The sequence below is a fragment of the Athene cunicularia genome, assembly GCF_003259725.1.
Source record: "Athene cunicularia isolate RWA chromosome 18 unlocalized genomic scaffold, athCun1 chr18_part1, whole genome shotgun sequence".
Lineage (NCBI taxonomy): Eukaryota > Metazoa > Chordata > Aves > Strigiformes > Strigidae > Athene > Athene cunicularia.
In genome coordinates, this window is record NW_020799123.1 from 1,840,206 (window position 1) to 1,911,358 (window position 71,153).

At 51.1% G+C, this 71,153-nt stretch overlaps 2 protein-coding genes across 7 annotated transcripts; one reads left to right on the forward strand and one right to left on the reverse strand.

Moving 5' to 3' along the window:
- Positions 1-22,901: 22,901 nt before the first annotated feature.
- Positions 22,902-32,879, forward strand: PIRT (phosphoinositide interacting regulator of transient receptor potential channels). 6 transcript variants are annotated; one of them, XM_026861242.1, is made up of 3 exons: positions 22,902-23,117; positions 23,616-23,834; positions 29,469-32,879. In XM_026861242.1, the coding sequence occupies exons 2-3, from the start codon at positions 23,832-23,834 to the stop codon at positions 29,889-29,891; spliced, it is 426 nt and encodes a 141-aa protein (XP_026717043.1). In that variant the 5' UTR covers positions 22,902-23,117; positions 23,616-23,831; the 3' UTR covers positions 29,892-32,879. The 6 variants fall into 6 exon arrangements, with proteins under 6 accessions (XP_026717043.1, XP_026717042.1, XP_026717045.1 ...); XM_026861241.1 differs by having other exon boundaries at positions 23,714-23,834; XM_026861244.1 differs by having other exon boundaries at positions 23,714-23,834; positions 29,482-32,879.
- Positions 32,880-58,899: 26,020 nt separating this feature from the next.
- Positions 58,900-59,565, reverse strand: RNF222 (ring finger protein 222). The gene has a single exon (XM_026861343.1). The coding sequence runs from the start codon at positions 59,563-59,565 to the stop codon at positions 58,900-58,902; it is 666 nt and encodes a 221-aa protein (XP_026717144.1).
- Positions 59,566-71,153: the final 11,588 nt, after the last annotated feature.

Here is a 71,153-nt window from a genome sequence, read left to right on the forward strand (position 1 = left end):
GTGGAATGCTCGGTGCAGCAGCATCCCGGCTCTGGGCACCCGCAGGGAACTTGGCCGCTGCAACGGCAAGATCCGTGACCTGTACAAAAAGGGGTAATGCAAGACTCTGCTTAACCTCCATGTGGCAAGGCTCCATTAGGAGAGCATTAAAACTCCCTTCTCAAAGCCCTAACCCTTACCCAAGGTGATCATGGATCTGCATTAACTACAACCTAAGAAATTACATGATACAGTAATGATGCCTTTTGGCTGGGAACCTTTTCATGAGATGACATTTTTCCTATTGATTGGATTACCCATTCTGTTGCAAGCACAAGATAATTGTAATTTCCTTGACTGCTACGGAACACATAAAGGTTATGGGTAGTCTTACTAAAGCTCTCATATTAGTGGAAAATTGTATGTTATGAGCTGGGAGATAATTAATGGCCATTCTTTTGTGGTTTGCATACAATTAAATCCCATGGGGGCCTTTCTGTTCCATCTGAAACAGGTGATGTGCACTTCATTAAAAATATCACCCCTTCCTTCCCACCACTATGAGGCTCAGGGATATTTCTTAATACGCCCTGCTGAGCTCGCAGGAGTGTGTGACCAGACTCCCCAGCACTGCCCTGTTCTCTCTGTGCCCAGCCATGAGCAACACGCCCCTATGTTATTAGCAAGGAAAGCCTTTCAGATGACGGAGACAGCTTTATATGTGATGAATTTGTGGTGGGTCACCGAAAACCAAAAAACGTTTCTTAGAAATGGCCATATCAGGGGGACATTTCAAAGCTGGAGGCCACACACCTCCAGAGAGGTACCTGAAGGTTACATACCTCCAGGGCTACAAACACATCCTCATGTTCAGACTTGGGCTGAGGTAGGTCCAGTCAAGTTGTTCCCAGCCTGGGCCAGGCTGGGATGTTTCATTTTGTCAATGCTTCATCTTGTCTAAAAGATAACAGTGCTGATACTCTTCTTTGCAGGCTTTCTTGCAGACTTGAAACTTTTTCTTCTCCCAAGAGGAGAAATGATGCTTTGTTTTCCCTCCTTAGATGTAACTCCCAGAACAAGTGATTCCCTATCTCTTCAAAACAAGCTGTCCTTTTTGCTTCACCACCTACTGCTCAAGTTTAAGAGATAAATGTAATAATAACCCAACAGTTTTTCCACTGTTTCCATGCCACTGTGTTCAAATAGTGGTGCCTCACTGTGCAGGCAGCAGGGATCAATCCAGGGTAGCAGATCTCCATCTTAGAAATAATTGAGCTATAGACATTAGGACTACCATCCACCTTGTAATCATGAAACCTCCACACCAATTTAGTGTCAACCCAGTAGGTATGAGGAAAAACAAGGTTGATAGTGGGTAATGTCTGCATTTCAGCACAGGATTTTCACATCTGTCCAGGACACAGAATATTCACCTGGGCAGCTAAAACATACGTCAGTTCAGGTCTCCATGTCCTTACATTGACTATTACCAGTAGATACATGAGAGCAAACTGCATGCACTGCTACGCTTTTCCTGTAGGCAAGGAAAAGGATCTGAAGAACTTGAACAAATTTTCTTGGAAGATTCTTAGCTTCTCAAAAGTATGTCTGAAACCCAGATACAAGTCTTCTCCAAAATGTAGAGAATCCTACATTCTACATGCTCCAAATACTTGGTCAGTCAGTTGAATGAAATTGACCACAAATATAGTGCATCAAAGCTGTTACTTCTTCCAAGATGCCAGTGTACCTTTGTGTATTTTAAATTTCAGGACTTTTCCTTCATTTCATAAAAATATGTCTTAATTATACTTTTACTGCCATCCCCACATTTTTGCAGGACTTCAGTTAACTCTCTGTTCCAACATCAGCTCCGTTCTTTGGCTGTTAAATTTGATTACACAATAAGATAGATCCTGATTCCCTTTCAGTGTCCTCAGTCTATTGGGGAGACAGGGAGATCTCATGGACCAGGTTTTCAGAGTACACATTTCCAAACTTAGGTCAGTGCCTTTCTTCATGTTATATTTTACCTTTTCTGTGATGAACACTGATTATAGAGAAATAGTTGTGAAGCTGCTGATGGGTCTGGAACTGACATCATTGCCCACATTTTGACAATGCCTTCTTACCACTTCTCATTACATGGGGATGCATAACTACATTGAGACAAAGATGGAGGAGGCTGGGATAAGAAAACATGACCTGACTTGTGAATCCTCATATCAGGGAGAGAAGGAAGAATCATTTTTCTTAGAGAGCCAGCAACATCCATAAAATTGGCTCTTATCCAGTAACCCTGCTGTGCTATCCCATCAGTCCATCTGTCTTGTCAAAAACTCTGCCAGATTCCTCCAACCTGTTTCAGACTTTGCTTTGTGATACCAGTGAGGTACTGCAAATAGAAGAACCTAATGTTGGCTCCTGCTTTGCCAATAGCAAGATCTATGTATTGTAACTTCCCTTACTGCAAGCAAAGCTTGGTTCAAGAAAAATCAATTCTGTTGTGGTCTGCCTAGGACTCATCACTGAAAGGATAATGCGTGCTCCTGTTTACCATGTGGGAACATAAAATTCATTTCGGCTAGAGTATGATTCATTAACTGTCCCCAAATGGCAGTTGGGTAAAACTATTTTGGTTTTCTTCAACTGAAAAAGCTCTCCCTCTGCATGCATGGTCAGGAAGGCAAGCAGATTTCTGTGCTTCATAACCCCTGCAGAGACCTGTGGCTTTGCTACGGGACTCACTCCCTGTGATGACCTCTCCACCTTGAGTGGTCCCATAGCAGATTTGAGAAAATGGTTCTTCTTTGCTAAATCATCCAGCAGAGCTAGGAACAGCATGTTGGACCCTGTTCCCCTTCTTAAAGGCTGGAGGCGTCTGATGGTCCTTGGTAAGGGAGGTTTAACTTGGCCCCACTGTCCCTTTGCTTTTGAGACCATTGCCCCATGGACAGGCTTGGTGGTTTCTGCCAACAGGACAAGTCTGAGATGGACTGTCATGACTGGGCTATCTGGGCTATGGTTCTCCCTGGAAGAAGTAACATGTCCCCTTGCAGGAGTAAAAACATCTGTGCAAACCTCACTTCAAGCTATGAGGTAAGGCTGGGAGGTCAGGAGCAAGGAATCTCAGATGTGCTTCAAGCCTTGCACAAAACCTCAGTGCCACAGAAACAACCTAGTCACAGTCACAGCACGGGCTGTGGCACAGTTAGAAGTCTTATACAGAGGTGAAGGTGGTAGGTTAAGACTATTTATTACACTCTGCCCCAGCCCTGTCACACTCATCACAGACCCCATGATGTGAAAAAAAAAATCTTCCCACCATAGCTACCTGCCACTTTACAGGTTTATGCAGGTGGTGATTAAATACAAGCTCTGCTGTGTCCTCTGAAAATGCTGCAAAGTTAAGACTAAACCTAGTCCCACTGGTGGATTATGTTTGGGAGAGCTGAAGCTGCCCTGTGCATTAAAGGAGTAAAAAAATCACGGTACGTGGGGGAAAGAGGATCTTACCTGGGCATTGCATTACCATCCTAATGGTCTGGCAGCTTAGTCAGGGGATGCCTTGGACCCATCACTAGTGAGTTACATTGCTGGAGTCTAACTGGGAAAGCTGCAAAACCTATCATTTGAAAGCCATCTCCCTTTTTAGACTGTATTCAGGGACAGATTCTACTTCCCAGTGAAGACCAGCTGCATTTCACTCTGCACAACTATCCTCAAAGTAAAGGGACCCCTGCAGTTGATTTATGATGTGGCTTCTTTTTATTTAGGAGATAAATTGTCATTGCTTGAAGGTTGGTAGCTCCTTATACAGATCCTCTCAACTAAACACTGACTTCATCAGCAGGAGAAAGAGAGGATAAAAAGAAAGTGGATACGGAGGGACTTCTGTATGTGATTTCCACATTCCCTTTGGTGGGTTGAGAGGCTCTCCAGCATCAAGGTTAGTTGTTGCTGATTCACACAACAGAAGGTCTAGAGCAAGAGCAAGGGCAACCCACGATCCTCAGGGCAGACTTGTCCTGGGAGAGGTCCAAGGTCCAAGCATGCCAAGCCAACCCAGCCAAACTGTGTGTGCTTGAAGAGTAGCTCTCCTGCACTGGGGGCCAAGAGTAGCCAAGAGACCCTGGGCACTTCTGTCATGTGTACAGGGAAGCAACCCTTGTTCCCACATACAAAAAAGTCTTTAACTCAAAACTGAAATCATTGGCTGAAAATTTTAATCTTAAAAGATGGATGTCTGGAAACTGCAGAAATGTGAGGATTCTATGGTTTCCAAAACTAGATATGGGAAGAAACTCCTCTTTAGCCCACTTTGGGTGACTGTTCTGGTGTCAGAGCATTTGTACATTACATTTTCCACCCTCATTTCTTAAAAATAAATTACAGCCTGATCCCAGGACAGAAAGAATCTCTCAGCATCTCAGAACTTGCAATTAAAATCACTGGAGGTGACAGCACTGGAAATGCTTAAAAATAATCAAGCCGCCTTCAAGTTTTCTAAGATTTGCTCTTTTGTTTTTAATGCCTTCCCCTCAGAGAGGAGGATTTCATTAGAGCTTGAAAACTGCCTGGGGTGGAAGCCACAGCTACAGGCTGCTGCCTGAAGGGACGTAGAAAGCTTTATGTTTCCCACTATTTCCCCCCTCTAGGCACAGATGCTTTTCTTCTTTTCTAACTCAGTAACTCATAAAGACTTCAAGCAAAGGTGTTGCAACCTCAGGCTAATCAGGGAGGGTTTGAGCCCCCGGAAAATTTTGGGGGGGGACTCATCAGAAAAACAGCAAGTGTGAATGGGATGAGATAGGAGCCAGGACTCCACTGGCTCTGACAGCAGGTCTGCATGGCCCAGAACGTGGCTTGGGGCTGTGTGTCCCGCCTCCTCAAGCTCATCCACACAATTTTAATTTGCAGATAAAGCTTGGGAGTTCACCTTCCAAATAAATTCCAGCCGCCTTCTTTGGCCAGTACTGGATCCTGCTGATTTCAAGTCTTGTCCAGGTGTATTGATTCTTCCAGCAGTGAAAACACTGGAATATAAATTGCAAATTGGAGCCAAAGGAAAGTGGCTGTATTCAGAGCACACGGGATAAAAGAGATTTATAATAAGAGAAAGGTGTGTTTATTCATCCGTTGACCTCAGGCCCTGCATTACTACACTCCCCATAGAGTGGTGCTTGGTGTTGACCTTGAGACTATGGCTTAGCAGGGGCAGTGCAGACAGCTTTTAATAAGTGAGTTTAGCAAAAGCTGAACCATTCCAAGAAAAATGCTCCAGAAACTGATCCTGTCAAACCTGACACAGCAAAATTAACAGCCTCATTCTGGCCAGGCTAATTCCTTTCTTGTCATTATCATTATTATTCTGTTTTCATATTGCAATAAATAATGTAATTACTAAAAGCTGAGTGCTGATTAACAGAGACTCCCCGCTCTGCTGGCAGAGACACAGTCAGGCTGGAGCCTCCAGCTCCTGCCTAGAGGTGCTGCATTTTCCCTGCATGCTATTCAAACGATGGAGGTTGGTCACTTCAAAGAAAGGGACTGATTTGGTGACTCGCAAGGTCTCTTCCAGACCATGTCTGAGCAAGAGGGATTTACAGGGGCTACTGTAAAGGGCAGAAGCCAGGGCCTACAGGAGAGATGTGGATACAGACCTCAGTGCTGTCTGTGGGCAACTTGTGGGCATATGGTAATTGGGCTACTCGCTCCATTTCTCCAGGCCTAGACTTCCCACGAGTGTGATGGGACCTCCAGTCCTCTCTCTCATCCCTCAGGGAAAGGATGCAAAGCTCCTAATGCAATGCAGTTCCGACTGGGGGAGGAGAAAGGGGGACACAGGGCAAGGGGGGGGTCATGTCTGGGAGCCTCATCTCTCTGCCTCAGGTAACACAAGAAGAAAATTTGGGAAAACAGTGAGCTCTCACTGCTTTTGCCAGACTGAAACAACCGATATTGAGATTGATTTCAGCTCTATTTAATGAGGGATAATTAACCCACCCATCACAAGGCCATAGGATCACACTGGTTGGAAATTTTCCAGTTAATGCACTATGTGATATTTCTGCCTAATTTTCAAGAGTTTAATTGATGTCTTAATTATGAAAGATATTGCTATCAACACCATTCTTGGACAAATTCCTATCACTGCTGTGATTTTACACAGTCAAATGGGCCTCTAACTGCCAGTCCCCATGGCAGTCCTTTCCCCTCGGAGATAGTTCCTGCCCATGCTTGCTGAGCCTGAGCTGCACAGAGCAGCTTGTGCAAGTCTATGGGGAGGACTAGGGCAAAGCCAAGATCAAGGTATCTTTTATTAGTCTCAAGACAGAATCCAGACTTTCCCTTATGCAGTACCTGAGTGTGCAGGAGGCCCTATGCAAGCCCACATCAGACTGAAGAAAAAATAAATCGAGGTGTCTGCCAGCTCCCACCCTCTGCCCCCCACTTCTCCGTAAGAGCAGGTGCAGTTGTAGAAGCCGTTCACAGCTCTGCTTCTCTCAGGGACCAGCTCAGAGATGAACGGTGGTGGGGTGGTTCGGGTTGTGACGGTGGACCTCTAGGGAGGAGGAATGGAAGATGGTCACTTAAAAAACAGTGACGCTGACCTGTCACTACACTGCTTAAGGGGAAAGAAGGCACAAGCATCATTTTTTGCCCTTGAGGCCAGCCTTAATTATTTTTTGCATTACTGCTGACTAATGCAAAGGTGCATGTAAATGTGAGGCCACCTCCCAAAGGTACTTAATAGCATTTGGTATGATGAAGGATATCAGTGATATGTGTGGGAGGGATAGCTCATGTGGCTCCACCTGGTCAAGGGTGACCTGAAGGTGGTCTCAATCAGTAAAGACAATCCTGGGGATCTGAGCCATGGGGCTATGAGAGAAGGAGAGACTGAAGACACACTGCAAGAAAAGTCTGTTTAGAGCAGAGCCCCACTCCTGAACATCCAGCCTCAGCATCAGCTGAAACCCAATTAAACACACCAATTATCAGGGGGTCACAGGAGAATATTAATTAACAGTTGCATTGGGTCTGGCTGAGATGGAGTCAATTTTCCTCATAGCAGCCCTGATAGTGCTGTGCAGTGTGTTGGTAGCTAGGAAAGCGTTGATAACAGACCAGTGTTTTGGCTGCTGCTGAGCAGTGCACGCACAGCGCCCAGGCTGTCTCTCCAACATTCCTCCCTCACCAGCAGGCTGGGGATGGGCAGGATCTTGGGAGAGGACATAGCCAGGACAGCTGACCCAAACTGACCAAAAGGATATTCCACACCATATGACATCTGGTCAGCAATAAAAGCTAAGAGAAAGGAGGAGGGGCACTGTTACAACATTTGTCTTCTGGAGCAGCCACTGTGTGACTGAAGCCCTACTTCCCAGGAAGTGGCTGGACATCACCTGCTGATAGGGAGGAGAGAATAAATCTGATTTCCTTTGCTTCCATGTGCAGCCTTTGATTTTGCTTTATTAAACTGCCTCTATCCTGATCCATTAATTTTTTCCATTTTATTTTCTCTTCACCCTGCCCTGTTGAGGAGGGGAATTATAGAATCACAGAATCACCGAGGTTGGAAAGGACCTTGCAGATCATCTAGTCCAACTATTAACCCAGCACTGACAGTTCCCAACTCCACCAGATTCCTCAGCGCTGTTGATCCTACTCTTACATCTCTCCAGGGATGGGGACTCCCCCCCTGCCCTGGGCAGCCCATTCCAACACCCAACAGCCCCTTCTGCAAAGAAATACTTCCTGACATCTAGTCTAAACTTTCCCTGTCACAACATGAGGCCATTACCTCTTGTCCTGAAAGAGGGACAAGAGGGCTTGGTGGGTACTTGCTGTCCAGCCAACCACCACAACAATGTACCCAGACACTCCTGCTTTGTAACAAACACCGAAGGATAAATAAGGCATTGAGGGATTGAAAGGAGACTCAGCTCAGAAGAAGTCACCTCTAAAGATCCTGTTCCTCTTCAGGGTCTTTGAAACACCAAGAGCTGGCAGTTCAACAGCCAGTATGAGTCCAACAATCCTTTCTTGCTTCGCCCCTGACACTCATCCATTAGCTCAGGCCTTGTCTTTCACTTCCCAAAAACCCAGCTCCTGCAACCTGCCTGGTGCCCAGGGTGCTCAGCTTACACTTGAACTTTGCCCAGATCAGAGACACGGGCATGAAAGAGATATAGAGATTAACTTTAAGAGGGTGTCTCTCCATCTCTTCTACTAGAGATCATGTCTCACAAGGAACATGCACGATCCTTGTTGCCTTGACCCACTCATTCCTCATGGGCAGCACTGACCTCTCAGACTTCCTCTGCTAAGTAACACCTGGCCTGTGACAAGTCTTTCTAAGGAGATGTCTGACCTTCAGGGCTCTTCTACCAACCTTAAAAATAGATATCCCCTCCCAAAGGGGATGGACTCAAGCTGGAGTTCCCAGGTTAGTCAGGCTCTGACCCAACACTCTGGGCAGGAGGTTTAAGTCAAAGACTGCAGAAACACAAAGTCTTAATGGGAGTCTTCATGGATTTCCCAGAGCCCTTCAACCCTTCCTCTGTACCCAACCATCTGGATGCCATCCACTCTGTGTGGGTATCTGAAGCAAGACTGGCCAGAAGACAGGGAACAACTGCCAAGGAAACTGTGGGAGATAAAGATCCCTGCCAGCTCCATTCCCCAGCCCACATGTTTATGAGGAGCAGGACATTCCTCATGAAGCTTTCCTTCCAGGCAATTTTGATTTTGTTGGAAGGAACCTTCCTCATGTCCTGTTCTTTGAAGAACAGAATGGAATGGTCCTAATTCAGAAAAATTATGGTAATTGTCTTATGAAGAAAAAGAAAAATTCAGCCTGAACACTGGGGTATCTGGGGTTTGCAAGGCCACGGTAATGCCTCTCAGGAGCTGGAGCACAGGCACCAAGTTTTCTGTGAACTGGGCTTTCTTTCAGCCTCCTCTTCCCGGAGTCCTCATCACCACACTACTGCCACTTTGCACAGCTTTTCCATCCCCAAGAGTGTAGATAATTAGAGACACCCAGAAAGGTGGGTCCAGAAAAGAGAGTAGCAGCACCTGATTTCCAGTGAAACCTCCCAGGGACTCCTGAAACATTTCCTCACAGTGAAAATATTGGGGATTTTCAGCTTTTTGTTTAAACTGTTTTTGATAGAAATTTTCCTCATAGGAAAGAACATATGATCAGTTCCACTTCTCAAAATCTCTGCCTGCAGTTCATGAGAGCACACACCCACTTCCCAAGGCTGCATATCTGATTCACGAGCTCAGTACAAGGATTATAGGATAACTTCCAACTGGCTGTTCTCTGCTGTTGGTGCACCCATGTAACCTGATGGATACTGTGGAGCAGAGTGTGTTGGTGGCAGGAGGGGGCCAGGGGGGACTGATTTGCTTTGCCTCCTGGCCCAGCCAGAGCTCCAGGTTGCTGCAGTAGCTTGCTTCTGGCTCCAGTATCTCTGCAGCAGAGGGATTGGGGAGCTGCAGGGACAGCCTGGTTGCAGTGGTTGGACAAAGTTTAGCCAGGAAGGAACTGGTTTATGTACATGGGGCTGTTTGCTCCTGCTCTGCATGTTGCAGCTCAATGCCCAGGCATGGCTCTAGGGGTGTTTTTAGGGGAAATGCAGCTCAGAGTGGCCTCAAAATTTTTAGCTGTTGCTATATGAATAACTTCATTTCCATCCTTTCCACAGCTTATCTAAACTGTCTTGACTGGTACTGAATTGTCCTCTGTGTGGGACTGCAGAGAAAGAACAGGGGCATACGTGTGGGTGTTTGCAAAGACAGAGAACATGCGAAGGCCAAAACCCCTCTCTGCTTCATCTCAGCCGCAAGTCCATCCTGAACCCAACTTCTGCCCACTGCCTCCATGCCCTGCTGTCCATTAATTGCTCTGGGCAATGTGGTGTAGGAGATGTTTTCTCTTGTCAGTACCTGTTACAACTTGTCTGCAGAATTTGGCCTTCTTCACCATTCCCCAACTCCAAGATCAAACCACATAAAGATCAAGTTCCAGTACCAGAGGCAGAGTGCTCCTGCTACTGACTGAAACTGTCTGTCAAAGCCAAGTCCTTTAAAGATCAGCCCCTGGGTCTGAAGCAAGCCAGGGAAGATACCTCAGGCTGGTCTCTATGTCCAAATGGAAGAACAGATGCCCTAGCAGGGATTTGTCTGGACAGGGACAACTGCCTATGCTGAATGATCCCATTCCTTCTGTCTAAATCCTTCTCGTCCTGAAGCCCAAGGGCAGCGACAACAACCTGACCACCCTGGGAGCTGTCTCCCTGGCTTGAAGGAACTTGTGTCAGACATCCTCCCATCACGTTCCAGTCACATAGATCTCACCATTGAATTTAAAAATGCCGCAGCTGCCACAACAATTAAAAATGCAAACAAGGAAAACAGCATGCAAGCAAGCGGGAGAGCAGGAATGCGTATTTATAGCTCCTTATGTAAACCAGATACAATGGAGCCATTTGGAGCTGAAATAGGCTTAGTGCTATCCTCTGTCATGGATGCCTGGTGCGGACTGCAGATCCCAACCCCACCATGTGCCTTTTCTAACTAAGTGAAGACGGGCACAAAGCCACCCCTCCACAGGACACTGCCTGATTGGGGAAGATGTTGGTTGTGGACCAACACAAGGAGAATTCAGAGGATTTACAGTCCATGGGAGTTAGGTACCTGGTAGTAATAGGCAGATAAGAGGTGTCATCCTGCTCCACACATGATGAACAAGCGGGAGGCATTGCCTGAACCCAGCTAGACATTTTCTAGGGCAGCAAAAAAAGGTTGCTTTTCACTGCCCTTTACTGGAAAGCAGGAATTGCTATTACTTATCAGCAGGGACTCCGAGGCAAAAACCTGGTGACTGAGGTCTAACAGATTCTCACAACTGATAAATTAATTTCAAACAGTCATTGTGAATGGCTTTAAAAAAGTACAAGCACATGAAAAAGATGTTACTGCCCCCTGAACATTGCTGCCTGTTCTCTTCTCATGTGCTGTTGATATTAAATCCATAGATGAGCTAAATGAGTTGATCATGGCTAATGTTATTACCAGGAGTACCAGAGGAATCAAAGATGATTAGCCACATGTCATAAAGTCTTAGCACAGAGGACAGAGACAATTAATTTGTCCCACTGACCTGTTTTTGAGTTCCACGCAGTTCTCATTGAGGCATGCAAGAATATAGGAAATAAACTGGGAGAAATGGAAATCCAAGATGATAATACATGGAAAATATGAGACTTGGAAGCAATGTTCTAGAAAAGCAGAAAAAGGTAGATAGAGCCAGCATCAAAAAGGGGGAGCCAGAGAATTACCAACCAGCCACCAGTGCTCTGTCTTACCTGAATTATCCCTAAGTCTAAGCAGCACTTCCCAGCAGAGGATGTTTATTGTTCTCCCCCTTGGGAATCACCTTCCCAGTCAAGACCCTCCAGCAGCACCAGCTCTTGCTTTGGGCCAGGCTGCCCCTCTCCCGGACCCAGATCAATAGGGCTGGAGACCTTGTCCTTTCCCAGTTGTGCCTGCTGCTTGCCTTTCCCTCTGTGCTGCCTTCCTTGACACAGGTAATTTCCCAGAGGAGATAGATTGATTCTCCACAACCACTATGGATTTAATACATGCTATTTATCACCCATCTTGTCACTCAAATGGAAGAAGTGTGTGCCTGCACAATATATATGCAAAAATTTCCATTGCATTTAGTTAATCCTCTGATGGCCATCAATAAATATCAGGGACTTGGAAGTCACTCAGGAAGAGTTTTAATAAATAAAATGTTTACATAAATATTTTTTTATTGTTGCTCAGATTCTTACCAGCCCTTTCCATTTAAAAGTGTGTCAACCCGCAGCAGCTCTCTTGTTTTAATTACGTCAGTCTGCCAAAGCAGTAGAAATTGTGCTGGTTACATCAGTCTCACTGTCTGGGGAAGGGAATATATCAGAGGAAAATCAGTTATCATTGTTCTGATGTAACCATGTCCTACAAGTGATTGTCCCAAGAGCTGGCACATGGTTCCATCTGCTTTCAGAAACATTCAAAGCAGGATCTGGGTTGGGTCTTCTGTGCCTGACCGTAAGCACACCATCAACATTGTGCAATGCACGGTGGGTCTGACTTCTCCATAAAAGCACCTCAACCATTGTGCAGGGACTGCAGGACACTGTGGATGGCAGCCCCAGATACACCGCTGGGCCAGGACTGACAAGGTACCGTGTTTGCTGAAGACAAATCAGGCATCAGGTTAAGAAGGGTGCACGACTCATGGAGATGATTTTTTCCAGCTTGGCATAAAGTAGGTCTCTGAGTACAGACCAAAGCCTGCCACATGAGCAAAATGGTCCTATCCAGGACTATAGATGACTTGTGGGTCTCCATCAGCTTGGTGCCCTGGAACTCATATGGCACAATGTTCTTGGCCCAGCAATGCTAGCAGGGGGAAATCATTGCAACAGATTTAATGAAAAAATAACTCTATTTTGGGCAATGTGATATTTCACAGAATCACAGAATCGTCTAGGTTGGAAAAGACCTTGAAGATCATCCAGTCCAACCATTAACCTAACATTGACAGTTCCCAACTGCACCATTTCTGTGCAACATCCCCATTTTCTTGCAGAAATAAAGCAGCAACAATCTCAAAATAGTTTGCTCAAAGCCCATTTCCCATCACAAGCCAGCTTCCTTTTAAAAATCTTAAGATATATGTCATCACATGTTTAGTGGTACTTCTTGAGCCCTCACTTACAGCCATCACCACTTGAGAAATGCCTCACCATGAAGCAGATGAAGATGATTGCACAACTTGACCCAGACTCTTCCTCCATCTCAGCCTGGCCCACCTGAAACCATTTTCTCCTCATGAGTTACCAGACACTGCCACTTTCTCCATCTCCTTTTAACTGTCATTCTTAGACCAGTCCCATTTCTGTGGCACAAATAATACAGTTGACTTTCTTAAGTACCACTCAATATTTCATACAGGGACTTCTCAACATCTTAGACTATTCCCAACTGATCTCTTTATTCATGAGTGATTCACTGAGGAAGCCTAAAATAGTACTTTTTTGCTCCTTATTAGAAGGAAGGGAGCAAAGTTTTGTCTGAGGGAAAGATGAATAATGAGGCTCTAATAAGAGTATTTGGACAAACATGCACTGAATGTCTGTGAAATGCTCATGCTCTGGAAACTTTTCTGTGAGCTATCAGCAGTTTTCTTCCTACCTGAGCAATGCACATACTGCAAAGGGCAAGCAAAGACAGAACATGTTTTATTTGCAAATACAAGCATGAATCACTTTTCCCTAAATGCTCAACTGTATCGAGAAGCCTTCAGATGTACTTTTGCCTGATTCTCCATCTGCAAAGGATCTGTGAGCAGCAGCAGTGTTGTTCTTAACAGTTTGTGAGAAATGTTCCTCCATAGCTTTCTTCTGACCCAGTCCTCAGCGCTGACAAGTGCAGCACAATCCATCAGCCCCCCCAGCTAGGGAAAATGTCATCCTTTCTGTTCCCACACCAGATTTTACCCCATACAGTTTCTGTCAAGGCCTATGGGATCCAGAGCTACCCAGCTGGCCAGGCATCTACTTTTTTTCAAACAAGCATGTGAATAAACTTACATAATCTGAAACGTTTGAGCCCCTTTGAGATCACAACTCACATACACCTTAGAGGCATGCGAGCAGCCACTGCCTCGCCCTGGAACGGGGTGAGAGAACAAAGGGCTAACTCCAAGGGTGCTGCCCCATGGTGTCTGTACCCAGGGCCAGGGATTTGGTTGGCACAAAGGAAAAGTCCCTGACACTGGAGAGGCTGCAATTCTTTTCAACTCTGGTCCTGTTCTATGTTGCACAAATAAGCTGTAGGAGGACAGATGAAGGTCACTGGTACCAGGCAGGGAGTCTGAGATAACTCTGCAAGAGGAAGGAGAAAAAACATCTCCAGGGATTACAATAAATTGCCACCTTCTTCCCAAAGGCTTCTATGAAACATTTGGAAAAGTGACCTCATTAATTAATGAGATGGGTTAACACTCTCTCCACATACTCTACTTAATTGCAATTCTGTCATTCCCAGTGAATTCTTAAACCTATATTGATTATTCAAAGCTCTGTTCAATCAATAAAGCAATAAACCATGTATGCTTAAAAAAGCGATTAAAAAGATAAATACATGAGACACTTTAAAGAAGCCACGTCCTTCTGCCGCCCACTTAGCTAAGAGCAAGCGATGGGTAAATATGTTTTAATGTCTTCATCTAATTGAAGTGTGTAATTGTCTCATAAATTTATTTTGATCCCTAATCCATGTACAAAGTATTTCCAAACAGAAACCATCCCAAACACTAATGGTCTCAATTTTCACTGACTGCTTGCTCCGTGCCCTGCACAAATGATAGACATGGATGAGCGGGGTACGAGAGGCTGTGGCCAACAAGTGAGAGAGGAGTCTCCTGCTTTGGGGGATAGGCTGGGTTGGGCACCAAGGAATCCTGAAGGACAAGTCTACTTGGGAAGGTGCAGAAACCTCACAGCACTGTGGCTGAAGTTTCCTTATTGCAAAAAAGGCATCTGTACATGGAGTAGCCCTGATTGGAGCTACATGTGCGGGAGTCAAAGGACCAAGGAAGCCCATTTCTCATCCTTGAATATATCTGTCTTGGTCACCAAGTGGCTGATCCTCCTCCAGCTTTGCTCTTTCTTGACTACAGCCTCCCTGCACCGATTATCCACTGTAGACTGCAAGGGAACCCTGCAGCCTGTTGCTGCTTCTGTTCTTCTGGGAGTCACATCGCATAGCAGAGAGGAGGACTCAGGGAAACCTCTTGTCCTCCCCAGTGTGTGAGTACTATCTCAACTCTCACCAGTCTGTCATCCTGCTGTATTTATGCCCTGTAGAAGTGGATCAAGGCAATCATCTTCACGCTCCCACTCCTCCACAGCCCAAGGTCTGATATACAGCTCCATGATGGTAACTGGTGTTGCTGGGATTTATTAGCATACTGAGGTTACTGGTGTTTCTGTGGGAGGTGGGACTTGACCTTCCACTGGCCTAGTGTGACAGAGCTTTCTCAGCAATGCACCAAGAATCCCTACCTTGACCCTGGCTGTACTGATGGGACACTCTGTCTGTCCAGGGCTGAAATCTATTACTACAGTAATCTAAGTTTGAAAATCTTCAGCAAGAAATCCCCAGTTCCCTTTTTGGCTAAGCATTTTTCTTCTTTAGAGAAACAAATGATATGTATTTGTACAACACATCATAAATTTGAAGCTAACAGATCCCCAGGGCTTCTAACTAGAAAGGATCCAGGTAAGGGCTTGAAGCTTGGTTGAGAGGAGGAAAAAACAGGTTTGGGCTTGACAAGGATTTTTTTATTCTTCAGGGGTTTTTTATTGAAAACACTGTGATTTAACAACTACAGGCGTTGTTGAACATAAATAAAAAAATAATGTGGAGAACTGGGACACGCTAAGCTCTGTGATTGCATAAATATTCAAGCTGCAAAAGAAATATAAAATTTCAAAGGTGCCAAGCTAATTATGGAGTTGTTATCTGTCCCCTGTAGTAATTCAGACTTAAAGAACACTCCCCCATGGGCTGGTAAGAGACCATAGTGCATGTCTGAATGCTGAACCTGGAAAACACAGCATCCTGCCATAGCTCAGCGTCACCTCACCCTCAAACACAATCTGCTCAGCTAAACTAAAACTAAGGGCAGAGCCTTGACCTGCCCCCAATTCTCCCATGAGCAGAGGGTTGGGGCTCATATCCCCTTCCTAGCACATTGTCTCCTTCCATCACTTGAAGGTTAGTGATACCTTTGTCTTGACTCTCCTTGCAGTCCCTCTACTGTTTGGTGCCATGAGGGCAGGCACAATCTGACACTGGCAGTAAGCGCATCCCATGGTCCTCCAAGACCCTCCTGCAATGACGCTGGGCTGCTCCTGACTTTTCTCCTGCCACCTGCCAACCCCCCAGGTTTCTGTCTAGATTCCCCCACACCGTGCACAGTCTGGTTTGACACAGGTCTCCCCATCCTTCTGCATGTCTTCCTCATGGTCAGCTGGAGATGACTCTGTCCTGAAGGCCTAGAAAAGCTTCCATGGGCTGTGAGCAATGCAGGAAGATGCCTCAGGTCCCCTCGTTGTTCTGCAAATGCTTTACAAAGGAGCCCACAATTCATCCAAGTTTTGCGGCCAGTTCCTTTATCCTGGGATTTGGGGGGCTGAATTCCCTCACCTTCCTGCTCCTGCCCCATCTCTGCAGCCAGACACTGCCAGCTCTGCTTGCTGCTGAGCTCCAGGCGGTGCCAGCACAGAGCAGCCAGAGCCAGGCAGCATAGCCCAAGCTCAGCTGTGACCTTGGGCAGAAACACAGCAGCCAGCAAGGTCTGATGGGTGCTGAGGCTTTCCCTGCCTCCATGGATGAAGCCAAAGATAGTTGAAGTATGAATGCTCCCTCTCCACTCTGATCAAAATCTTGTAGTTGGTGCATCTCCACCATGTTGCCATGGAGGATGGTGGCTCCAGCAAACCCTCCTTCATGGTCACCATTGGCACCCAGATCCCTTCAGTATCAATACTTCCCACCATGGGTTTTCAGGAAAACTGATCTTTATCAATGCGAAGGCTGGGGATATGGGCTGAAGCCACAGCAGAGCACTGGGAGCAGGGAAAGATTCAGACAAATGGGCTCAGGCTCATCTTGATGTTTTCTGGGAGATTAAGCAGATCCCTGTGGACATTCCTTTTCAGTGGTTGGGAGCTCCAGGGGCACTGCAGGCCAACATGCTTTCCAGATGTTTTCACTTGTATCTTTCCTCATTTTACAGGTTTTCAGGGCACAGTACACACAAAACCACAGTATGAGAGGAATGATAGTAGAAAAGCTCAATTGTTCATATTTTCTTTTCAAATCCTTAATGGCAAATAACATTGAGGAAGCCCCCAGCACCAACTCTTTGTTAAAACACAGATTAAAGCTGGCAGATTAAGCCAATGATGAGCTTTCCCACACACTCTGTTCATGCTGTTGGTGATGAGCAGAAACATCACCCAGAGGACAGCAATGCTGCCTCTCCTGGCCTTGGTGCGGGGCACAGGCAGGGTCCAGTGTCTCTGTTTGCTTGCTTGGGGCCAAATCATGTAAATCAGTGCAGTGCCACTATGATCACATGAAACCAGGGCACACAGGTTTATGCCAACTTCAGTCTGGCAACGCTGGAATTGGCCTTGGCAGTCATGGGGCCAGCAGAGCAGACGTGGGCAGCTGACTGGCTGTTGTTTGGGTCCAGCCCTGTTTGCACAGACTGTTCATCCTGCTTGTCCAGGACAGGGGTAGCTTCAAAGCAATGAGCACAGCCCTGGCCTGGACCATTACACCACCAACACTGGGGATTTCTCCTGGATTTTGTGAATCCTTACAAGAGGGAAAGTTCACCACTGGAGAAACAAGAACACCACACAGACCATTGACTCATCTGAGCTCCATCCCACATGGCTTCTACTATGATAATAGCTGAACATCATTAACCCACTGCATTTGACCACTAGTCCCTTTTCCATATAAAAAGCTTATAGAAAAATGCCCCTTTGCTATCTTGAAATCAAATTTTTAATTAATCTTCTAGGATTTCCGTTGTAGTTTGACTTAAAAAATTAGTTTGTTTCATCCCTCTTTTCTGGTTTGGGATTTTCCAACGGGAAACTCTGATTTCTGCAATATTGTCTCTACAGCCAAGAAAAAACTCAGGTCAAAACCCTCCATCCACCTCTGAGCCACACTGTGTCATGGTAGGAGACCTGCACAGATCTGCTCCTCCCAGCCTCACATGCCCTGCAACACCCAGACCTCCACTCAGAGGTGCTGAAGGCACAGAGCATTTCATCCTGGGTGTGCTACAGATGCCGATGCAGAGCTGCTCCAGCCAGGAATCAATGACATGCCGAGACATTGCTCAGGAAAACAACACTCCAGCCATGCTGAGCACATGCTTTAGAGCTGCTTCACATGCCACAGCTGGAAGTTAGGTTTCAGTTGCATCCCAGGGGAGGAAGTTGATGTGCAACTGGGATGCTGGCTGCCACCAAGTTTGCTCAGGGCTTCCTGATGACTCTTTGGGCCATGAGGCAAACAATTGGGACACCTGACATGGGGATTCTACTCTGTCAAAACAATGCCTGCCAGCTGCATCACAGGTTTTGAGAGTGGGGACAGGGGAAGAAGGTCTGGAAAAGGCTTCTTGGGCTGCAGGTTCCGCTGCCAGAGGCCTGAGATGGACCCAACACCCTTGAGATTAATTTGGATTTCACCTGCCTCTGCACAGCCAGACATGCCAGCACCATCCTGACAGGCCAAGAGCACCATCTACTGTTGAAAGAACCAGAAATGCTGCACAGATCAGCTCCCTGTGCGTCCCCAGCAGCGCTGTTTGACCAAGCACAGCTCCACCCAGCATATGACTTCTGCCTTGTTCTGTCCATACCCTGTGGCAGCTCAGCATCCCTGGGTAGGAGTTTTCCTCTCCCACCAGAAAGGGCTGTGTCAGGGCAGATGCTTTTGTAGCAGCATAAATGTGCTCCCACTGAGGACAGAGCTATGGGGACAGTGGTGGGAAAAACCCATCTCCGACTCCAGATCAGATTCTCAACGGTCAGCCAGGAGCAGAGCAGCTTTCTTTCCTCCCTGCCCAGACACCTCCTGAGCAGGTCCCTGCTCTCCTCCATGGAGTACCAGGAAGGGAAAACCTTGGTTTTATTTATTTAATCCAGATTAAGGGACTTTCTCATGTCATTTGGCACAGAGCTAGTATCTGAACAGAAACATACCTTTCCCTGACCCTTTTCCCTCCTGCCTGTCTCTTTGTCAGTATTACAAACCCCAGGGTGGGCTTGTTGGGGCCCATGGAGCCCACAACTGTTGCTCAAAGCAGGTGAAGACTGCTTTGCATCAAGGGTGTCTGTGGACAGGCCCCTCATGCCAACACACATCCCTGAGCCTGGGGAAAAATGTTTGGTCTCCTGTCACCCATGCTTCACTCTGACCTTGTGGAAGAATAAGGGATCAACTTTATCCACAATTTGCTTTCATTGCCTTGTTTGAATGCCTGCAGCCAGTTGTCCTGTATCGTTGCAAACTCCCAGGGATGTCTGTCCAGGGCCTGAGATCCTGGCTAAGCCAGGGGAGCCTGAGCTCGCTGTGAGCTCTGTGACTACCACAGCCAAAAGCAATGTGGGTTTTTTTCCCCCTCTGCTGTAGTGAAATGATGCTGTTTGGAAAAGACCTTTGCCACCCACCTCCAACACCATCTCTCTCCTAATCCTGGGCATGGGTGGGCATTAGTGTGAGGAAGGAGGATGGACATGGGGCTGAACATTGGAGGAAGCGCAAAGGAGCTCTCCTCAGCATGGAGGAGTGAACAGGATGGATACAGCAGGACCGTGTAGCCTGACCCTGGATGAGCCTCTTGACTTTAACAGCAGGTGGAGAGGGGCTCTCTTGCTCCCACTGAGTCATTTGAGCCTCCTGGGAAACCACCAGTTCAGCTGGAGAACGTGGACTCCCAGCAAGCATGAGACCATCATGGAAACAACTTGAGAAGAGATAGAAAAGGCAGAGGTCACACAGAAGGTCTCTATCTGGAGGGAAGAGTATTCCAAAGAGCAGACCTGGGACCTGTCTTATTCACTATTTGAATGCAGCTGTCCCACTCTTTAGGCAATTCGTGCCCCAGAGGCCACAGAAGCCTAGCACCCATCCACACACCCATCTCTCTTTGAGAGAGACGATGTCAACATAGGAAAAGACAGAGGAGGGCAGTGGGTGCTGGCAGGAACAGGAGACCTTCCATCCCCAGGCACACTGCCAAGGTGGTGGACATGGCCTCTGTAGGACATGAGGAGCAAACACAGGCAGGATGCATAACTCTGGTCAACAGCAGCACTAGCAGCAGAACAAGGATGATGAACCAGCCACCAGCACATACCAGCTAGAAGATAAAAGTTAAACCATGAGCTGGAAGGGACTGGATCAGCCTCTCCATCCAGCAAAGCTGAGCTGCCCAGTCAGATTATGTCAGGAGCTTCATGCCTTTGTGCCTGTGATCACCTCCATGACCCAGGAGGCTCTGCTGGCTCTCTGATCCTCTTGTAACCCTGCTCTGTGACACCTCAGCTGCCCCAGTGCTGGGTTCCCTTCCCTGGGTACCTCCTGCCCATCCTACCGTATAACCTATCCTATCCTATCCTATCCTATCCTATCCTATCCTATCCTATCCTATCCTATATCATTGTGCTGCTGAGCCAGCAGGTGACCATCGACATCTCTGAAATTGTGTGAGCTGCCCATGGTTCTCTGGGCATGGCACTCATGGCCAGAATAGATTATATTCCCTTTATCTCAGACAGAAAAATGTTAATGGCCTGCAGTGGACTGCATCGGCCCTTACCAATGCATCTGCCCTAGGAAGCAAGTTTGGAAGGAGGGGTGAGAAGGAAAGGGACGAAGGTAGGACTCGGGGTTTAATTTTCTGTCACTGTGTAGGGTTGTGACCATACCTCACAATCTAAATGGTCTGGCAGGTGATGAAATCATCATTCACCTTTTGTGCCTGCCAGGAAGCTGGTGACCAGGCCATGGTGAGCGGTAAGGGCACACGGCCCCCAGAGAGGGATGTGACACAGCTGACACAACCCTGCAGGGTTATACATGGGGAGCCACATCACCCCACCACTGTGTCCAGACATCTTTGCAAGCCAAATGACTGCAGGTTTTCCATCACCTGTGCTGCTGAGGTGCTTGGAGCTCCCTCTGCCCTTGTGGGGGACAGTAGTGTAACCCCTCAGCTCCAGCTGCAGGGATGAATATCTGCAGGTACCACCGTGTGTGCATGCGTTTGCCGGGGAGGAGCTCTGCTGGGGGATGCTCTGACCCTGGGGGGCCCAGGGACAACCCCTGTGTAGTGTCCCCAAGGGGACCCCAGCGCTGCTCCTCCCCACGGCCCCGCGAGGTGGCAGCAAGAGTCCAAGGAGGAAGCAGTGAGGTGGAGGCTGCAAACTGCTCTCCTGGCTGCGGGGAGAGGCCAGCAGCCGGGCAAGCTGAGGCTGGCCTGGGAGTGGGGGTGAGACCCGGCTGGGGCGGGGGATGCCCCCACGGCATCTGCATGAAGGACGGACTGGGAGGGATTCCCCATTCATTCAGCCCACCCAGCCCACGGATGACCCCATGGGGCAGAATCCATCACACAGGAGATACCCCAGCCCTGGAGGGATGTACCATAGCCCTGGAGAGGCAGGAGCCATCCCTAGTAAATGTTCAGCCCCTGGTTCAGGTTACCTGGGAATAAATGAGGCTCCAGGCTCAAAAGGCACTCCTGCCTGTGACCATTCCCAGAGGCTGTGACCTGGCCCCTGCATGCTCACTGCCACCAGGCTTGGTCCTTGGAGCAGGAAGGAGGTGCCAGGGGCACTGCAAGGAGCACAGGGCAAGTTTGGAGGGGCTGAAATGAGTAGGGCCATGTGGTGAGGTAGCTGGATGAAGCACAGGGCTAGATGCTCCCCAGCAGGGATTTGAGCCTGGAGAAGGTGTAGAACCAGGATGTGAATGTCATCCTACTGCAGGTGCTGAAATGAAGCCTTCCCACCTCCATTTTAATTTTTTTTTTTTTCCCCCAACTGCTCCTTTAGGACAGAGCATTCACCTCCTTGGACCTGCACTAGGGAACTCAAATCTACTCAACTCTCCCAGTTCTAGGGAATATTTTAATCTGTTTAAATCTCCCTGGATGCCCCAAAACACATGGCTCCTTTGGTTTCTGGTTCCCAGGTCAATGGGCAATGGAGCTCACCATGTTACCCCAGAATTTGGCTGTTGAGCTCAGCTAACTCATCCACCTCCCATCAAGAGGTGAGGACAGACCACGAACTAGGATGATGTGCTCATCTCACCTTTGCACCCCTCAGCCTCTCTGCCCCTGCCCCAGCCTGTGAGCCCACTGCCCCAGCTGCCTCTTACTGAAGAGCTCCATAACCTGTCCCGTGTCCACCTCCTGCTGGCCAGAGGTCTACATAGAGCTGAGCTGAAAGACCTCATCTTGGCAAACAGCCACTGATCTTCCTGCTTGAGCTCCCCACACCTGGATGAGCTGTTTTCCCTGAATCCTGACCCACAGTGTCTCTTAGACCCTCCTCCTCCACTTCCAGCCCCATATGCTGCCCTGGGATGCTCTGCACCCAGCCCACCACCCTTGTGGGGCATGACCATCCCCATGAGAGCTCCACAGCTCCTGCCCATCCCACCCCAACCCGATCCCTGGCCAGGTCTGTGGTGCAGCTTAGGTAGTGTTACTTACTCACCAAGACACCAAAGAGCCTTTGGGGATGGAGGCAGCCCCACTGACACTGGAACCTGGCCCTGGATGCCAGTAATGTCTTTGTCAGACTGGATCCCTTCCCTCCAGCAAGTAGAACTGTTATAAGAGGATATTAAAGTTTGGCTGTGAGTTCATGAAAGAAGGCAGTATGCCAGAGCCACCTCCCTCTTCCATCCCCCTCCTTGTAATGGACTAAGGATGTTAATTAATAGCTAAGTGCTAATATTTTGCATCCCTCTAATGTCTCACCCAGGAGCGTCAAAGCACTTTGCAGATACTGGCTATGAGCCCCTGCTTTGAGAGTGCAGAAATTGCAGTCCAGAGATGTTTCAGGAACTTGCTGATGATCTAAGTCTGGATCAGCAATGGTCCCCGGTCTTGGATGCCTGCTCCATGCACCAACCCACTCTGCCTCTCCTGCCATGTCACTGGACTGCCTCCCAAACTGCGGCCTTTTATAAAACCCTCCCAGGCAAGCTGCCTAGAAGTCAGCTTTTCAGGGGCCTGAGATAGGGCAACAAAGAGTTAAACAATATACTGATATGCTGGTGAGATCATCAGAGCTGGGAAGCACTCCATTGTTTATTAGACTCAACAGAGCCCAGTAGACAATATCCACAGGGATGTGGGGCTTGGGGTGAGCCTGGCTTAGAAGAGCAGGATCTTCTGCTGCATCCTGTCCCACTGCCACTGAAGCGGATAACCATCCCTCATCACTCACTCTGTAAGTAGGATGGATTTCCACGGGTTTGGCTCTGGGGGTGGTGGAAAGGGAGAGGGGATATGGCACAGCGAGGCTGAGGTCATTCTCTTGCTGAGCCCCGGAAAGAGCCTTGCAGATGTTCTTTACTCAGCAAGACCCTGAGTGTGTTGCCGGGACTGTTTAAACTCTGGGTGATGCTGGAAAGCTGCTCCCAAGGGATGCAGGTGGCTGGGCCCAACCCGGCTCCACTACACCAGCAAATGGACACTGACTCCATCTCAATTTACATCAAAGATCTGGTAGGGCTTGTAGGCAATGTGAAATCCCCTGACACATTGCCTTATTTCTCCACCCCTGGTCTCAGAGCAGGGCTAGCCAGCCTGCAGGGACTGCTACCACAAAGCTACTGCCAGTCCCCTCCTCGCTCCAAGGTGAGCAGGGGGTGGGGACGGGAGGAGAGAGGATGGGGCTTTAGCACTCATGCCTGGCATCCACACAACTGTCCCTCTCCTCTCCCAGAGCAGAACCTGCTCAGCCCGGCAGGATCCAGCCCTCCCAGGGCTGACACACAGGAGCAGAAAGCTGGATTCTCTGAGCCGCTCCTATTGTGCCTGCAGGAGCCAGTGGCTGGGTTTCTCTGCAGCGTGCTCAGGGGATGTTTAGTGCAACTGGCCGCCTCACCTCCAGCAGCGAGCCACCACACCTCGGTGACAGCCAGGGCGACAGAAGCACAGCATGGTGAGTAGGGTCTCATCACTCAGTCCCTCCCCAGGGGACTCCCTGCCCCAACACCTGCACAAGGAACAAGATGCTGTCTCCCATCAGCACCTCCCCGCATGCAAATCCCCTGAGGCAGGTGTGCGGCCACAGGGCTGCTCTTCTCTGGACAGCTGCGGGCAGGGATGGTCCCCCACCTCCACCGGGAAGCAGCCCCCCAGTCCCCATCTTACTGGGTCTCTTGGGGACCTCGGGCATGGTGGCTCACTGAGTATACATCTCATTCCTATTCACTTTGAACCTGGTTGATAGCCACTCTCAATTAAATTTGGACAGCACTAAATGTCTAACAAAAATTTCTACGAACTGCACGCATGCACATGTCCGCCAGTGCAGCAGCCTCCTCTCCCACCCATCCCATGGTCACATGAGTCCTCTAGAGTAACTAACCCCTTGTCCCAGCAAACATGGGACACATGACTGTCATCTGGTGGGTGTCCTGTACTGAGGTTAAAGAGACTGATTAAAGAGTCAGACTGAGGCACCCCAGAGCAGCAGGAAAAGCCATGCCCAGAAAAGCACTTCTCCGTTTTCCTCCATTGCCCAACATTACAATTTTCTCCCAGCTGGGACCCACTAGCGAGGACTTTGCCGCATACCCCTTGGGGTGGCAGGTAGGACACATCATCTGACTGAAGGACAAACAAACCCTTTGGGTCTTACCCCAAGGTTTTGCAGAGCGCCTGATGCTTCTATTTGCCAGGAGACCACCCCAAGCTGTCTGGAGGCCACTGGAAGCCGCAGAGAGCCATGGGGTAGTAGGGAGGGTCTGGGGATTCCTCTCTGTGGAACAGCTTGTGTCTTTGGGGGGTTAGATGGCCAGGCTGGGGACAGGTGGAGAAATGTGTGCACATTTGTGTTCAGGTGACCTCCACCCAGCTCCATAACACTGGAGATGCCAATCACCAATTCCAGGGGTGGCACTGGTGATGGACAGACCAGAGCTCACTCATTTTGTCTGCTTGGGGACGTCTGGCAGGGTCTGAGCCCTCAGGAAAAGGGCCCTCAATCCAGACTGGTGTCTTTTCTTCTCCCCAACATAAATCAGGGCAAGTCACATTTGTGGAGTGCAGAGCACATTTTTTTTCCTCAAAACATGTTTTTCTATGATGGTTGATTCCCAGAGGGATGTGGGGCTGGAGGTGAACCTGCCTTAGGAGAGCAGGAGCTTCTGCTGCCTGTCCCACCCCTGGTGGGGTGGTGAGCTTTCTTCAGGGAAGTGTCTTGACAGCAGAAAAGGACACAGAACATATCGACAAACTTGTCCTTGAATTCCAGCAACATTTGACAATTGGTTTGCAAAATTCTTAACTTTTCCTCCAGTTATTTGTGTAGTAAAACACAAGACAGAGAACCTAAGTGCTGCAGCCCCTCCGCATCACCCCGCACACAGCAGCAGCACCACCACCACACCCATGACTCTGCACCCAGGGCAGGTCCACACTCACCCACACTGCCGGTGCTCCCATGGGATGGCACCCACGTAGTCCTAGGGCAAGGACCAAATCCACTTTGTGATACTGAGAGGGGTGTTGAGGTACAGCCAGATGGAGGTGGATGCCAGTCCCCGGGGCTAGACTGTCTGAGATGGGGAAGCTCCTGTGTCCCCAGATGTGCAAAGTGGGAGGAAGAAGTGACAGAAACTGCTTGCACTGACAGCTTAAGGGGAGCATCTAAGAAGATCCTGAAGAATCAGGGCTGCCTCTCCAGGTAAAAAGGAGATGGCCTGGCTGAAGAATGTATTGGGCGAGTAAATCCAGCTCTTACATGGCCAAAAGGACATAGACCTCTGCATAGGAGCAGAGTCTTCAGATCAGCCTGTTGCCTCACCTTTAGCTCAGCTCTGGCCACCTCTGCATGTTGCTTGCAGCATCCCAGGTCCTGGCTGGGACACCCGAGCTGCCGCTGCTGCAGGCTGGCAGGTCAGGAATGTCATCCACAGGCGGGATGGGCTGAGGGACCTGGGGCAGAGCTCTTGGGTGCTCTGCTCAGTCCAAAGCTCTCTCCTCAGCACCACCATGTAATGTCCCCAAGGCCCAGGAGACACCCAAGTGTGTGCTGTGCTGTTTTAGCACTAGGGTCCCCAGTGGCACCAGTAAGCGGGCCCCAGTAGATCTCCCAGATCAGAAACCAAACATCATCACAAAAAGCACTGGAAGAGCAAAGGCAGGAGAAATAGAATCACATGAGGCTTTTACGGAGGGGGAAAAGACAGACCCCAGTGTTAGCTCCACCACCAACAGCTGCCCAAGATTTCAGAGACAGCAGCAGCACAACTCCAGACATGAAATCCGAGATGTGGTTTGGAGGCATTTTCAAGCCAGAAACCAGTCATCTGCTGACTCTCCTTACAACAATAATGATTTAAAAAATTGGGAGAAATCTGATAGCATTATCCTGCCAGGCCGCTCAGTACAACCATTGCATCTTCCAGTATGAGAACATCTGTGATGAATTAGGGATAGAGCATGGGCAGAGCAGGAACTGAAATTGCATTAGCTTTCCCAAGAGCTGCAGATACATGTTACTAGCTAACAGTGGGGGAAATTGTGACCAAACCAGCATGCTCTGCCAGGAAGTGCCAGAAAAATTGTAAGTGTCTGGGAACTGTGGTGAGGGGGGTGGTTATGTCAGAAAATAAAAGGCAGGGGGGTGGGGGGAAATCCACTCTAGTGTAAATGCAAACCTGAAAGGAAGATGATGGTTTCTGCAGGAGCCTGAGACTAACGCTCTGCAAAGTGAAGAGGAAGGTGCTTTGCAGAGCTCAGAGTACCCCCAGTGTGGAGACAGAGCAGCACCACATGGACAAGGAGGGAGAGGGGTGTCTGAAAGATGGGGCAGACAGACTGCATTAGACTGCTGAGATATGAGATCAGGGCATTATTCCAAAAAAGAAAGCAAATTTCCAACCACAAAGCCAAATTAAAATTTTACAGTGTCTTGATCATAAAACCAAGAAATGCCACAGCTACCTAGGATGAAATTTCAGGAAGAGCCTTGCAAAAGATTTGAGCTAGAAGAGGGAGATCACAGCCCAGAATGCTGTGAGCAAGGCAGCTGCACACACCAGCCAAGCAAGAAGTTTTCCCTGATCACCTGCATGTCTAACACAGTTGTAGCCATCTAAATAACATCTCATGGCAGCTCATGCTTCTCCAAAGCCAAGGGTTCAGGATGCCTCACTGCCATCAGTCCAGCTTGCAGAGATACCAGTTCAAAAGGAAGAGAAACAGAAACCAGAGCTTGCTACTATGACCAAACTTACCTGCCTTGTCAAGTGTTTGAACATCCCTGATCAAGTGCTGTAAAAGATACTTCAGCACAGCCGATACATGTCCCCTCCTCTGCCCTGTCTTTTCCAGTTCAACAGAGAGGGGTGAAAGCTGAAGGTAGGAGAGACATAAGTTGTGTCCATTGCTCTTGGCTTTTGCTTTTTGCCTGTTGGTCCAAGTTCAGCAAACCTGAAACATCACAAAATACGTTGATACCACCAGATCTGCATTTCTGTAAGTGTCTGTGTTTGGAGGACTAAATTGAAAAATTACATCTGTCTCTTCTCAGAATAAAACACAAACCTTGGCAGTGGACACAGGTGAAAGAATAAGGGAGGTGCTGGCTGGCACCCAGCCATCAGCATGCCTAGATGGGCACTGGGCCCGGTATGGCCCAAATCCGGGCAGGTTTCCTTAAGACAGTGCCTCTGGAGCTGTGCCAGCTTTGCAGCCTCTGTGCCTGCGCTTACATGGTACATGCTCTCACATTGATCAGCAGGAACGGGAAAAGATCTGGGGCCACTGGGCTTCACGCTCATTTCATCTACACCTCGCTGCTGCCCACTTCAGCCACAGGCCTTCCCGTGGCGCACACAGGGTGAAAATCCAGCCTGGCATCACCATGGTGTGTACCTCCTGCTGAGCCGTTCCAAGGGCCAGCAGTGGGTCTGGGTGCAACCAGGGCTGAACTAAGCAAACACAGAGCCCATGGTGCTGTCTGTGCCACACGAGGGCCAAGGCAGGGTTTTCATTTAACTGCTCCAGATCAATGCCCACTTAGACTCAAAGCTTGCATGGTGCTTTGCAAGAGCTGTGCTTGACCGTGGAGCAGGCACAGAGTCCTGGTGGCACTGCCCATCCATCCAAGCCCCACGAGGGTCTTGTGCCCAGGACAGCATGGATGTGACTTGAGCTTGACTGCTGTCCAGCATGGGGCAGCCCCACAAGGGGCAGCTTTCGGTCTGGCAGCAATCACCGTTGGCTCTGCTTTGTGGTGCTGGCAGAAGGGCAATGCAGGGTCCTGTACTGCTCCAGGCTGGCACTGCTGTTATATTCCTGCTCCAGAACATCCCCATGCCTGAGGGTGGGGACAGCTCGAACTACTGGCAGAGGACAGGTCAGTCCCAGCCCTCCTGACACAGCAGAACCTGTAGGAGAAATCCTGGCAACTCAGGCAGGAGAACTTTGCAAAAAAAAATCTTCTTCCTGGGTGTGAAGCATCCATGCCCCTGGCCTCTCCCGCCCTCCTCATCCCTGGTACCTGCATGGGTTCATCTCTGCTGGGCTTCCCAGCAGCAGGGCTGACGTGCATCAGGAGCACTCCCTGATCCACCCTCCTGCCCTTGTCTCCTCAGCAGAGCCCTGAGGAAATAGTGGTTAACATAATGCTTGGCCCTTCTCATTTACCATAATGGTTTCTCTGTGCTAAAGGCACTTTGTTTCTGGGAAAATGTATTTCCTCCTTGAGTTGGTGAAAAAATAATGTGCCATAAAGCCACACTGCTGACCTATCTGTCACAAGGCAGAGTGTTTCAGTGTGCTTCTGCTACCAAGTCAAGAGCCTTCCCATAGAAGCCTGCTCCAGTTTACAGCTGGAGAAATATTTCCTGTGTGATGAGCATTTCCCCATCTCCCATCCGTGCATTTAGATAGGAAATGAGAAACTCCTGTGCTGTGGCTACTACAAGACTGGCACATCTAGGCTGGATGTGGCAATGAGGAACATCCAGCCTCAGGGGTCTGAAGGAAATCCTCAGCCCATGGGAAAGTTCTTTCTGCACTCCCACCATAGCAGTCCTTGCATGGCACACCTGTGCCTCAGTTTCCCCACCTGCAAGAGGGCGACATGACCATGCCACAAGGTACTGAGGTGTAATTTGAGTTCTGAGAGGGAAAGTGGGTCCAGGGATGCAACCAGGATCACCAGCCCTGCTTGCAGCACCCTGCTACTCCCCTGAAAGCAGCCAACATCCCTAGCATGCTCAGGGTAGTAGGTTCCAATGAACATCTATTCATCCCACCACTGAATCCCTGTGGGAGCTGGAAGCTCGTGAGCTGGAAGGTCTCAGGACAGGGACTACAGGAGTCCCACTGTCCATGGGTGGGCAGCAGGACTACGCAGACACCCTAAGCCCTGCAAGCCCCTATTGCCTATTCCTACATCTTATTGCTCTCATAGGTGTGATGCTCTTCTCTCCCCGCAGTGACACAAATCCTTCTCCACTTTCATTTGACTTGTCACTATTTAATGACCAAATGGAAAGCACCTAATCCACTCTCCATCACTAGTCCTGCTTTGCTCTTTCTCTTTTGTCCATCTCAGGTCTCTTCCTCAGATCCCGTTGCCATGGAAATTCCCCCCAAGAGCCCTGATGGGAGTGAGAAGTCTCCTCAGTCCAAGGAGCTGCTGACCAGTAACACAGCCAGCACCCTCTGCATCAGCTCCCGGAGCGAGTCTGTCTGGACCAGCACATCCAGAAGCAAGTGGGACATATACCACAAGCCTGTCATTGTCGTATCTGTCGGAGCAGCTGTCTTTCTCTTTGGGATGGTCATCACCAGCCTGTCTTGCATCCAAATCAAAAACAAAAACGTTTACAAAATGTGTGGCCCGGCTTTCCTGTCCTTGGGACTGATGCTCCTCGTTTGTGGCCTTGTCTGGATCCCCATTATCCGGAAGAAGCAGAAGCAGAGACAGAAGTCACAGTTTCTGCAGAGCCTCAAGTCCTTCTTCTTTAACCGCTGAGGGCAGTCCATGACCTTCCCGGCAAGGGTCCCCTCCCCTCTACCCACTTGTACTGGTTAGACATCAAAAGAAACAAGTTCTTGTACTCTCCTAGAGGATTTCATCTCAGTAAGTCTCTTCCCTACAGTTGAAACACACTGTAGCAGTGTCCAGTGTAAAAATGAACTTTGTATTTCATCCAAATAATCTCAGACAAAAAAAAAAAAATAAAGAGAGAGCAGGATTTTGCAGCTGAGACCAGCAAGGCAGGTCCAAGCTCTCTGTATCACCCTCCTGTCCAACAAGCAACCCAACACCACATATTGGGAAAAGCAAAGCTCCTAAGTAACCTGGCTCCACCCAGCAGCTTCTGCAAGATACCTCAGCAGAGAGAAGCCAACGGACTAGAGTGTGAGTAAAGCGTGGTGTGAACATTGTGACTGCGAACTGCAATTCAAATGTAGAAACTTGGAGCTCAGAGATGCTTCATCTAGAGTTAGAGGAGAGGAGAAGCAGGACAATGTTATTCCAGACCGTTTTGTATCAGAGGAGGCCACCAGAACAGACAACACACACCACCAAAGCTTGGGAGAATGAGACATGATGCTCATGGCTAGAACTTCCCTGTCATGAATCTGCTACAGTGGCTGGCTGAGACATGGCTGCAAACTGGAGCTCAATCCTTGCCCAGTGTGGAGCATTCACAGGCTTTATTTTTTTGCTCCAAAGGGTCAAGGCAAGGAGCAGCATCACAAGCAGCATTTTTTTCCTCCCTCTGGCAAAGGATGTTTAACAAAAGCTGCAGGGACAAAGTTGTTTTGCACTGATGTTTTCTGCCAGAGCCACCCATAAACCCTAACCATCAGCTTATTCACACAACCAGAATTGGACTGCAGGCAAGAGAGACAGGTTCCTTGTCTCCACCCACTCCCTTTCTGCCTTTAATAAATGTGTGTCCTGAGGCAATTCACCAAGGAAAGCATGGATCCTTTCTGCATAGTTTTTGCTTTAATTTCATATTTTCAGCAGGCCTGATTTACTTTAAAAGACAAATTTGAAATACAAATTCTCAGTCTGAAGAACTTAGTTTCAGTCTGGACAGCAAGATCTAGATTGATATAAATAAGCCTGCAATGTCCAGCTCCCAACTGTGGACGCAGGTGCTGATAAAAGTCTGATTTTTCAGAAGTGTTAATCCACTCCGGATCCCACAGCAGCCTTTTGTCAGTCCATTGAGACTCCCCAGCATGTCAAGCACTGTTCAAAGGCCCTAACACCCGCTGTGGGGTGAGGATGTGGTCGGTGTTGATCAGAAGCAGAAGAGGAACACAGAAGAGAAGACCCCATGAAGCTCTTCTTTGTAGTCTGCCTCTCCGTGGGGAAGCCGAGGCAGCCCCGTTCCTCTGCTAAGTGCCATGGGAGGCAGGGAGGCTGGCAGGGGATGCTCTGAGAGAATTTGCAATGCATTTGCTCTTTGGTTTCAGACAGACAGGGTATGATAACCTCCATCGGCTGCTGAAGAGAGGAAGCTCATGTAATCCCTCTGCTTTCTCTAACCCACATCTACCAACAGCTGCCAAGGAACCCTGGAGAAAAGCACAAGGAATGGGACATGCAGGCAATAGTCCTCCCGGTTAACGTCCACCTTCCAGCTAACAGCAGTTCAGAGGAAGGCAGAGGTTGCTCCAGACCTCTGTTTAATGGCCAACAATACACCAAACACGCCCACCTCCTCCTGTGCTGCCCACTTTTTCAAACCAGTTTGTACTTTCAGTCTCTACAACATCCTGGAGTCACAATTCCTTCAAACTCTCCAATTTTCCAGACACGCTGGAAGCTCTGCATAACATCAGGAGATACAACAAAAGCAGAGGGTAACAGATCCTGCTGCTCCAGGCCAGCAGGCATCCAGGAGGTCAGTTAATAGGGAGATGTGTTCACTGTAGTCAAAGATCATGAAACTGTAGCTGTGGGAACTGTGCTCAGGGCCAAAAGTTATTTCCCTGTGGGGAAATATTTAACCTCCTCCTGGCCATCTCTGGCTGCACTCCCCTATTTCTGAATCTAGTGCCGCATCATCATTCCTCCCTGCAAATATGGTCCAAGGCACCTGTGGCCCAAAACCTTCAAGTGGAATAATTTGTGCTCCCACAGACTGGCTAACATTAACCGCAGAGCTCGGACTCACCTTGACACTGCTGCCAGGATCCTAACAGGACCAAGGCTGGGCAGTGTCACGTGCCTGGAGATCCCCTCCACCAGTGTTGGGAGAGCTTGAGGAGATAACTCCCAGCCTGGCAGCTGACACAGCTGGATTATTGGAGCAATGCACATCCCTTTGCCCCAAGGTCAGCCTGGCCCTGAGTTATGTTTCCTAGGTGGTGCAGACATGTGTATCCCCAGCCAGCCCCTGCCAGGTCTGTGAGTGGGGTGTACAAGTTGTATGATCTGGCACTGAAACCCCTATTTGTTCCTCAGACATTTATCATGCCATGCAAAATTTTGCTTGTTTTTGCAATCCTGACTTGGCACTAGGCAGCAGTCCCCATTGATTTAGCTGCAGAGGATGCTCACCCAAAACTCTTGCTTGGGGGGCAGCTGCAGTCAGAAGAGCAGACAAACGTCAGGACTCATGAGAGGGAAATCATGGAGCAATGTGAAGAACATCACCAGGTCCCAACTGGCTGCAGCCTGCAGATCTGCTCAGAGACGGATATCCTAAACCTGCACAGTCTGGAGGAGGTACCTGGAAATGCAAACAGCTCTGTGGTGGCAAGAGACTGCCCAGCCTGGGCTAGCTGTCCAAAGGGATGTGACAGGGGGACTGGAAGTACCAAACAGCCTGGAGAGAGGGAGCAGGGGTCATGCTTTCCATGTCTCATGACGAAGGATAAGGAGATGGTCAGTGAAATATTAATATAAGAAGTCACTGAGACCAAGAATTTAATGGGATTCCAGACTGGTCATTTACAACAACAATATTAGGTTTAATTAAAGCAAAAATTTCCCAAGGGACTTTCATGTTGCTGCTCTGGTCTCATGTTTGGTTTTTTGTGACTGCTGGTAGCGAGGGGAGGCTGCACTATAAGGTGTTTGGGACAGATGCGGTGGCAGCCAGGAGCCACCGTGCAGGGGGGCTCAGCCAGGACATGAGGAGGAGGAAGAGTGGGACTGGCGCTGCAGGTATATGTGGGTGCTGGCCCTGTGCCCTGGGGAGGGTTTCAGGTCTGAGGATGGGCTCAGTGGTCACCTCTGTTGAGGTGTGAGGAGTATGTGTGTGGCACAGGAAAGTGCCTGGCGAGAGTGTGAAGCCTGCCCAGGTGAGGGGAAAGGTAATAGGCCGGGGATCAACAAAACTTGCTGAGGAGAGGGGGCTTATCAGGTGGATCTTTTGCTGCCCAGATCTGTAGGAGGACAGTGAGGTAAAGGGAGAGAAATGTTAACTAAAGGGAATGACAGATTAGCAGCTTGAAGATCAACATGCAGATGGAAGTCTAGCAACAGAGTGTGAACTCTCCACTTTGTTGCACAGGTTATAAATGCCTGATTCCTGCCAGGAAGCTGGGCGGACTTTTCATTTGTGCATGCAATGCAAAGAGCTCCCAGCACCGGGAAATGCATCAGCCTCTTGAAGTGAGAGGGGGTGAGCTGGAGCGACTTAGAGAACCAGAGATGCAAGGCATCCTGGAGGCTGCTCACGAGGGTTTCATTAGCAGCTGACATAAAATGTCCTGCTGTGGCAGAAAAACCCCATGGGGCTGCTGAAATGTGAAATCCTGCCTCTGTGCTGTGGGACAGTCAACCTCTATATCCTGCTGAGGTGGGAAGCTACAGAAGCAGGGGGCATGCATGGGTTCAAAAGGGGTTTATGGACAACCAATGAAAAAAGGCAGCAGAAGCAACAGAGAGACTTGTGCCCTCTAACTTCTGTAACACAACAGTGGTGGATGCTGAAGAAGTCCATAGGGAGCAGATGGCAGAAAGGGGTGGGCTCACATGCTGCCTCCTCCTGCTGCTGCTGGAATCAGCACTGGGCTCAGGGGACCTTTGATCTGATCATAGGGCAGTTCATATCTGTGGATCATTCCCATGCATCTGACTGCTCCCCAATATTTCTCTCTACTCCCACTGAAGACTGTTTGAATCCCAGTGTGATGCTTTGAATCAGACCAAAGAAAAACATGTTTTAAGAAAGTATCAGGTTATCAAGCAAACATAATTATGTCCAGCTCCACTAAAGCAAGCTTAGATCAGATCTGCCAGCTTCCCCTGTTCTATAAAAAGAACAGGAAATCCATTATAAAATTCATTATCTCTGCAGAGCAGTTCAAAGAGGAAATATTTCTCCTCCATCTCAAAGGTCAGCCCCCCAGCAAACCCGCTGAGCAGGCTCTGCTGCTGGATGACGCCCTGCTACAGGGCCTCTACAACGGTTCCTTCGTTCCTGGGCTTTAACAAAAGTTAAACGTGCACAAAGATACCACACACACGTGTTGCAGATCTCTCGCCGAGCATGTTACACTGTGTTTTATCTCACCTCACACTAACTGGATTCATCCTGGGTGTAAGCAGCAGATTCCTGCAGCTGCTGCATGAATTGCACTAACACCAGCCCCCCTTCTCTGGGGTATAAATGATTTCACTGTGGAAGGAAGCAGGTGACCACGGGTGTCTGTGAGCACACATATATAGTCCCCTGAGAACTTCCACCGCTCCCTCCTGGATACACAGCCAAGGGCTCGTGGGGCCACAGGGGCTGATATCCCGAGTTCCCTCTGGGTTATCATCTTCACACCTGTGCCTGGATATTAGCCAGGCCCCAGTTCAGCATGCACCCTGAAATGCTGCTGGTGCTTCCTTGCCCTGTAAGGAGCAGATGACATCCCGCAGGGATGAACTGCAACCGCCCACCCCTCACTCAGGGCCGGCAGCAGCCCTTCCCCATCCCTGATGAGCAGCAATGAGGGTTACAACTTTCAGAGGACTCTCACTGCTCACAGTGAGTTTGAAACCCTACAAAACCCCACAATCTATTTACACACTAGGCGTTAGGCACATGGAGACTATTGAACCAGATGAGATTTGCACGGTGGCTCCAGGGGCTTCCTTTGAGGAATCTGAGCCTCAAAGTTTAAACTGTCTAGTCTAAACTTCCCTGGGTTGCTCGACCCCTCTCTGGTCCAGTGATGGCCTTTCCAGCATGTGCCAGTCTGCACCTGCAAGGCTCTGTGATGGCAGGTGAAGAAATGCAGCTCCTCTACCTCCCTCTTGTCCTCACAGACTCTTGCAAGGGAATGCTGCATTATTTTCAGCCCTGCCAAGATTTGTAAACCCTAGCTGGAGCCTGAGCTCACCTGAAGAGATGAGACACAAATACTTACTGGTGTATCTGTGTCAGTGCAAGGGAAGTTCCTTCCAACCACATTGTGTAGCCCTCGAGCTGAGCGTATGTGTAATTCCACCACGTAACCCTGCAGTGAGTGCACACAAGTCAGTAAGGCTCAACCTCTCGGAGGCTGACTGGCAGTGATGCTCCTGGTGTGTCTCTCCTGGGGATGGTTAATCTCCAGAAGGAAGGAGCGGAACCCTGGAGAGGGTCTGCGGGAGGAGGTGCCTTCTGCCACTCTGCCCTGCCAAGCCTTGGTACCTCACGTCCTTCTTCAGATGAAATATGGACTGCAGATGCCTACACCTCCCGTGGCACCCTCAGAGGGGGCCGCTGCTCCTGACTGCCCCATGGTGCTGCACCATGAACCAGAATCTCTGCGCAGCTCTCACAGACAGTTATTTATTTTGGTTTTATAACTTTTTATACCAGACCACTCCTTGTGGAGTCCTGTTTGCACTTTCCTGATTCAGGACCTGGAAAGATTTGCTCAGTTTTAAAGCAAAATCATTGAGCCCATTCCTCAGACTGGCAGATTCAGCTGTTATCCTTCAAGGACTCGTGTGTGATGAAGGACAGGAGTTGTTAGGATTGAGGTGAGGGTGTTAATATTAAACCATTTTCTGAAGAAAACCTGATGTACTGCTTTGAGAGACCCTCCATCTGTGTGAGTGGCTATGGATCGGCAGAGGAGGGGCAGAAGCATAGTCTGTCAAGAAAAGAGCGGTCAAAGGAAGCTGTGTCCTACTATCTGTTTATCTGTCTGTCTATCTATCTACCTACCTACCCACCTATCTAGCCATATACACTCCCCACCCAGAAAAAAAAAGTTGGTTTTAATCCCTGAACATTTAAGGCATCCTGATGGTGGTGGGTGCTGTTTGGTTTTAGCCCATGCCAGCTAGCCCTAGAGGTATGTACTGCATCACCTACCACATTTTTTTCTCTCCCTGCAGATGGAGAGCAGGTTGGCTTGTGCCGGAGGAGGAAGTGAGACTTTCGCCTCCTCTGTTCTTTCCTTCTCACCTCCTGCAGAAGGTCTGCCTGCATTTCTGATTCTGGGCAAAGCCCTTAGAGGACATCTCAGCCAGGCTTGGTCCCTGCCCAGACTGCTCCCTGTCTTCTCTAGGTGGAAGGAAATATTTGATTGGGAATTTCTTTCATGCCCTTTGTCCTGCCAGAGTTTAAAGCTGAGCACAGGTATGGGAAGGACAAACTGCAGAGCTGAAAGTAGCTCAGAAAGTCCCTGATGGGTGCTGGTAACAAAAAGGTGGTTCAGGCTCTCAAGGCTGTCTCTGGACAAGGTACAAGACAAAGAAGAGGAGAGGAAGTTGGGAGCTTGGGTCTTCCACACTTGGTGATGTGCTGGAAGCATTAAGCCAGGGGATTTAAAGGAAGATGCAGCTCTGGAGTATGTCATGCCTGATTTGGGAGGGGCAAAAGGACTCAGAAGGGCATCCCACTTCTCTGTGTATATGTGTCCCCATGGGTTAGTCCATAATGTGGGAGTCTCCAGGGAAAGCCCTTCAGAGGAAGCTCCTCTGGGTTGTGGGCTCTTGATGTGTGGCTGAGATCAGGAGAGACCAACAGCCCCAGAGCTGATGCTGGCACATCCTAGGGATTGCTTAGGGAATGGGGCTGGGCTCCTAGCATGCTTTTGCTGTCTCCAGTGGTGGTAGCAGCTGTAAACCCCAAGTGACACATAATCGACAGCTTCTTATGCTAAAAGCAGCTCTCCTCACTCTTCTGAGAAGATCAGCAATTACTGGTGAGCTGGACCCTGCAGTGAGTGGGAAGCAGGTCCCAGGCTTGCCCTTTGAAAAGCACTGGGCGTGCGTGGCACTGCCTTTGCTATGGCAAGACTCTGTGGCATCTCTGCCTGAGAGACCAAGGCACTGGACAAGTGATGGGGCCCAATGGCTCCCAGTTGAAATCCTCACTGGGAAAAGCTGCAGCCCCTCCCTCTGCCCAGTGTTGATCATCTACTCTGGTTTTCCCTAGTGTTACAGCCATCATTTAGTGCACAGATTCCCCTCTCTGCCTGGTGGGGAGGGGAAGCCAAAGGTCCATCTGTTTTTTCTGACTTCTGTGGGTGCTCTCCCAGCCCCAGCTGGATCTGCAGGGTTTGGGGGGGTGGGGTGTGGAGCAGGGGGTCTGGTCTGTACCATGCCTGCCCCCATGCCCGAATCAGCACTTAGGGTCCCACTTTGGGCTGCTGTGCCCATGGATTACACCAAGTTTTGCACAGTACTTGGCGTTGGGATAAACCACCAACTCTCCTTCCAGTTCTGCTTGCCTTCCACCTCTGAATGCGGCCCAGATCCAGGTCTTTGAACTCTGATGTAGGGAAGAGGTGGCTGGAAATTGCAGGCCAGTATAACCAGCACTGCCAGCATATTCCTCAGCTGTACTGACCTCAGGTCAATACATTTGTCGGTGCTCATGCCAGGGAAGGAGCTGCTGCCCAAGGCAAGTAGTGCAAGGCCGATTGCATCAGGTGGGTGTTGGAGTGGGCAGATAAGCTGTGCCCAGGGCACTGCTGCTGGGAGCACTCATCAGCCCTTTGGCTGCTCACCATGCAGGTGCGAGTTTAAACCAGCTCTCACTTGCTAAATCTGTTGCAGTGGTTTTACAGTGGTGCCTACCAGCACTGGTGGTTGCTGCTGTGCAGCTCAGACCCCAACACTGTGACTCCCCCACTCCTGCTGTGCAGGAGCATCTCCAGCTGCTGGCTGCTTCTTGGGGACCATCTGCAGATCTTGAAGAAAATATTTCAATTGCTGTGTACCCACCACAGCCGTGTGTCATCCAGAGCTCAATGATGTTCACAGCACAAAGTTGGGCAGGGGGTGCTGGACCCCCTCTGCACCACAGCCTGGGTGGGCTTAGCTGCCCCTGGTCAGGGATGTGAAGGGTCTGCAAAATGTGGGAGTTTCAGTAGAGGGGAGTATGATCTAAACCACATGTCAGGGTGCTTTGAAGCATCATCCTCTGTGGGATGTTTTCCAGAGGATCAGCATCACCAGCCAGGGCTCAGCAGGGAAGGTGTGCTGGGGGAAGGAGCCTTTCCTCATTCAGTGCTATTCCTGTCCAGCCATGATGTCTGGGCTCCTTTCCCAGATGTATGAAGAGGTGCAATCACTCAGTGTCTATCAATCAGTGTCTTTCAGGAGAGGGGGTGTGCTGGTTTTACCATTCCTCTTCAGGGTGATGTCGTGAGAGTTCAATATAAATTGCTCAAGGTCAAGGAAGCTCTTCCTACAGCCAGACTTGAGAGAAAGAGCGTTTGGAAAGCAGCTTCTTCGCTTCTCCCACCCCTGCCAAAGCTGAGCTCATCTGCAGTCCCTGCTTTTATGGCAGCTTTAGCCATTCACCACCACAGGCATGGCCAGCATTGAGCCATGGAGCTGTGGCTGGAGATCACCATGCATGAACCATCCCTGGGCTCTCAGTCAAACAGCACCATGCTGCTCTTCTGTTTTCTTCTCATCTTCAGGCAGTTATTTCATAAAAGCTCAGCCCATGCTACAGTGACTTACCCAGGCTTCACTATAGGACAAACTTTCTGAAAGCTCCTTCTTGGGTTTGTCTCAACATGCTGCAGTTAAATAAATATTGACTGACTACCGCTAGCCAAAGATTTTGTCAGACCACTCAAATTCTTGCTGCTCCCATCTAATATGTAACTCAGGAAAGTAAAATTCATTGTTCCCTGTGAAGAACTGGTTCACTCTTGCCACATACTTCTGCAAACCTGTTCTGGGTCAGCTCCAGGAACAAGTGTTTTCTGCTAACATCATCTTTCCATCTATGGCAGAACTGAGCTAGGAAAAGGCAGAAGAAGTAAGGAGTTTTCTGTTCTTTTTTAGGCATCTTTGGAGGAAAATGCAGCTGCTTGCAGTTTTCTGAGACATTAATTGGAGGTAAATGTCCTTCTGGATATGTTTAAGTTCCTTTCCTCAATGCAGGGAATTACTTTATTTAGTGTGTCACATTTCATTTTGTGTTATCACGGGCAAATCACTGATCTCATGCACTGCTTGGCAGAGTTCAGCATCACTGAAATGCATCCAGATGAAAACCCTGCCTTCTACAGAGCGAATCCAAGCTGGGCTGCTGATACCCTCCTGAAGTGCAATATGGGGTGTTCACCTTGCAACATTTGGCGCATGAAAGCCAGATACTGCAGTGGAAGGAAGCCTGAGGGGATCCTTGTCTCCAGTGGTAAATACTGCCCTGGCCCCAGAGCTCTCCTGGAGAGACACCAGATCTATGGGACAGGCCACACCACCTCACAGTGTCTCCTCTAGAGGGACAGGAGTTGCCACAACTATTCCACTCTCTGGAGTGGGATCAGCGATTCCCATTTGCTGCGTTGCAACAACCTCCACAAGTATTCTTGCTCTCTTTTTCATTCCTGCGCTGACGCAGGCATGGGATGCATCCCAGGAGAAGACTTTTTCATCTGGTCTGGTGAGATCAAGGTAGGACAAACCTTTTGTGGTGTGAGTTTGGACAGTCCTGGATTAACCTGAGGTCAAACCAGACCCATCTTCATTCAGACTGTTTGCTTTTGGAGGGGGTCACTGGTCTGAGGGGGGATTCCTGGGCCCACTCTGCCCCACGTGGCTAATGTCTGTCAGGATCAGAATAAGGCTAGGAAAGACAGAAAAGTCTTGAGGCATCTTCTAGGGCTCTTCCACTACAACAAAAAGTGACTGTCTAATCACCTGGAAGAACTCTCTGAAATCCAGTAAAGATAGACTCGGAAAAAATAATGGAGATTGGAACTGGACACAGCTGTGGGAGCAAGAGGGGATGCAGAGAAGGTCCTTCCTTCAGAGGGCTTGGGCTCATCAGAAAACTGGCCAGAGTAGCTCCATCATCATCAATGCTAAACCTCAGGTGAGTTCATAACAATGCAGCTGAACCGGGGATCAAAGAGCTGCAAACCTCTTTTTCTGTCCTCTGTCCACCTCCACAATCACTTCAGCCCATTGAAAGAAGACTACAGAAAAAGACACCCACCCAGGGGGCTGCTCAACAGCAAGCCAGGCGCTGGGCACAGCTCTGAGCCTCGTGTCCCTGTGGCAGGGCGGGCAGGACTAAGAGCAGACCACCAGTGCACAGCAAGCCCAGTCTGAACCCCAGGGTGAGGGGCTGGGGAAGCTCCAGTCACTGAGCTCTGAGTGAGTCCCTGGCTCAGCTCCCTGGGAGGCTGCAGGTGATGAGACTAGGAACTAAAGGCTGGGTTTGAGAACAAAGGGGGTTTTTGCCTGAGCACCCGTGAAGACAGATTTCAGATTTGCAGATGATTCCTGCAAATGAGGTGACTGGATCCTGAAAGAAGCTGTGTCCCAGCACTTCCCTCCAGCCCTCTGGTAATTAATCCAGGGCTGATCCTGGGCTGGCAAAGAGCATATTCTCCCCCAGGCCCCAGAGGGTGATAATGCACAAAGAAGAGATTAGTTATTTATTTGCTTATTTAAAAGCCTTCATTGTTCAGACAAGGGGGGAAAAATATCTCCTGGGACAGGCAGACCCTTGCCATTGAGGGGGAACAGCACACACAGGTGCTTTGCACAGGGCTGTCTGCCATGTTTGTACGTGTCAGACTGGATAAAATGAGAAGAGAGAACCACAGGGCCATGCTCGACAGCCTCTTCTGTCGTGTTCTTGCCATTTGTAAGACATACACTGTCGGTGGCAGGCAGAAGCATGGTGACTTTTAGCACCTGGGGTTCCCTGGGTAGCAGAAACAGGCAAGGCAGATAATGTCCCCCATTCCCTCCAGCCATTACCTCACTCGTGGCAGAGCGATGGTGGGGCTGCCCAGGTGACAGACAGGCCCTGGGTGCCCTGGGCTTGCAAGTGATTGGGGATGGCACTCCCGTGTGACCCCTGTCATCCCTGGAGCTAAGGCCATCTCCAGCAGGTACCAACAGCCCTATCTCAAGCTTTGGCATCCTCTGCATGGCCAAGAAATGGGACAGGCAGCTGCCAGCCCACAGGCCACGCAGTGTGTGTGTCTTGGGATGCCTTTTTCAGACCAAACAGCTCCTTGGATGCTTCACCTCCTCCAGGTTTTTTTTTTGCCAAGCATGCACAGACCAGAGAGCCCGGAGAGGAAAGATGTGCCCAGCGACACACAATCAGCTGGGAGCAGAAAAGAGCAGTTCTGGATCCCACAGAGTGATACTGACTGCTCAGAGACAAGCCAGGAGCTCTGGGAAATTTTGCCTTATTCATCACTGACTTGCTTGGTTCCCATTTTTGGGAAGGGTGGTGACACAGATTACCTGATTTGTGGCTTTCCAGCAAGACCTGCTTTTCAGAGGTGTTGAAAGGGTGATGTATTTTTGACACTCTGGACAAATTCCCGTGCCTCAGTTTGCCTTTAAAGAGAGGGTAACAGTGCAATGTTTCCAGGCTGTCACCAGGATGTCAGACCCAATGTCCTACAGACTTTGCTGGGATCCTGTCATAGCAGATGCTGCCCAGAAGTGACACAAGGTGCCCTGGTTCTCAAACTGAAGGAGCACAGCCTGTCAGGCTGGGTGAGGACCAGACTTGCATCTTTTAGGCAGGCTGGGTGTGATGCACCTACACCCGGACCCATCACAGGCTATCCTGGTGGTGGGTCCCTTTCCCGGAGGGCTCACACATGCCATGCAGAGAAATGCACCCCTGGGATCTGTTCCAGGACAGACAGAGGCAGGGCAATGGCTGGGCCATGAAACAGTTAAAGCAGTATCGTGTGCTCCCTCCCGATTGTTCTGCAAGGTGTGTTGTGACATTTGTACTTCCTCCTGGCAGCCTGCGAGCAGAGGCAGCAAGGGAGAGACTGCAGAGATGCTGCCAGCCCCTCTGCCCCCGCCCTGAGGGTCTCTGCTGGGGGGGTCCACCATGGCCCTCCTCAAGCTCATCGGCCGATGTGCTGTGATACTCCTCCTAGCTGTGCTGTGTGATGTGATCGGGCTGATCATCCTCTTCCTGGGAATTTTTGCTCCATTAAGCTCCTGGGACTTCTTCGTTTACTTGGGAGCTCTGTTGCTTGCTTCCAGCCTTGTCTTCTGGATTTTCTGGTACACATTCAACATTGAGGTGCCCTTTAGGGAGCTAGGTCTTAACTAACTGGCATCTCCAGCAAAGCTGAAATGGAAACTTGCACTTGGAGGAGCAACATCACATGCTGGGAAGCTCCAAAGCATCATCCAGCTGGTGAAGATCATCCACAAAGACCAAAGGGAAGGGCCTGTTGGTCCCTGCAGCATCGACCAGCCAGATGGACCCTCAGGGGAAAGGTACCTACAGCTCAGCATGCACAGGGATGCTTTCCTAGTGTTGGGGAATGCAGAGGTCTTGACAGGGCAGCCAGACCTTTCTGCTGGTGACAGCCACTCTTCAGGAGTAAAATCAGATTTTAAAATGGTCTGGAACAGAATAATGATGGACAGGAACTTGGTTTTGATAAGATGAATCTGGGGAGGGGGATTTTGATGCAAATTGGAGGTGGGTAGTGGAGGAGGTGGTTTATTCCCTCAGTTCTTCCCATCACATGATGCTGTGAGTTGAGGGTCCTGAAGCTCTCTCGTGACAGCTTTTGGTAGCAGAGGGACAGGCACCGCGAGTGATCTCCCAGTGATACAGCCTGGGCAAACAGAGAAAGTCAATAAGAATAATCCAGATCCAGGCTGTTGTTTAGCACTGAAACCTCTGTGTATGGCATGTGAGTGAGCAAACCTGGCTGCTCATTGGCATATCCCCGTCACACCAGTGTGTGCTACTGAGCTGCCCAGGTTGGGAAGGTTTTTCCAGTGGAGAGTGTATTTCCAGAAAGTTACTGGGGAACAGTGAAAAACTGTGTGAAAGTTGTATCACTAAAGCACTGGTATGATGCCCTGTACATAGCCTGGTGACAAATGCTGAATACACAGAAACTGGGTACAAAGTGCCATGTTTGATCACTGGTTCTGAGATTATGCCTTCTTAATCTCAGACTGGTCTTGAACATGCCTGGTTTGTTTGGCAGTTGCCCAACGGGCAGGAAAATCAGGTAGCGTGGACCTTGGTTGGGTTGTGCAGCCTGGTCCTACAGCGATGAGCACAAGGGATCCACACGTTGAGCACCAGCCCGGGCGTTGCATGGAAACATTCAGGTCTGCCCAGAGCTGCTGCAGAGGGCTCAGTTTTGGCCTCGCCTATGAGCAGCAACACCATTGCAAAGCTTAACAGAGGTGGAAATGTCCATGTGTCGGAAGAGCATCACTGCATGGACAGTGTCCTGCATCTTCCCAACATCCTAAGGGGATGTTCCTCCCCACCAACACACTAACAAGGCTGGTGGAGCCAATTAGCCCAAGTTAATTAACAAGCAACACCACAGTGCTCAGAGCTGTACGGTACAGGACAAAAGGATGATGGAGTTAGGAGGATGCCCCAGCCAGGAGCCAACCGTGCACCCACATAACAAGAGCAAATCCTCGCCCCAAGGAGCTAATGGTTTTATAGCAGTATATAACAGTACATGAGGCAAAGAGAAGGCAGAGATGGAGTAGATGTCCCCCACTGACAAGCATGTGAGTGTCAGAGCTGAAACCAGACCCAATTCTCTTCAGTTTTGGCATCTCATCCAGGCCAGTCCCCCGAGGCATATACCTCCCAGTGCATAACGCAGGAAGATTGCCAAATTATATGGTCGCCATTAGTGAGACACTCGAGAGAGATTTCCTTGCACAGTTTTTTTATAAAGCTTCTCACAACCGGTGAGAAACATTTTTTTTAATTATTTACTGATTTTTCTTTATTTCTTGTCTTGTTGGCAGTGACCGCAAGAGGCAGCCAGGAAGTTTTCTCAGCTCTCCCAGGAGTGTGGAAGCTGCAGTGTGAGTCACAGTGTTTTTCAGCCCTGTGTTTACCAGGATGCCTGGACCAGGAGTTCAGCTTTACCCTCCACCAGCAGGTCTCGGGGTGCTTTCCCCCCCATGTGCCCTTGGGACTACCTCCTTCAAGAATTTCCTTGATGTGCCTCCAGAAAACACCCTGTAACAAGCATCAGTTGGATACTGCAGCTATACATACAGAAGGGCAGCAGTAACCAACACCCTCCTTTATTTGCTCTGGGATTTTTAATTACTAGTGCTAAACCTGTTCAATCCAGCCCGTAAAGCTTAGCTGAGGGCTTTGTCACCATTCAATGTCTGTCCCTTGTTGGGTGCAAGCCTGGGTGCGTCGCTCAGGGACAACACCCAGGGAGCTGGTAGCATCGCCCAGGGAACCAGCAGGAAATGGGTGCAAAGACCCTGTCACCACTTGTCCCTTCTGCCTCCTGGGCTGGTGGGTCAGACCACTCCTGAACGATGCTTGTGGAGCAAAGTCTGCCAGCACCTAACATTGGATGAGCCAATGCACACTGCCAGCACATGTCTAGGGGAAAGCTTTGGGGTGATGAGGGGTGGAAGGTGGTGCTCACCCACCCAGGAAAGTGCTGTCATCCCTGTGCCCACACCTCCTGACATTCACTGATGAGGTCGTATCCAGCTCCATGAAGGAGCAGAGGCTTCCAATGCACCCCACCATGCACTGGCTTGGTCCAAGCATTGCACTGCCAGAGTCCTGCAGAACCTGAGATCCTGCGTTCCCCAGGGGTATTCCTGCTTACACCTTTCCTCCTCTCTGGTTCATCTGTGGTCTTAGATAGTCACTCAACTCACGTGGCTTCAGGCAGGGCAAGCACTGTTCCCCAGCAGGATGCATGTGGGCAGGTGGTGCACAAGTCAAACCCAAACATGTCTATTTACTTGTGTGCTCAAGGTACCTTCAGCATCTTTCACCTCCTCCAGGCAGCTGGCATGGAGAGGCATTGTCATGATCTGGACTGGAAGGTTTTCTGTGTTGATAAACGTTTAAGGTGTTCCTTCCTTCAGTTCCTTACAGGCATGGGCACAGGTGTGACATGGTAGCTTCAGTTTCCCCCATGCCCAGCCAGGCCCAGCTACCAGAGGGAAAACGTCCCACACGTGGTGTGTGCCCATGGCTGGGGACCATGGGATTTCTCTTGCCTCTCTGTCCCGCCTTCTGCCATGGTGGGTACCCACGAGCCTGCACACCCCAGCACCTCCAGAACACCAGCTCTGATGGTCTCCAATGCCCCTTTCCACCCCAGGGACATAAAACCTTCTTTCTTCTGCTGTTCCCAAACCAATGGCAGAAGCATGAGTGAAGCATCTGTGAGTCTGTCCCTTGGAGGCTCAGTCCTGTGAAGCACCAGGAGAGCTGGCCAAGCCCAGCACATTATTGACCCAAGAGCTTATCTTTCACCACTGGGTTTTCGTGGTTTTGTACTCAGTCTGTTTGTTCCAGGCTGCTGGGGGTGTTTTACAGCCACAGGCACGGTGTAGCCCAGTGGCTATGGCACAGTGCCTGTGCATGCAAAGCACGAGGAATCAGCAGCCTTCCTCCACTCCCTGACCAGTCTACACTCCCCAAGTCACCCCACTGACCTGAACAGCCCACCACCAAAAACCCAGCACTTTCCAGTTCTTCCTACCCTGATAATTTAACCCCAAAATGCTGTGGAAATACATGCCAGGATTCCCCTTTCATGACTTGTGCATGGTCTCAGGAGTCTGGGCTCCTTTACACCTTTTCCCCTGTACAGCACCACAGCCACAGCATCCCACTCTCTGCACCCAGGGAGGCACCAGGGGTAATATCAACCCCGGCCATGTCAAGTGCTTGCTCATGTGTATAGATCTTCAAGAGGGAAAAAAATCCTCCTTTTGTGAACAAATACTAACAGCCTTACTCATATCCTGACCTGGGCTGATCTTGAGTATCACAGGGCAGCCCACATTGTCCGACTCAGAAGCTGGCATAGCTGCACACATGGGCATCCTGGACATCCCGTTTGTCACCCACAAGTCTGCTGGTGCCTCTGTATCAGATCTGGCTGTATCAGGTCAGTGGTCCCCTGAGTTTTGATTGTAGAGGTCTTTATTGGAGAGATCTTGAATTTCTTTGGTATCATCAGGGTCTTTTCAAGTATTTGCATCTCTTTTTTTATAGGGAAACAGAAAGGACCAGTGTGAATGTAAAGAGCGAGCAGATGAAGAGCAGTAGCACCAGACAAGGACTCTTGTGCTGCTCTTGCCACCCTGTCACTGAAAATACAGAGAGTGCTCTGCTATAATGATCTGCTGGGCATGTTGTTACCACTTTGGGCACAAGTACCCAAGGCACCCCTTGAACAGTGAATATCCTTTTTGCATCCTCCCTAAGATCACACTCGCTTCTACCCACTGCCGTTGTCTCAGAGCACCCAACACAAGCAACCTGGTAGGAGCTGAGCCCCAGCGGTTCAGCAGGATCTGGCTGACAGGCGGGACCAGTTCTGCAAAACTCAGGAATGGATGGGACAAACTGGTTCAACAGGGCGCACAGCTGGAGAGGCTGCCTGAGGTGCAGCTGACCCCCCTGGCTGGGGGACCTTGTCTGTACATTGATACACTCAACAGGAGAGGGAAACAACAAAATCAGACAGGACGGGGGATTTCCTAAGCAAAACCCAGCTGCTGTCTGGATTAGGTACTTTTTACCTAATTTCTTAGATAAATTACCTAATGTCTTAAGTACATTTTACCTAATTTCACCAGAGTCCCAGGCACTTTCTAAGTGGCACTTAATGAAATACTCAGGATCTTGGTTCAAAAAAAATGGAGCTGTGAAAGCTGCAAAGACCAGGAAAGGATTTAGAGCATCGGCTGTCAAACCGATGGTGGCTCAACATGGAAGCAAACTTCCTGGCTGACTCAAAATACAAATCTCAGGTGAGAAAAGAGGAGACCAAGAGACCCATATCCACCCTTCTGTGTTCCCGATGCAGTGTTCAGCTGACCATAAAGACACTGTGTACTATGGAATCAAGGGTAACACCTATCAAATAAGTTGTTCAGCACTTTCCACTACAGATGTCTATTTTAATTTGTTTTAAACTTAGCCAAAATTTATTTCTTTGTGACTTCCCATCCTGGAGAATCTGCCTTCGAGATGAAGTTCCATACTTCCCTTGGTCTTTCTCTCTGCAGACCAGCTGACAGGACAGTGCTGGCACTCAGGGACTTCTCTGTTAGTCGAGACACATTCTGGTAAACAGGCTCAAAGTGGAGATGTATTGACCTGATGTAGGAGACATCTCCCCACCATATGAGAAAGACCTCCACAAACTTCCCTGCAGTGATAGAGACGTGGTTTGGGCCTGATGTGCACATGCTGCTTACATTCAGTCCAGCTCCATCAGCCATTGCATGTGGAGTTAAAGAGGCCCCAGGGAGAGCATGCAGAGAACAAAACACTTGGGTCTCCAGAGGGAGGTTTGAGCTGTGGATGCCCACCTTCACTGCTGCCTAGACAACAGCATGGACCACTTAACACTATATGGGTGATATCAAGCTTTTGGTGTCTTTGCTGTCCTTAATTTTAGCACCTTGTGCCAATAGCAATGGCAGTGGGGTTTGTGGGCAAGTTGTTCAGCATGGGAACTACTGGTTGAGGAGGAAACTAGCAGCTCTTCTCTGTCTCTAGTTCCTAGGGCATGAGACTGGTGGGAGGGTTGGCATCTCAGCCCTTGCCATGAGGTGGTAACTGTCTTTCTCGACTGGGAAGGAAGGCTCCCTGCTCAACTCCACAGATATACTGTGCAGGACTCAAAGCCTCAAAGCATTGAAATAACATACATTTGAAAATTAGGGATGTTTTGGCCCTAATCCTGTCCCAGGTATAACAGAGAAGACCTCCCAGTTCCCCAGAACATCACTCAGAGAGTTGTCATGCTAAGGGATGCCATCAAGCACATCGAGCAGGGCACAAGGCTGTCTTCTGGGGATGCGGAGCAGAGCAGAGCCCAAGCCAGGGTGTTCTGCAACTTTCTATTCTGTTCTGTCCTGTTCTGTTCTGTTCTGGGGGAACCTTTCTGGGACTTTTTTATTAAAGTTGCTACCTTCTTTTTCAAAGTTGTTTGTCTACTGACAGTAGCTGGTGGGGTAAAGTTGCCACAACTCTGCTGAGGAGTAGCTCTTACACAAGGGAGAATGAGAGCTGGAAAATGTGGTAGCATGTGTGGAATAAATCGCAGAGTCAGAACATCAGTGGCAAACATCAACATCATTAACCCTTCTCTGACAAAACAGAGACCCCCTTCTGTGCAAGTAAGCTTTTTAAAAAAATATGTTTAAAAAACACAGGCACTGTTGGCTCTTCTGCATTTGCAGTTAGTGTGGCAGTGGGTCATTAATTAATTCTTTTTCCTTCAAAGATAAAAATCATGTTAAGAGGATGTCTGAGATTTTTGCTAATTCTGATGACTCTAGAAGCAGGGACTTTTAGGAAACAGCAGTGGTCAGGAGATCACTGGCCATAACCCCGGGGCAAGGGACTGCACTATCTCTGCAAATGACTGCCCTCTGCCCCAGGCAGGAGCCAGCCTTCTCCAGGGCAGCCTGCCAGCGTGAAGCCAGATACCCATCCATGACTGATCAAGGAAGGAGACAGCCTGCAGCCAGGAATTTTATCAAATAAAGTCCTGTAGAAACTCTGACCCACTGCTTACAGGGCCACCTTCACACTTCACCCACGGGTGGAGCCAGACTTGCTTGGAAGCAAGAGACAGGGTTTGAAAAGGGACCAGCACTCTGTGACCTGACAGACCACCCAGGCCAGAGACCACTAACTCCTCCTGTACAGTTGGACCTGCACAACACCTTGTACCCAGGGGCTGGGGAGGGTGGGGTGTAGTACAAGTAGGGTTTGTACATTGTGGAGCAACTGGTTCTCCCAGACTTTTACAGAAATCCTGGTCTCTCCCTGCATGGCTGCATCCACCGTCCCTGGTCTGGAGGGAGCAGGGTGCCTAGTCCTGCAGGCAGTCCCTGCCATAGGTATGTATGCCCTGTTTCCAACTGGTTCTAGCACAGCTGGTGAGCTGGAGGGAGTGGGCTCTCAACTGGGATTTAACCCTCACCAGCCCTAACTGCTGCAGCTGCTCAGCATGGAGGTGCTTGGAGCTGATGGATGGGGTGGGATGCAGCAGGATGAGCAGCTCCTCCATCCTCTGCACATTGGGCCAGCTCTGACTTCACCCTCAGACCATTTCCTTACACACTGTAGGGCCAGACACTGCCTTGCTACTTGCAGACTCCTTTTTCTGTCCCCACCCAGTGCTACTGCAGTTCGGTTGCTGCTACGTCAGGGCGGGTGGCACCTGCAGACACAGCGCGGTCAAAGGATCCTGACGTCTGCCCCATCCTCCTGCTCTTCAGCGAAGCAAAGACCATTTGTGCAGCAGGAACATGACCAGTCCCGCACTATCTGGGAGAATCAGGCTGGAATGAAACCCAACCCCAACACAGAGAATCTTGGAGAGCCAGGCTCCAGCGTCTGCTGCAGCAGGAGCCCCCTTGCCTGTCCTCACGGTCACAGGGTGGCAGGGAGGGCCTGTTCAACAGGTCTCCAAGACGAAGGACCATTGCACGATGCTTTGCAATGTCAGGGACGTTTTTGTAACGGCAGCACAGCAGCTGCCAGGGAAGGGGAGAGCTGGGCAGTCCCCTGCGGTCTTGCCACCCCTTCCAACCCACACCCAGCCCCTCTGCTTCACCAGCCTCCATTAACGAACCAGGATCTTTAATGCCTGACTTAGCCCTGGCTGGGCTCCAAATGGACCAGCGCAGCAGTGCTAGCCAGAAGTTAATTGCTGCTCATTTGAAAGGTAACTTCAAGCCCTGCAGTCATTAGTGAGAGGGGTGAGAGGGAGCGCTTGTGGCACCAGCAGCCAAAGGCCCTTGCCCAGGGGCTTCGCTGTAGCCACTGGATGCAAAGCTGAAGAGCAGCTCCCAGCAACACACCGGCCTTGCACAGCACGGGCATCCTTGTGCACCCCTGGGGCTGGCTGCTGCTCCAGAGCCTGTCTGGGTAGAAGCCAGCTGCCAAAGCACCAGCAATGGCTGGGTGGCTCTGCCATCTAGCTGGGCCTTATGGCTAGTGCTTTCCCTGAGTGCCCACCAAGCTAATTCATGACTGCCATTGCGGCGGACGGAGGAAGCAGGCAGCCGATTCAATATGAATGATAGAGCAAGCTTCAACTTTATTGATAGAAATCACACCTTATATAAGCAGTCTACAATACACTACTTGCAACTCTATTGGATACATTAAAGAAACTACATTATAATATCTCAGTCATTGGGTACATCTAAAAAGTCACATTATAATACCCCAGCCCCTTGTGGCATTTCTGGTATGCATAAACATCTTTCTTGCTGTGAACCTGCTTCTCTCCCAGGGCTGCTTCCCTTCACCCCCCAAGGTCGTAATGCTCCCCCAACTTATCTCTGTGTTCTCACAACAATCCTCGCTAGCACAACTGAGCCTTGGGTCTTCATCCTTGTTTACATAACTGTACCCTGGGTTCTTTCCTTTGTTTACCTCAGATGGCTGGGACCGACTCTGCAGGGAGCTATGGCCGACCAGCTCCTGCAGGGAGCTATGGCCTTGCTCTCTGCAAGCCGTTCTCCAACATGCCATTACTGATGCTCAGCAGTGTTTCATGGCTGCTCTCTACCCACTCTTGATAGAAACAGTTCCCAGGAAATGAAAACCTGGAGATCACACCCATCTACCAGGGCAGGGGCCAGTGCTGGTTGGGGATGAGATCTGACTCCAGCAGATGCAGTCACTGGCTCTTCCCAAGGATGTGCTTCCACCAAGCACCTCATGGTGGATTACAAAACCTGCTTGCTGTTCAGCTCTGCTGTGGAAAGGACACTTAAGGGCTCCTGTATGTGTGTGCCAGGATCTGTCCATGCACAGTGAGTTGGGTGTCCAGCACCGGCCCTGCAGCACCCCTGGCACATCCCACCTCAGCATCACTGATCCCTGCCTGCACCCAGTACTGGGAGCATCAAGCACACATCTGCCACCAGTCATCACAGGGAACACTGGGCATCAACCAGCAGAGAAGTCACACAAGGGAAGTGGTTTTCCCAGCTCAATTTGCTGTTGCAAAATGAGATCTTGTTTAAAGCAAAACCTGCTGAAAATAAGCTTTTCCTAGAAAATACATCTGCAGGTCATTGCCAACAGTTGCTGGAAAGAAAGTGCAGACCTTTGATGATATTCCAGGGTGTTTTTTTTCATGGTAGGTTGCTGAGTTTTTGATACAATATCTGTGAAAATGACATGGGAAAGTGTAAAAGTTCACAAGCCAGCTGCGCAGAATGTATCCCAGGGTGCAGCTGCCAGGCAATGCAGATGAGGGCAGGTCCAGCCACACATTCTCTGTGCCATGGCTCTGCTGTGCCATGCTGTGAACAGCTGTAACAGGAGAATAAATCAGACCCTCACCAAGGGACTGGCTCCAGCTCGGTTACTGTCTTCATGATCCCTCAGCTGAGGGCTTGGGTATCTCATCCTGGTGAGCTACCCCTGCCATGGGCATTGATCTCACAGTGAGGACACTAGCTAAGCCCCTCATGAACGGCAAAACCTCTAGTCCCAGTGTAGGCTCAGAAAACTTCACTCTTCTGCAAGCCCAGGAAGAAGAGTCCAGCCCAGGAACATGCCCCATATGCTGGCTCAGGTGGAGAATGTAAAAATGCCTCTGCCATGTGCTGGAGATGGAGCCAAAAGGATCTCAGATAGAGACACCCAGGCATAGACACAGACAGCTAGGTCAGTGTCACCTCATGTCCATGTCCCACGCGGTCACATTGGACTAACTGAGCCAGCCCCACTCCAGCCTCCAATGACTGTGACTCTCCTGGAGCCCTGGCTGGGTGCAGGGGAGGGGAGGGAGCTTGAAGGAGCCTCCTCAATTATTCATGGTGAGATCTCAACTGATGGAGGGAGCTGGGGCTTTCAGAGGCTGGTTCCTAATGGAGCCTGCTGACGTGTCTGGCCAGTAAGCACTCCTGGGCCCTGTGCAATTCCCACTTCTCCCATCTCTGTGCCATAAAAATGCCACCTTCTCCTGCTAATGATATATTATGCAGCCATTATTCAGGGTTCATAGCCCTGCTGCCATCATGCAAAGATCTTGAGCTGTTAGTGTGGGAAGGGCAGCATATGCTCTCCAGCCAGGGATACTGCACATGCTGGGATCTGCCAGGAGTCCTGCCCATGCTGGAGACTGATGGAGGGATGACAGCCCATCTGAGATCAGCTTGCAGAGGGAGAATAGGTACCAACAGGCATAGCTAGAGCATAATACAGCCTGCAGATATCCCACCACAGATCTTTTAAAGAGAGAAAGGGAAGTAGATGACAGAGGACACTTGGGGCCACATCAGCTGGCACCCCAGGCGCTGCAGACGAGTTAGTATGATGTACTTACTGACTGCCTGCAGGACATCTCCACTTGCAAAGTCAAACGATGCCATGGATGATGAGTGGAGGCAGTGGTAGAAGATGACTCAGGAATAACAAAGTTAATGGTTGGATATTGTGCAGGAGATTGTGATAAATTCTGCATCAGGAACTCCTGCCAGCCTCTTGGCCATTCTGGCTCTGACCCTTTGCAACACCAGCCAGGGTTTCCTGGGACCCTTTCCTGCCCATATAGACATCCCACACTGAGTGAGTAGAACTGGAAACATGACCCCGGCCTACGCACAGCTCAGGGTGCCACGTAGCCAAAGACAGGGTTCATGAGGGCCACAGTATCATGGCAGGGTTTAGGTCACCTTGGATAGTCCTGCGTATCATCCCCATGCCCACTCCATCTACTGTCCATCCCACATGGAAAGCTGTGGCAGTTCACCCATCATTCATCCCCACAGCCTTTTATCCTCACACAGGCATGCCTCCACCTAACAGCCATTCTCATATTGACCTGACACTTCATCCACCCATCTGCTTATCCCCATGTGCTCATCACCCAGCCACTCTTCTAGATCAAACTCATCTCTGAGTGCTTGGAAGAAATGGTACAAACCTGGAGTGGTTTTGGTGTTCTCTCCTAAATGGAGAGTATGAAACCCTTGTGATAATGGTGTGGACTGGTGTTCCTGAGGGGCTACAGGACTGCAGGAGACCTCTCTTCGGGAGGGCAGAGGACATGTTGATGGGCAGGATCTGTGCCCTCTCCTTCTCACAAGAGAAGCCTCCTCAGAAGGCTCTGCATGGGCAGACAGCTGCTGTGCGTGAGTCCTCCCTCAACAGGCTCACAAAACCTGTAGTAGATGATACAAGCTTGCTCCAGATAGATAGCCATGTTTATAAAATTGCAGTGCTGGCAGAGACACCCTGATCCCTTTCCTAGCCAGATGGTGCCCAGGGAAGGTCCCCACGCCAGGCTGCCTGGTTGGCAGTGGCAATACCTGGCAATACACACCAGAGTGCCCTGCCCGCAGCATGGGATGCCCGAGAGCAGGGTCACTGGGCACTGGTTTGGGATCATGTAAGCTGGTGGATCCCATTGCCCAGGATCTCTGGGACCTCCCAGGGGCTGAGAGGGAAAAGCTGCATTTGGGGACACCCCATAATGTCCCAAGCATGGACAGGGCCATGCAGCCACAGCATGAGATGGTGCCCACTACAAGTGGGCTGAGGGCTGGAGTCAGTAATGCATTCAGAGCTGGAGGAGACAGGCAATTACCTGGAGAGGGGTGACTTGCACTTCCTGCCCACTGAGTTAGGGACCACATGTCTGTAATCATCTAGCCAGTGGCCACACTGCAGGGCTCCTGAGAAGAGACATGGGCTGGAGAACTCTCCTTCCACAGGAAAGAGGAAAACACCTCTCACGTGCTGGGGCCTGGGGTCCTCTGGTACCTCCACCCTAATGACTCTGCCAGGACTGGGCTGTCCCCACTCCCCAGGATGGAGGAGAGCTCCAGCCCCACCAGGATGGAGGAGGTGAAGATATGGGCACTACAGAAGTCAGAGGGATGGGACATCCCCAGTCTAACCTCTGCAGAGCGGGGCAGTGGAGAGGAGACTTTCATTTAGTTTAAAAGCAGTCCACAAACAGGGTCTGCAGCGTGGCCAGCAAGAGATCTATTCACCAGTTCCCTCCATGGGGACAACTGGTGCTGCAGTCCCAAGGCTGTGCTAGTCAGGTGGAAGATGCCCAGTCTCTCACTTCAGCTCCAGCATCTGTTTGGAAAATGCTCACTGAGGCACCCATGTGCATAGGCACTGCTTGAAATAAAATACATGGGCACGAAAACATGCATGGAAACACAGGCAAAAACAGTTATACACATCCTCTCATGCACACAGGCAGCTGCTTGCGGGACACATGGACACACATGCAAACACACACACCCCCACATATTCTCAGGGTCACACTCTACCCCTGCATGCAAACACCCATCCCCAGCCCAGGCTGGGCTTTATTTCTTGTCATGTGCTTGCAGAGCAGTCCCAAACCAACAGTGGGTCTCCCAGCATCTTGGGTCTCCCAGCATCTTGCCCCATCACTGAAAGGTCTTTGTCTTCATCACTGGGTCCTACAAAATCCCTGTGCACCAGAGCTGCCTGGAGGATATCCCTGGCCCTTTAGCTATGCTGATACATTAGCTGACCCTTAATCGTGTGTGCCTGCATGCTGGCCTTCCTTTTCTGCAGGAGAGAGCCATTAGCTTCCTCCCCACAGGCACATTAGGAATTAATTGCCCTAATGGGCTCTACCAGTTGCCTGGCCCATGCATCCCACTGCCTTGGGTGGCCTGTGGCTGCTGGTGAACAGAGCCTGGCCACTGGGCTGCTGCCTATGGGCAGGGAGACATGGCTCCAGCATCACCAGGGCCTCCCGTGGGACAGGGGATAGGAGACCCAGCCCTCTCCAGCAATGGAAAAGGGAGAGTGGGAGCAGGAAAGTGAGCCCGGAAAGTGAGTTTGAAGAAGACTCTGATGGGAGCCACAGAGTGGGCTATGTGTCAGGGGGGTAATTAGGATGCGATACTGGTGACATAAAGGTATGATGGAGCCAGGGCACCCAGGGCATCACCAGGAGTTGCTGGCAGCTCCCAGTTTAAATCACAAGCACTAGCTGTGTGCCAGGATTTGGGAGTGCATAAGGTGCTGTGCAGGGCTCTTCACCAGGGAAGCTGGCCATGAGTGAGCAACTGGCTTCCCACAGCCCCGTGCTGGCATCTCTGCTGACGGATGTGGCAGGGCCAAAGCAGGACTATGTGAGTGTCCCTGCCATGGTTGATGTGCAGGGTGAACGTTTGCAGAGAACACTACTACCCTATACATGTCCTGGAGCTGCAGGCATGAATTATCCTTGGGATATTAGGACACCATGATAAAACAAAACACTGAGTTACTCAGGACTGAGCTGGAAATGGCCCCAGCACCCTCTAATGGACATATGCCTGGTGGGAGGACTAGTACAGCACCGGGGGGCTCTGGTTTGCTGGAGATCCAAACACCTCCCACAACGACTATCAGCAGAAAAGGGCTCAGGAAGGTCTGGCTCCAGCCATCAGCTTTAATTACATCAGCTATCAGCTTTAATGGCAGCTTTTCCATCTGCACCAGAAGGGGCTGGGAGCACCTTTCCCAGATGCAGGAAGACTCTGACCTAAAAATACAGACACCCATGCCTTTGGGAGCACTGAACAGGGGCCCTGCTGCCTGGAGATGTGGTTGCTCTAGTGAGGAGATGAGGACAGTGGGTCATCAGCTGGCCCGGAGCAGCAGATGTGTCTGTGGGTTGACGGAGCATGTGCTGGTCCAAATGGACCCTGGCTTGTGCCCATGGGCAGAGGGAGAAGTGTTCCACCCCCAGCAGAGCAAGTGGATGCTCAGCACAGGATTTCCAGGGTATTTCCAACCTCCTCCTGGCCCTCACCCACCCAAGGCAGGGGTTTGGGGCACAGCATGCCTGCCTGTGACAGCCCTGACAGCCGTTCAAAGCCATTGCATGTCCAAAGAACAACAAAGCTGGTGAAGGTTCTGGAGAACAAGTCTTATGAGGAACGGCTGAAGGAACTGGGGGCGTTAGGTTGGAGAAAAGGAGGTTCAGGGGAGACCTTATCACTCTCTACAACTACCTGAAAGGAGGCTGTAGCGAGGTGAGGGTCTGCCTCTTCTTCCAAGTAGCAAGCTATAGGACAAGAGGAAACAGCCTCAGGTTGCCCCCGGGGAGGTTTAGCTTGGATATTAGGAAAACTTTCTTTGCCAGAAGGCTAATCAAGCCTTGGAACAGGCTGCCCAGGGAAGTGCTTGAGTCACCATCCCTGGGGGTATTTATAAGACGTGTAGATGTGGCTCTGAGGGACATGGTTTAGTGGTGGACTTGGCAGTGTTAGGTTAGCGACTGGGCTCGGTGATCTTAAAGGTCTTTCCAGACTAAAGGGTTCTGAGTGTACTCTATGATCTCTTTCCGAGCAGTGCCACCCTGTGGCAAACGTTCTCCTCGCCTCTGAAGGGAGTGATGCCCCTGGCCCCCCACCCCAGGCCTCTCGGTCGGAGGCACCGGCTGTCCCTGCTAATACCCCCAGCCTTGGTCCCCTCTTCCCTGGTCCTACAGATCACCCCAACACAGCACAAGACATCCCATCTCACCCCAGTGCGCCCACTGAAGCTCCTAAATGTCCCCATTGCCTTGCCTAAGTATCTCCAACCAAAAGGGCTCCAGCCCTATCCCTGCGGAGCCCCTCGAGGTGCAGCTGAGGGGAGGCTTCCCTCCCACCACCCAGCAGCTCTCTGCCAAGGAGCTTGTTCCCTAGCACCCTGCATTAATTTCCCAGACAGACTAATAATAAGGTTTATTATTAACTAATGAGGCATGGACGCGCCATTATCAGGTAATCATTTCTTGTGAAATAGGATTTCCATTCCAGCGAAGTGTCTCAAGCACTATTCCCCAGGCAATCTCCCAGGGTCAGCGCACCCTGGGTGTGGGTGGGGAAATTGAGGCGCGGGGTGGGGGAGTGCAGTACCAACATCACAGGGAGAAGCCAGGCAGCCGTCAGCCCAGCCGGGGCACCATGCCCTGCTTGTCACCACAGAGGAAGGGGTGGGATGCCATCAGCTCCTCTGCCCCAGACTGCTCACTGCTTTCCAGCCCCAAGTGATTCTTATTTGTTCCTCTGAAATGTTCTGGCTGATGCCAAAGCGGCTTCAGTGACACTGCTGGCTGTCTTTGTCCTACCTGATGCTCAGCCAAGCAGCAGGAACCTCTCTTTAGGAGCATGGGAACCGTGTGCCGGCCCCCCACCCGACTGTCACCGCTGACAGGTGATACTGAGGGACTTCCTTCTCCTGATCCAGGACACATTGCAGCACCCATGAAAGTGCCATGGCCCTCAGGGCACATTCCCAAATGATGGGGCCAGAGCAGCACCCATGTGGCCAGGGACTGGGTCAGGAGGACAAAGGTGGCAACAAGTGTACAGACACTGTGTTGGGGTGCACAGCTGGGGAAAAAGGCAATGAGGGGCCCCAGTACCAGCAGACAGCTCTGGCATGAGGGTGACCAGCAGTCCCCACTTCCCCCTCCTCTAAGAGCAGGCATGGAGGGTCCTAAAACTCAACTGTGCATCTCAGATGTCCAGTCTCCTCCCAAACCAGGTGCCTCGGGATGCGGGGCTGAGACTGCCCTGCCTGGGACCAGTCCCAAAGAGGGCAAAACCAGAAGACATGAAGCACTGTGTGGTGCCTAACCTGTTTGGCACAGGTGACAATGAGCTGCTGGGTGTTAACCCTCAGGAGCTGGATATAGTGATGAAAAAACATCACTTTGCCAAGGTACAAGGCTCTAGAGAGGAGAGCAGTGTTAAATTCCAAATCTACCCCCTTATACGGGTCAGATCTTTGGTTTAGTGCCCTGCCCCACACACTCTGTTGCCTGTCCCTGGATCTCTGGGCAGGAGGGATGTCTGTGACACCTGGGGAACTCAGAGAGAGAGGTGAGGGAGGGCAAGGCTGGGACTGCCTGGGGGATGAGCTGGTGTCCTTTCCCACTCCATGGCTCTGCAGGGAGGGGAGCGTTGGCTGGCAGAGAGGAAGGTGAGCTCACAGGGGCAGGATGTCTCTCACTACTCTGGTTTCACGGTCCTTGTTGTCCAGTAGCCAGATGCTCTGATTTACCTTCACATCTTTGGGATGGAAAGCCATGAGTTTCTATTCCAGGATGGCTGCATCATATACCCCAATGACCCTGACAGCCTGGGGAGCCTGGGGACCTCCCAAAGCCCAACAGCCCAGCAGTCCTGATCTTCTGTTGCACAGAGCCCCTGGCTGTCCCTGGACTCTGGGTACCTGTGTGCTGTGGTCACAGCCCCCAGGAGCTGGGGTGGAGGGGAGGGACCATCACAGTCCTCTCACCCCCTGCACATGCTGTCACAGGGTGCAGGAGGAGCAACCACCTTCTTCACTAAGACACAGGAGGAACCCACTAGGAGGGTCAGACCTGCCATGTTTTAACCAAAAGAGGCAGAAAATGCCAGCAGTGACAATATGAGCACCCGGACATCTAGAGGAGGTCTGAAAGTCCATTCAGTCCCTGGCCAGGTGAGAGAGCTTCACCTGAAGCTGCTTCTGGGCTTTCTCCAGGGCCTTTTGAGAGAGGTTCCAGTCCTAGCTCTGTCCCAGCATCAGCAACACCCCTCTAGTATCCAAGCTGATCCCCCACCACTATGAGTCCTTCTTCACCAGCAGTAGCCAAGGGAGCACAGCCGCCAGCATGGCCACAGTCAAGATGAGGAGGACTGCGAGGGCGATGGGTGACTGGCAGCATTTCACCCCCAGGGCTGAACTGGATGACACTGAGCTCCGTGTTTCTGCTCTGCTTCTCCTCCCCAGGGAGCCACAGTCCACATCCACCAGTGGCATCCCATGGTCACTGATGACAAAGATGTGGGCTTCTCTTGCCAGCTCTCCTGGGACCCCCTGTGAGTCCACAGGGCTGTTTCCTGGGCTGCAGCACTGGTCAAAGCTCTGTACCGGCATCAAAAAATGACTGGGCACCACCAAGGTGTTGCTGGCCTCCATTTTGGTCAGATGGGACAAGGAGGAAGGTGATAGAGTCATCTCCAGTGTCCGGGGGTTGGTGCCAACCTTGGGCGGCCATAGAGCCTTCTTCTTGCTGAGGAAAGTCACGTAGCGGCAGACGGGGCAGATGATGCTGCTCTGGACCTGGCCATCGAGCTTGGCGGAGAGCAGGCACTTCACCAGGCAGTCGTGGCAGAAGGTGTGCCCACAGCTGAGCTTGCGGTGCATGGCCTCCAGCGGGTGAAACTTCTCATAGCACACAGGGCACTCGGCCGGGGGACTCTCCTTGCTGGATGATGTCTCAGACATCCCTGCTCTGTTGGCCCCAGGCACTCCCCAGCTGCAAGAACGAGGTGCAATGGGTTAATAAAGGTCTTGGTTACAATGATTAACATGATCCACCTCTTCACCTCTCCTCCTCCTCCCTGTTCTCTTGCCTTTGCCCTCTTTCCCGTAACAGAAGCAGTGGATGGCTACTAGGCATGCGCTCAACAAGGCAGGGCATCTTCAGCATCATTAAGCCTCTCAGTGTGGCCCTTGGGATGAGAGAGAGATGACGGGAGGACCTCAGCTCCAGAACTGCTGGAGGCAATAATCCCTGGCTGCAAAATCACATGGAAAAAGGCATGAGTCCCTGGATGGATCTGGGTCTACCTGCTCAGTGCCTGGTACAGATTAAAACAGGTTCAGCTTGTGTCACAAGTGCCTCTGTGCTCTGCTGCCAGCTCCAGGTGCACAGAGGGTGGGAACTCCCATCCCACAGAGAAGCCTCCCAAGGAAAAGGAGATGCTCCCATTCCAGGGGACACAGAGGGGCTGGGAGGAGCAGGGGGAGGCCAGGTCAGTGGGGAGGTGAGAGCAGAGGACCCCAGGGGGATGGAGAGGGATCATGCCATATCCAGGGCAGGCAACGAGCACCCGGTCCAGGCTCCTTCCAGGCTGCTGGAGGATGTCCCAGGCTGGTGGCCAGGGCACTGCCATCTCCAGGTTGTGCTCCTCACGCTGCAGCACGGTGTGGGCATCAAGCCTCAGAGACCAGCGTCTCCTGTTAGTCAGAGGGAGCAGGGCAGAGCCCAGCCAGCTCACCTGGACCCGCCCTGGCCCGGGGTGTGAGGGGGAGCGCGGGGCCCCTGTGATCCCCAGACTGGGCTGGGTCTGAAGGTCTCCTGTACATCTCCCAAGGAGCATTCATGGGGTGGCTTATGGGAAAGGAGAGGGAAGAGAAAAGAGGGGAGAGAGGAGAGGGAAGAAGGGAAAAGGAAAAGGAAAGAGAGAAGGGAAAAGGAAGACAGGAGAGGGGAGAGGGGAGGAGAGAGGGGAGGAGGGATGCTCAGCTCCCTTCTCTTAGACTGGTTCAGGAACTGGAGCTTCATAAAACCTGCAGGTTTTTCCAGACCTTAAGTATCTTCACATCCAACCCAACCTGTACCCCTTTTCTCAGGCGTGACTGTGCCCATGGACATCCTCACAACCAATTCTGGAGGTTTTGCCATACCCTCCTTTGCTGCCATCTTCTTCACAGGAGCCACCCCCTGCACTAGGATGGACACAAGAACACAACAAGCCATCCCCTCCCCATGCAAGAGAAGAAAGATCCAATCTCCTTCTCTGGTTTAGCAGGGATCAGGAACTTGATGCTCCCCCAAAGCCCTGCAGAAGGAGACCCCAACGCTCTGCACCTGCTCCTCTGTGCCCCAAAGTCCCCTTACCTGGGCACGAGGGCAGGGGCCCCTCCATGCGCTCCACCGCTGTCCCCAGAAGCAGGGCTGGCTGTGCTCCAGTCCCAGCACCGAGCACCAGCCGAGGAGAGGACTGGGACACCTATATAACACAGAGGTGTTGGCTGCGTGTTTCATGCGGGTGCATTGCGCAAATGCTGGAGCAGGGACAGGGACAGCTCCCGGGGAGTGAATGCGGAGGAACTCGTTCAGGTTTTAAAGGCCTGATATTTGCCTGGTTGGCCAGGGAGTGGGCGAGGAGCCGGCGTCAGGCGTCGGAGGGCAGGGACAGGAGGCACGGTCCTTGCCTGCATTCCCTTATGTAATGGGAAGCTGTAGCTGGGCTCGTCCCTGGGGTCAAACCTCAATGAAACAGGCACTAAAGGGGATGCCAGGACCCCAAACCCCTCTGTTCCTGCAAATCAGGGTGAGATGCAGCATCCTGCACCAGGGCTGGGCTCCTGCCAAACAGTTCTCACCTCTACCCACCACCCCTCCCCATGCCTCACCTTGGCCATGTCTTTGTCCCCACACCCCCTCCACTCCTCATCCCCCAAACATTCATCCCCTCAACCCTTCACCCCTCATCCTACATCATCGGACATTCACCAGAGCCCCAGTGTGGCACTACATGGCCCAACAAATACATTCAAGCAGACATGGGGGCCACCACCACCTTGCACCTTCCTGTGGCGGGTTTCCAGCATCTCTGGGAACCATGATCCAGGCAGCAGCAGGAGTCCTGAGGGATCAGGGCGGGCAGAAGCCCCATGCTTGTCCACCTCAGCAGCTGCAGGTGGCTTGTGAGTCACCATTTGTTCATGTGCAGGCTGGAAACCCACACAGAGAAGGTTCCCTCTGGTCTTACCCATGTCCCAGGGTGCTGCTCATCCCTCACACAACCCCCAGGCAAGAAGCCAAGAGACATCTTCCCTGCAAAACTGCTGGTGGGGTGGATTGCTCCTGCCTCAATCTCAACTCTTTCCAGCCACCCCTGCCACACCTCAGCCCGGCCAGTGGCCACAGGGCTGCCAGCCCACACTCAGTCTTGCCAAGCAGCTCCACAGGGATCTGGGTACTATTTGCCACATCCAGAGTAGAGGTGCCCAGAGCAGGCACGGTGACCCCAAGGCACCTGCCTGCATGTCTTTCCTGGCTCTGACTGTGGCAGTGCATCTGCAGGATCTGGATCTGAACCATCAGGGAGCCTGAATGTCCCAGAGGATCTGGGGTCTCTGGAAAGTCTTCAGGAAAAACCTGGATATACAGGGAGATCTTGCCTTGGGGCAGAGAGGTGCTCTGCAGAAGCATTCCCAGCCCTGTGCTCCGGCTTCAAGAAGGTGCCCAGGGCTCTGCAGAGTCTGTGGGGCATGCAGAAGAGGAAATGCAGCCCTGGCACCCAAAACCCAATGAGATAGGCCCTGGAGTCCCTCCGTGGGCAGAAGGGGTGGTTTCATGCAGCTGGGTGCCGTGGCAGGGCGCAGGGCTGCAGGCGTGGGCAGCAGTATCAGTTGCTCGTGGGCACAGCAGTTGCAGCAGTTACAACACGGGGTTGGTTTCTGGAAGCAGGGTGGGTGCAGACGCACTGGGATACCCTGTGCACCCTGTGCACCCTGCCAAAATGCATCTGCCCTTTTCAGAGACCACCCATGGTAGGAGACATGTGTCCCACAGGGAACCTCTCAAGACATGAAGCCCTGTCCCTTGCTGGAAGGAGACCCAGAGCATGTCAACAACTTACATACCTCTGTTTGGGATCAGGGACAAAGCCACTCCACTTGTTATCTCAGTTTTCTGGGGTAGCAATAGTGCCAGGGCTGAGGTTGCAGAGTCACCTCTGGGGAAGGTGCTGAAGGTGCCAGGGCTGCTTACACACACCGAGATCTCCATCCCTGACTGAACAAGTGTTCTGGGACAGTGAGAGTAGATTTGGGGCAGCTGAGCATCTCCCCAGCTTCAATTTACTCTCTGCTGGCACTGAGGCGGGGTGGAAATTCCTGTTTCCCATACTTTGAATGCTCCCCACAGTCGGAAAATATGAGTTCACAGCTCTATACATAGGCACTGGAAAAACGAGTCTGCCTCCTTTTGATGCTTTGACCACGCCAAAATCAAAGGAATTTTGGCATATCATGGCCCAGCTCTGTCAGCAGTTTCATTCTGTCCAGGGCATGGCTTTTCTCAGTGCCTTTGCCCCACTTTCAAGTGTGGCAGCATCTTTCCCGAGTGACGGGACTGAGTCTGCTGGTGCCTGAAGGACAAGAAACTAGGTTCAGGGGCAAAGGTGGCAGCAGGCTCAGCACTTCTCCAGGGACCACAGCTGAGACCTTCTCTGCTCTGGGGCAAGTGGCTTCCAGCGAACAAGGGACATCTCTGATCCAGAGCAGGACACAGCCCTTGCTGCAGGGACGGTGTGTCCAGGATCCCTTCCCTGCAACTGTGGTGGCACCTGAGCAGAGCTTTTCAGCCTTTTGAAAGGACAAGAGGATGTTGGAGAGACAGTCCTTGTCTTCCGCAGCATCACCCAAACTTCCTACTCTCAGCAATCAAGTGGGGAGGAGGGAAAATGTTATTATATGTAGTTATGTGAACATGAAAATATGTTTATTTTCAAAACATATTTAAAGCCAGAAGATTGATCTATATGTGAGCCTGGTGCCAGGCAAATACTCACTATGGGTCTCAATATTTCCACATCAAATCCATGCTGCATTTCCCCAGACCCTAACTGATAAAGCAGGGACGTTTCCAATGAGCAAAGACACGTCCCATGTCCCTTCACTCAGCTGGGGCCAGGATCCTGGTGAGAAAATCCCAGATTTATTCTTGGTGGCAAGGTGCATGCAGGGACCATCCACGTGGCTGGTGGGTGCTGGAAAGGCTGGGCTGGGTGAATTCTCTGGCTTGGGAAGTCTGTAAATGAGTGAGTGACAAAAGCTGCAGGAGGGATCACTGTGCCCATGTCTAGACTCTCCTCTCTCAGTGCCATGAATGGTACACAACAGGGTGGCTCTGATGGCCACTGTTCCTGTACAGTGGCCTCGGTGTGTCCCCAATGAAGCTGCAGGACAGGTCCAGTTGCAGTTTGGTGGGGATGCTGCCCCTCCTGACTCTGCTCCGGCTCCTTTCCATGCTGGGCTCATTACAACATTTGCACCTTTTCCCCATCACCCTGGGGCCAACAAGCCTACCCCAGGTCACAGCCAGTCCTCCCAGACTCGCCCAGGTTTTCCCTTAGCAATGATCAATCTGCAAATCTGAGGCTTTATAGGTGTTTCTGCTCAACCCATTCTCCTCCCACCTCTTCCCAGACCCAGCTCAAACACAGTGAGTTGTTGGCATTGGTGGAAATGAGGTGAAGGGAAGGGGCGAGAAAAGTAAATCCATGTTTAATCGCAGCCCAGCGAGATAGTCCTATCTGCGGAAGAAGCTTAGTGAAACAAAACTACTTTCCCAGCGCTGCACCGTGCTGGTGGAGAGTCCAAGGGTCCTGCCCCTGTCTGAGTTATATCCAGTCCCATGCTGTCAAAATAAATTCACGTAGTTGGAAAAGGTGCATGACCCTGGGGGCATCCAAGCTTCTTAAAGGGTCTTGGGTGCCCCTGTCTTGGGTGCCCCTAATTGTCCATCTTTCCCACGCTTGCTTTCCTTGAATTCAAAGTGGCAAAATCAGTGTCTTCTCCTTCTGGGTGTCTCCATCCTGACCATCAGGTACCTGACAGGATGGAGACCCCTCATCAGGATGCCAATTCAGCCAAGACGGCCCAAAATGCGTTAACAGAAGCTCTTTTAGCTTTCTCCTCGGGTGCTTTTTGCCGTGGCCAGGAGATGGTGCTCTCGCATGTGCTTTCTCCACCTTTAAAAAAAACAGTCTCCACCTTTCTCCACCTTTAAAAAAAACAGTCCAGGGTGCACTGAAAAAAAGCCCAGGGTGCCAAAGTCTGGTGCTGGTGGTCCCCACCAGCTAGAATGCTGCCTCTTCCTCACCAGGATGGATGGGATCTGCTCAACCTCCTGTCAATCAGAAATTTAGTTCCAGCCTTTTGATGGGATGAATGCTTATCAAACACCAAGGAACAACTGGGTATGTCCCCAGACCTTTCTCTGATCTCTTTTCCTGCCAAATGCTGCAGGTTTTGCAAAGGGACCTGCATGGTACCTGGGCATCACAGTTCAGACCTGCCCCTGCCTCCCTGCTGCTGGCAACAAACCCTCCCGGGAATGACCTCAAGCCTGGCATGAGCCCTTGGGGCCTTATTCTGACATCAGACATGGGGGATTTGTCCCATCCAGTCCATGCAGAGACACTCAGCCCCATGGTGCATGGGGTTTTCCCATAACTGGGAAGGCAACTATAGTCTCCAGGGACCCCTTCAACACTTACTTCCCCCAAAAAGATGCCCTCCACCAAACAGGGTGTCAGCTCGCTGCAGGGCCTTGAGTGAGTCTGGGGGCAGCCAAAATGCAGTCACCTGAGACGATCAGCAGGACCAGGGCTGCACAAACCCCACTGGATGTGGTGGCATCCCCCTCCCCTGGCCCAAGGCTGGGTCTCCATGTGTGTCCCCATCTCCCCGGGCCTGGTCCCACCCCACATCCCACCCCTGCCCCTCCAGGATGCTGGTTAACAGCAGGAGGGAGTTGCTGCAGTAGTAATCCGAGGCATCGTGTGCGTAATGGAGAAACAATACGGCTTTGAAGCGGGCGGGCAGATGCTCAAGGGAGAAGAAGGCGTCTATTCAGTGGCAGCAGCCGGGGCGGGCAGCTGCCCACTTGCCTGCGCGGAGCCCTATGCTTCGGGGCTGTGCTCACCCCGGGATCACTCTGGGGGTCCTGCCAGCCCAGCGACTCAGCAGACACTCCCTGGGGACAGGGCCAGGATGGGGAGTAGTATATCAAAACCCAGGAGGGGTAAAAATCAAACGTGGCCAAAGAATGGCAGATTGTCCCTTTGCTTGTCCCCCCCTTTGGGGGAAGCACGCAGACCAGGTGTAGACTCGCCGCGGTCCCTCTGACCTGCCTCTGCGGCCCTATGAGCCATGCCACCTCAGGCACATGTTTATCACCAGCATCCCCTGCAGCCTGACTCTTTCACACCATCCCCTCTAGCTGCCTTTTTACCAGGCAGCTCCCTTGAGCCTTATTCGGGGGGGGACAGCACAGAATCCCTGCAATGTCAGGAGAAAAAGCTGCTGGGGTGGGGCATTTGGGGTCTTCTACCAAAATGGGATGTTCCCCATGATTTTGGCTGCCAGGTTGTGTCACAGTTTGGGTTTTTCCTATGATCCTGGAGGGCTGAGATTACAAAAGCATTGCTGCCATTAATGGGAATAAATGCAGGTCAGCTTCTTGCCCTGCAACAACACATATCCTGAAACAGAATGGAAAGGAAAGGATCCATAAGAGGAGCACTAAATAATTTGGGTCTGTTTAATGATTTTTCCAGGGTCTTATGACCACGCAGTCAGTGTGGTCCTGTGAGAGGAGAGTTTGCAGGCAGAGCTGCTTCACCACCCGGGATCACTCAGCAGTTTGCCAACTAGAAACCCAAATGGGTTATCAAGAGGAGGATGCTTGACACAATGTGCATCTGTTCAGACACGATGGCAGGAGGCAGGAGGACCGTCCTCCCCATCCTGCCATCCTGTGGGGTCTGCCGTCCCTGTAGTCAAAACAAGGGAAGGATAACCTCAGCCCTCCCTTCCAGCTGGGGGCAGCTGGAAAACACACAAGGATCCTGACAACCCCCCAACCTACAGTGTCCCATGGGGGACAGAGCATGTAGTGCCTTGGTGTCCCCTTCCACATCCTGGAGGGATGATAGAGCCAGCACAGATACACGTTCCCAAGCCAGCGTCATGGCTGTGGCAGCCATTTCCCACATCTCCTGGGCCCTCCACATCCATCGTTACGGATGCCCAGGAAAATGAACACAAGCAGATCTGGGGTGCCTAAGGGTTCACCCCTGCAATCCATAAGCAGCTGGACAATAATGAAGAAAATCAGTATTTCAGGGAGGCTCTGCTTTTGACAGGCAAGCTGAGCTGCAAACAAGTATTTTTAGGAATCACTGGCAATGTCTGTTAAAGGAAATGATTTAGCAAATATTGCCCAAGCACCCAAGGCGGCACTCAGTCAATAAAAATAGTAACATTTATTGAAAAATGTATGGATGGATACAGCCAGCTCAGAGGGGGATTTTGAGTGCAGGATAAAGGGCGAATAAATGAAATGACCCCATTGTTGAGTACAATGGAGTTTTTGCTGCTTTTGTGATTGAAGAAATATCTTGTTAAGTGTCAGCCCTTCCTCTGGCCCCGGAGCTGGCCATCCCTCTGGCCAGGCTCTGTGGTCCCCACACCAAGGTCTCGCGCCGGGCTGACCCACGGAGGATGGGAGTCCCTTGTCCCCCGGCGGGCAGTGAGATGTGGCTGCTGGCTGGTGGCAGCTGCTGCCCTAATGAAGCTCCATTTCCTGAAGCTTTCACCTGACCTGCCTTTGCCTGGGCTGTCTGGGTAGCAGTCCCGTCGGGCCATCTGGATACATCCCAGGAGAGCACTGGTTATTGGTGACACATGGTTGTAGGTCAAGCAGCCAGCCCCCAACCTCTCCACTCTCAGTAATCTGCCCCAGGCCGCTGCAGGCATTATGAGGGCAGGGGCTGTGGCCATACGCTTCATCCAGCCCTGCTTAATCCTGGGGGCACAGTCCCCCTGGCCATGCCGCGGAGCAGTGGCCTCGCACCCAGTGGCTTTGCTTTCCTGGCTGCTGCATCATCCTGGCAGGCTGCCAGGACGCAGGGCCGGGCAAGCAGAGTATGGGCCAGCCCGGCTGCTGAGCACAGAGCCACCAGGCCCCCGCCTCAGGGCAGAGCCATGGGGTATCCCCATCTGCAAAGCCTGGCTGGAGGGGCAGAGCAGGGAGCACTGAGGGGCTCTGCCTGAGCCAATTGTATCCCCAAGAGCCGTTGCTCTGCCACATCCCCACTCCCCAGAGCCTTGCGAGACCCCTGCCTCTCCATACACCTCCCACACCATTGCCCTGCCACATCCTTCACAGACCTGCACTCCCTGCATTCCCCACACTCCCATGCCCTGCACACATCCCTCCCTGCCCCATCTCTCCCTATAGCTCTCCCAGCCCCACTCTTCCCTGAACAATCTCCTGTATCCCTCCCAGCCCTATACCCTCCCCAAACTCATCCCTCCTTACATGTCCTTCAGGCCCCTCCACCCCTTCATCCAGTCCCACTCATTCCCTGTTCCTTGCTGGCAGGCAGAGCCCCACAGTAGCCACCTCCGGTGGGGTCCAAACAGCCCTGGTCCAGTGCATTGGGTTACAAGGATGAAATATTGGGTGCTGCTGTCAGTGTGGCGCTGGGATGGGGACCATGGGTAGGTGTGAGTAGCAGGTCTTGTGCAGATGGAAGGTTCTGCCCTGAACACAGTCCTGGGCCAGCCAGGGAAGGAGGCAGGGTCGGGGGGATGAGATCAGGGCTGGTTGGAGGCAAACATCAGTCTGAGCAGGGAAGCTGATATTCTCCAGCACCTGCCAGTGCTGAGGCCAGCAGACTTGTGACATGGAGTCCTTGGTGGGAGCTGTGCAAGGTCAGAGGCTGGCTGGGCTTTTTCCAGTGGTCAGAAACACACTGGATCTGAGGTCACCTTTCCCAAGCCCAGGAGCGGCCAGGCCAGGTCCAAGCCCCACAAAGCTCTTGAGGTGAAATGAGCTAACAGTTTGCAGACCACCTCCCCAGGATCAATGCTCACAGATGGATTCTGCTGCCTAGCACAGATCAGGGCCCAGCTCTCTGGGTTGCCTCCCACCCCAACCTAGCTTCTCCTTCACGAAAAGCCTCCTTTCCCCTACAGCTGCCTCTCCTGGGGGCTGCTGCTGGCCCTGGAGCCCTGCCAGGTCCCCCCACCATGGCTGAGGCAGCTCAGGAACCACTTCACGGATGAGCAAATCCTTTGCTGGGCCGCTGAGAGGCTCCCTGCAGCATCCAGTTCTCCCCCAGCCACTTCAGCTGATTAAGGTGTACAGGCAGACAGGATTAGTGCTGCCAGTGTCGGGGAGATGTAGGGAGAGATGCCGGCAGCGCCATGTGTCCTCCTGGGGATGTGTCCCCGCTCTGGCTGGGCTGCTCAGATTCTCCTGGAGATGGTAAGAGCTGTTGGTCTCAGACACTCCTCCAAGAAACTCCCTACTCTTCTCCAAAATCCAGTCCTGGTGGCTATTTCTCCTTCTTTAACCTTTGCCAGTGTCTCTCTGAGGTGACGCCCAGGAGTTCCTGCACACTGCAGGGCCCCATGTCTGGGACAGTAATTCTCAGCCCATAATTTATCCCCCGGGGACCCACACCCACCTTGTATCCCACCCTTTGGGGTTGTCCCGACCATGGATCACTCTGCGCTGTGCATAGCCCTTGTAAATATATAACCCATCCCGCCCCATGTCCTCCCAGTCACCCCGTGTTGAAATAACCTACAGCAGCCCCACGCCTGGACCGTGGGACAGCCCTGGCTCCTGCTCGTGCTGGGTCCCCCCGCCCCTGTGAGAGCCCCCCCCTTCGCTCAAATCTATTACTGCTGCCTTGTCTCTCCACAGCCTTTCAGCAGAGGGGCTTTTGCTGGCGAAACACAGACCTGGCTCAGCTGGTGGGAGACACGGCCACATTGTGGGACTGCTAATGCTAAGTGACTGCTCCTTTGTGCGTCTGGAAGCGCCGAGCCCTCGGCGAATGCATGGGAACAGCTCTGGCTTACAATGGGGTGCAGCCGGGAGCGACCTCAAAGCAAACATTGACTTAAAAATCAGTGTTAACCAGGCAGGCATGCCAGACCTCTTGGGAAATACAGCCCCCACCAGCACTATGCCTTGTTGGTGGAGGCAAAACCCCGCTGGGCTGGGACAGAGGCAGTTGGTAAAGGCGGCTTTGATGGAGCCGGTGACATCCATCCCTAGTCCTAGAGATGCTGCATCAATGTCAGCAGCTGGCTGCGACAGTGATACCACCGGGTACAGGGAGAGGCAAAGGGTATTTCTTTAACCTAAGCAACCAGCTCAGGAAAGAGGGACTGGAGAGCTCAGGTTGAGGTTTAAAGGATCCCACCAGAGAGAAAAGAGACCAGGGGTGTGCCACTCCACAGATGCCCCTGGGGAAATTTAGTTAGGGTTGTGTAGATACACCCTTGGCACTTTTATAAAGGAGACACTCCTCACACACACACAGAGAGCTCATTTCCAGCAGCTCTCATAAGTCGTGATCTCTGTGATGACTGTAGTGACCTTACAGATCCGTGCTTGGGTTATCTGGCACAGCAAGGTACCACCAGGCATCTGTGCTGGTGCACAGACCAGAGCCAGGAGTGGCAGTGATCCCCCCCTCCTGCGGACAGATGTCCAGAGGTGCAGACAGATGTGCAGAGAGCCCTCGCACCACTGCAACTCCTCAGCGAGGTCTTGTTTGTACCTTGTCTGCACTACACTTTTGTCCCCTTGGCATGGCTGTTCTGTAATTGAAGAGTGAGGGGAAAAAATGCACCAGGACCATGTGGGATGCACGATACAAACAGCACATGGCATTTCCTCACGGCTTCTGCAGTGCAGTGAGAAAACTGGACACCCAGTCTGCTCCAGACTGGGATGGTTGGCACCCAACCTGCTCCAGAGCATAAGAATGGGCACCCAATCTGCTCCAGAGCATGATGGTGGGCACCCAGGCTGCTTCAGAGCACAAGGATGAGCATCAAAACAGCTCCAGAATGCAATGGTGAGCACCCAACCTGCTCCAGAGTACAAGAATGATCACCCAACCTGCTTCAGAGTGTAATGGGCACCCAATCTGCTCCAGAGCATGATGGTGGGCACCCGACTAGAGCTGGGCTGTGCCTGCGCTCAGCACTGCTGGTTCTGGCTGCTCCTGGCTCAGAGCAGCACAGGGTTAGATGCTGAAAAAGGAGCTATTCTCCCAGCCAGGTATCCAGCCTCTGCACAGCTGCCTCAGTCTCTCACTCTGCCCTCCAAGTGAGGGTTTCAGGGAGCCAAAGACAGAGTCAGATGGAGTGAGAAGGTGGGAAGTGGAAAGGGTGACCAGGGCTGTGAGCATCACCTGCATCAGCCGGGTGCAGCCAGGCACAGGAGATACAGTGGAAGGTGCACAAATACTGGGAATAAGACT

Bases quoted from the DNA above. Each gene is read 5' to 3' on its own strand.
- RNF222 (XM_026861343.1), bottom strand. From the start codon at position 59,565: ATGTCTGAGACATCATCCAGCAAGGAGAGTCCCCCGGCCGAGTGCCCT.